The 72089-nt window shown below is 33.4% G+C and overlaps 4 protein-coding genes across 7 annotated transcripts; 3 read left to right on the top strand and 1 right to left on the bottom strand.

Moving 5' to 3' along the window:
* Window positions 1-17116: 17116 nt before the first annotated feature.
* Window positions 17117-26462, top strand: LOC122298669 (translation initiation factor eIF-2B subunit delta-like). 3 transcript variants are annotated; one of them, XR_006239500.1, is made up of 9 exons: window positions 17117-17800; window positions 18587-18721; window positions 20227-20582; window positions 21398-22142; window positions 22312-22408; window positions 22496-22550; window positions 22754-22834; window positions 24121-24654; window positions 24748-26462. XR_006239500.1 is itself a non-coding variant. In XM_043108528.1 (7 exons), the coding sequence occupies exons 1-7, from the start codon at window positions 17311-17313 to the stop codon at window positions 22814-22816; spliced, it is 1941 nt and encodes a 646-aa protein (XP_042964462.1). In that variant the 5' UTR covers window positions 17118-17310; the 3' UTR covers window positions 22817-23131. The 3 variants fall into 3 exon arrangements, 1 of the variants encoding a protein (XP_042964462.1); XR_006239501.1 differs by lacking the exon at window positions 22754-22834; XM_043108528.1 differs by lacking the exons at window positions 24121-24654; window positions 24748-26462 and having other exon boundaries at window positions 17118-17800; window positions 22754-23131.
* A 4506-nt stretch (window positions 26463-30968) lies between these two features.
* LOC122298670 lies at window positions 30969-34551 on the bottom strand. The gene is made up of 4 exons (XM_043108529.1): window positions 34233-34551; window positions 33964-34085; window positions 32095-32280; window positions 30969-31441 (listed from the first exon to the last, which is right to left on the bottom strand). Exons 1-4 carry the CDS (start codon window positions 34452-34454, stop codon window positions 31342-31344), a joined length of 630 nt encoding a protein of 209 aa, XP_042964463.1. The 5' UTR covers window positions 34455-34551; the 3' UTR covers window positions 30969-31341.
* A 2316-nt stretch (window positions 34552-36867) lies between these two features.
* LOC122298500 (peptidyl-prolyl cis-trans isomerase CYP26-2, chloroplastic) lies at window positions 36868-38635 on the top strand. Its single transcript, XM_043108272.1, has 2 exons — window positions 36868-37942; window positions 38324-38635. Exons 1-2 carry the CDS (start codon window positions 37035-37037, stop codon window positions 38424-38426), a joined length of 1011 nt encoding a protein of 336 aa, XP_042964206.1. The 5' UTR covers window positions 36868-37034; the 3' UTR covers window positions 38427-38635.
* Window positions 38636-64114: 25479 nt separating this feature from the next.
* On the top strand, window positions 64115-66327 carry LOC122298468 (piriformospora indica-insensitive protein 2-like). 2 transcript variants are annotated; one of them, XM_043108220.1, is made up of 3 exons: window positions 64115-64334; window positions 64736-64840; window positions 65031-66327. In XM_043108220.1, the coding sequence occupies exons 2-3, from the start codon at window positions 64787-64789 to the stop codon at window positions 66249-66251; spliced, it is 1275 nt and encodes a 424-aa protein (XP_042964154.1). In that variant the 5' UTR covers window positions 64115-64334; window positions 64736-64786; the 3' UTR covers window positions 66252-66327. The 2 variants fall into 2 exon arrangements, with proteins under 2 accessions (XP_042964154.1, XP_042964153.1); XM_043108219.1 differs by having other exon boundaries at window positions 64115-64840.
* Window positions 66328-72089: the final 5762 nt, after the last annotated feature.

The following is a 72089-nucleotide window of genomic DNA, read 5'->3' as shown; positions in this document are numbered from 1 at the left end:
ATATTACAATCATGATCATTCAAAATAATGCATTTATCCATTTTAAAAGTAACTGTAAATCCTTTATCACATAATTGACTTATGCTCAAAAGATTATGTTTTAAACCTTCAACAAGTAGAACATCTTCAATTATGAGAGAAGATTCATTACCAATTTTACCTATTCCCACGATCTTCCCTTTCGAGTTGTCTCCAAATGTCACGTGTCCTTCTTCTTTAGATTTAAGATCAAAGAACTTAGTCTTGTCTCCCGTCATGTGTCTTGAACATCCACTATCTAAAAACCACTTATTTTTGCTTGTGGATGACTTCATGCATACCTATAAAAACATTTAAAATGATTTTTCTTGGTACCCAAGTTCTTTGGGTCCTTTATTTATTAGTATTAGAAGAAACAAGATTTTTAGGTACCCATATGGCCCTAATAGTCATTGTATGATTTCTTCTAATAGGACAAGTATGATAATTATGACCATTTCTATTACAAAAATTACAAATAGCATGTGACATATATGAAAAACTTGAATGATTATAATAATATCCTTTTTTGACAAAATTATTTTTATGAAAAGAATTTTGAATATTAGTCTTTGAGGTAGAATGATTATCAAAGAAATTTTTATAAGGTTTGTATTTTTGTTTTGGCATATATCCCAAACCTGCCTTGTCAAAAACACATCTTTGACTACCAAGAAGTTTTTCAAAATTTCTTTTTCCATTCGTAAAGTTTTCAACAATATTTTCTAAATCGGTTTTCTTCTTATTCAATTCAAGATTTTCATCTTTCAAAATGATACTTTCTTTTCTTAAAATTTCAATTTCGTTTGTTAAAGAAGAATTTTTCTTTTTCAAAGCAGTATACTTGATACCCAATTTTTCAAATTCCTCATAAATCTCTTCTAAAACATTTTGCAATTCTTCATATGAAGGATTTTCAATATTATCAAGATTTGTTACCTCAATGTCATCTTTAGCCATAAGACAAAGATTTGCTGATTCTTCATTGCTTGCTTCACTATCTGAGCTACTTGAATCATCATCCCACGTAGCTTTCATTGCTTTCTTGCCCTTGTTTCGATCTTTCTTTAGCAGAGGACAATCTGGCTTGATATGACCAGGTTTATTGCATTTATAACAAATTAAAGTGTCTTTTTTACCTGAATCTTTCTTGGAAAACTTTTTGAAAGATTTCCTCGGAGGAGTTCTATTTTTCTTCAAGAACCTCTGAATTCTTCTTGTTATCATCGCAACTTCTTCATCTTTATCGTCATTTTCCTCATCTTCATCACTTTCACTTTCATGAGGAACAGCTTTAAGTGCTAAGCTCTTCTTTGGCTTTCCTTCTTCTTCTCCTCTTTTCAATGTGTACTCATGGGTGATAAGTGACCCGATGAGTTCATTGACTTCAAGCTTCTTGAGGTCTCTAGCTTCAAGAATAGCTGTAACTTTTGATTCCCAACGTTTTGGTAAAGAGTTGAGAATTTTTCTTACTATCTCCACCTTGGAATAAACTTTGCCAAGAGCTGTCAAGCTGTTTATGATATTAGTAAAACGAGTGTGCATACTAGAAATAGATTCATCATCATTCATCTTAAACATTTCATATTCATGAGTAAGAATATAAATTTTTGATTCTTTGACTTGCGAAGTTCCTTCATAAGTTACTTCCAAGTTATCCCAAATTTCCTTTGCCGTAGCGCAATTCATTATTCTATTAAACTCATTTCCATTAAGAGCATTATATAATAAATTCATAGCAGTTAAATTTAAAGTATAAAGTCTATCGTCTTCACGATCAAACTCTTCTTCTTCCTTTTTGACCTTTACTCCACCAACCACTTTTGTTGGAATATAAGGTCCATTTACAATACATTTCCATATTTCTCTACCTTGAGCTTGAAGAAATATTCTCATTCTAACTTTCCAGAATGAGTAATTATCTCCACAAAAGAGTGGAGGCCGACTACTAGATTGACCTTCACCAAATGAAGCTGCAATGTTAGCCATAAGATCTTAACTCAAAAGATAGTTAATCTTATAATAGAGCTCTTAGCTCTGATACCAATTGTTGCCCAGATGACTAACACAAGAGGGGGGGTGAATTGAGTTGTATTAAAAAAAAATAACAATTATAAATCAAATATATAATATAAAATATAAACAAAATATGAAATAACAATAAATATAAAGAGTAAGGGTAAGAGAGAAGCAAACTCAGTATGTTAACGAGGTTCGGCCCCACTGCCTACGTCCTCGCCTCGAGCTACCCCTTGAGGATTCCCAAATTCACTATTCAACCTCCTTCAGGTGGAGATAGAAACCTATTACACCTTTGAACAACACCGCTACAAAGGATCCGTGTAGAACACCCTCTACACTTGCAATTACCTTACACGTGGTGATTCAACTATTCCCCGTGTAGAATACTTTCTACACACACAAGGGTTATACACACCCTTTTTCTGATACAAAAGCTGATAGTGGGTAGGTTATCAGAAAACACTCCTCAACGAGTGAAATAAGAACAATACAGCGCAAACTATATCTCTCAAAATGAACAAGGATTAAGGCTCAATGTTTAGAGAAGAGAGAATGAAAGCTTTGAATGAATGTTGTATACTCTTGGTGTTGTGAATGTGAAGCTCTCAAATGATCTATTTATAGGCATATGAGACTTCATATTCAAATTTAAAAAGATTCACATGTCAAAGACAACATCATTCACTTTTTCAAAAAATTCAAATAAAAGGTTCTTCTTTTTCAATTGTCAAAGACAACATCATTCACTTTTTCAAAGAATTCAAATAAAAGGTTCTTCTTTCTCAATTGTCAAAGACAACATCATTCACTTTTTCAAAAAAATCAAACCTAATCTTTTACTTTTGGCATATGACAAAATGAGCACACTTTCATTTTCAAAAAATTCAAACCTAATCTTTTACTTTTTGTATAAGTCTAAAAAAGCATCAATCACTTTTGAAAATATTCAAATAAAACATGCACATGTGAAAGATGACAATCAATCATCTTTAATATTTTCAAAGTTCAACCCTTTAATCAAGGCATGCACATGCAAAAGATGACAATCAATCATCTTTCAAAATTTTCAAATTTAATTTTCAAAAATATTCATGCACATGTGGAAAATGTATTTTAATGCTTTATGATAAAATATTAATTTTGAGCATTAATCCTAATTTCGAATTTTGAAGAGATTTACAACATTACTCTATAATTTTAATGTGAACTTGTTCCCTTCTTGCTCATGCTTGTTTCCTTGATGTGCTTGACTCCATTGTGTAGACAACTTGAGCTTGAGACTTCTTTATTCTTTGAATTCATTTGTTATCATCAAAATCCATGTGTAGATTTATAATCACATAAAACTTGAAATCTTGGGTTCAACAATCTCGATCAATAAAAATATTATTTAAATTGTTAAAGTGGCATGAAAATTGCTCTTGAAATATAGTTATTATTTTATAAAAAGTTTTGAACTAAAACCTTATAGTGTAATCACCGCGTAATTATTTTAAAAAAGAGTAAAATTTATTATTAATAATTAAATTTTTTATATAAATTTTATATTTATTTAGTTTTTAAAAATAATTGCTCAGTGTTTACGCACACATAATTATGAATATTATATTTTAATCACCGTAGCTGAAAAGCTAATGGGATTCAAGTTTCCACTAAAATATGGTCCATCTTCATTTGGTATGTGCAGAAGGGCAAGCCCACTAGACAATTAATAATTATGGAATTCATAAAAGTATCTTGAGAATAGGGTTTTGTAATATCTTAGTCTTATTACGTAAGTCTTTACGTCATTTTATTTTATTTCTTAAATTAAATATGTTCATGTAAATATTTTTATTATTTTATTTTAGATGGGTGGTTTTTATTTTTATGTGGGTTGTTAAAATAAATTAAGTACATGATTTTTAAGGCCTTATATTATTTTCTCTTTAAACCCTAAAATTTTATTATTTATGAAAGAGCATAAATGATTCCCACCATTGGATTGGTAGTTGGAATAGTTATCTTCCTAAATCTAATCCTAGCCCTCCATTTGCTTAAGCTTTTAATGACCAAAAATTTAACTAAGCTTTCTTCTTGTATGAACCATCGGTCATCAAGCTTAAAAACTTCTAAGGGAAGCTTTGACCAAGTTTTAAACCTTTATTCCATGTTGAATCTGTAGGTCTCCTTTACTAAAAGTTGTTGGTACCTTTAATCCATCTTAAAACCGTTGGTGACCTTTGCAAACATGTGAGACAAGTTTTGACCAAGATTAGTTGTTTGTCCTTAAATTTGATTGGTTCATCTTCAAGCTTATGAGATAAGCATGAAACCTCATTTCCATCGGCTACTTGAAGACTTATGGGATAAGTTCAATTAAATCAATTTTTAGTCCATTTTTCCCCTTCAAACTGTCGGTCTACACCCAATAAATGAAGAACAAGTTTTCTTTACCTCCCTTTCCATGCTAGCCAACACCACTTCCCTCTTTTCTTCTTCTCTTCAAGAAATCAAACTCCTTTCATTTTCTTCAAGTTTTGGACCTTCACTTCACTTCTTGAAAGAATCTAGGAGCTTAAGGTAAAAATCCTATTTTGACTCCTTTGATTTTAATGTGATTTTGGAAGCTAACTAAATTGTTTAGCTTATATTTTGATGTTATGTTTTATATATATACATATCTGCTCTGTTTTAAGGGATTAAGTACTTATATGGGGTTGTTTTGATGTTATGTTTTGTATATCTATATATATGCTCTGTTTGAAGGGATTAATTATATATAGGGCTGATTTGATGTTGTGTTTTGTATATATATATATAATTATGTTCTGTTTTAAGTGATTAAATGCATATATGGAACTGTTTTGATGTTATGTTAACTAAATTAACTATCTTCTTATGTTACTCTTGTAAGGATTTGTCGAGAGGGTAGTTATTTGAAGTAACATTAAGGGTAGAAAACGACGTTAGATTTATAATATTTTAGCTATCGTTAAAAAGGGGATCTAAAGGATGTTGGATGAGTTTTAACGCACTTGTTATTTATTGGATTAGGATTTTCTGAAGTTAAAGGGATTGCAACGGATCTAGGTACGTAGTTGTGACCATGCGCCCACACCAAGTGCTCTTGTGGAAGAATATATCTCTATCTCTTTCCAAACGTTCCTCTAATTAAAGAATAAATAATTTATATTATGTACAAGTCTTTCTTGGTAGCCCCTGTTAAGTATCCTATTGATTGTAATTGATTGTATGTGTATATGGTAATGCATGCATGTAGATTCTAAGTCATGAAATTTTCATACATGCTTCTTGAAATAACTAAGATTTTATTTATATGTAAGCATGACGTAAAATGTTTTTTTCCAAAACAAATGCATATTCATCGGACTAAAGAAGATACTGAAAATGTTGATTTCAAAGAAAGAAAAGGAATACATTAATGTATGAAAATATATAATGGCCACATGAAAGGAAATGATATCAAAGAAATGGGCAGATTGCAATGCCGGGTAAGCAGCACTGGGTGTGTAAAGATTTTTATTATTTTAATTTAGATGGGTGGTTTTTATTTTTATGTGGGTTGTTAAAATAAATTAAGTACATGATTTTTAAGGTCTTATAGTATTTTCTCTTTAAACCCTAAAATTTTATTATTTATGAAAGAGCACAAATGATTCCCACCCTCGGATTGGTAGTTAGAATAGTTATCTTCCTAAATCTAATCCTAGCCCTCCATTATCTTCTTATGTTTTTAATGACAAAAAATTTAACTAAACCTTATTCTCTTATGAACCATCGGTCATCAAGCTTAAAAACTTCTAAGGGAAGCTTTGACCAAGTTTTAAACCTTTATTCCATGTTAAATCCATAGGTCTCCTTTACTAAAAGTTGTTGGTACTTTTAATCCATCTTAAAACCGTTGGTCACCTTTGCAAACATGTGAGACAAGCTTTGACCAAGACTAGTTGTTTGTCCTTAAATTTGATTGGCTCATCTTCAAGCTTATGAGATAAGCATGAAACCTCCTTTCCATCGATTACTTAAAGATTTATGGGATAAGTTCAATTAAATCAATTTTTAAGTCCCTTTTTCCCCTTCAAACTGTCGGTCTACACCCAAGAAATAAAGAACAAGTTTTCTTCACCTCCCTTTCCATGCTAGCCAACGACACTTCCCTCTTTTCTTCTCCTCTTCAAGAAATCAAACTCCTCTCATTTTCTTCAAGCTTTGGACCTTCACTTCACCTCTTGAAAGAATCTAGGAGATTAAGGTAAAAGTTCTATTTTGACTCCTTTGATTTTAATGTGATTTTGGAATCTAACTAAATTGTTTAGCTTATGTTTTGATGTTATGTTTTATATATATACATATCTGCTCTGTTTTAAGGGATTAATTATATATAGGATTGTTTTGATGTTGTGTTTTGTATATATATATAATTATATTCTGTTTTAAGTGATTAAATGCATATATGGAGCTGTTGTGATATTATGTTAACTAAATTAATTATCTTCTTATATTAGTTTTGTAAGGATTTGTCGAGAGGGTAGTTATTTGAAATAACATTAAGGGTAGAAAACGACGTTAGATTTATAATATTTTAGCCATCGTTAAAAATGGGATCTAAAGGATGTTGGATGAGTTTTAACGCACTTGTTATTTATTGGATTAGGATTTTCTGAAATTAAAGGGATTGCAACGGATCGAGGTAAGTAGCTGTGACCATGCACCCACACCAAGTTCTTTTGTGGAAGAATATATCTCTATCTCTTTCCAAACGTTCCTCTAATTAAAGAATAAATGAATTTATATTATGTACAAGTCTTTCTTGGTAGCCTCTGTTAAGTATCCTATCGATTATAATTGATTGTATGTGTATATGATAATGCATGCATGTAGATTCTAAGTCATGAAATTTTCATACATGCTTCTTGAAATAACTAAGATTTTATTTATATGTAAGCATGACATAAAATGCTTTTTTCCAAAATAAATACATATTCATCGAACTAAGGAAAATACTGAAAATGTTGATTTCAAAGAAAGAAAAGAAATGAATTAATGTATGAAAATATGTAATGGCCATATGAAAGGAAATTATAGCAAAGAAATGGGCATATTGCAATGCCAGGTAAGCAGCACTGGGTGTGTAAAGATTTTTATTATTTTATTTTAGATGGATGGTTTTTATTTTTATGTGGGTTGTTAAAATAAATTAAGTACATGATTTTTAAGGCCTTATAGTATTTTCTCTTTAAACTCTAAAATTTTATTATTTATGAAAGAGCACAAATGATTCCCACCCTCAGATTGGTATAGGGCTGAGCAGAAATCCGAAAATCCGACTCCGGCTCCGACTCTGCTCCGGCTCCGACAAGTCGGAGTCGGAGTCGGAGTTTTTTCCCCCCTGGAAGTCGGAGTCGGAGTCGGAGTCGGAGGTGGAGCTGTACCGACTCCGCTCCGATCCGGCTCCGACTCCGATACACCGACTCCGACTCCGATAAATCATCCGACTCCGACTCCGATAAATCATCCGACTTCCAATCCGACTCCGACTCCGACTTCCAATCCGAATCCGACTCCGACTGCTACTCCGACTCCGACTCCGATATTGTGCATATTCTATAAAAATATGTGTTATCAATATATTAACATCTAATAAATAATAATGTATAAACATTATAATGAATAATATAAGTTAATATAGTTAGTATAAGTTAATTTACATTACTAATTTACTATAAGTTACTATAAGTTAATATAGTTATTAGTTACACTATAAGTTACTAATTACTATACCTTATATAGTTAATTTACATTACTAATTTACTATAACTCTATAAGTTATTGGTTATGTATTTTTAATTTTGGTATAAGTTAACTATAAGTTACTATATAAGTTACTATATAAGTTACTATAAGTTACTATATAAGTTACTATAGCTTATTTTATATTTTACATTACTAGTTTACTATAAGTCAATATATAATATATAGTTATATTATATATAATATATAGTTATATATATACTATATATATATTAAGGGCTTATATAGTATATATTTACTATACTATGTATTTTTTATGCATTACTCATATATATTTATATGTTTTATATAACTATACCTTATATAGTTAATTGACATTACTAATTTACTATAAGTTACTATATAAGTTACTATAGCTTATTTTATATTTTATATTACTAATTTAATATAAGTTAATGTAGACTATATAGTTACTATATAAGTTACTATAGCTTATTTTATATTTTATAATTTACATTACTAGTTTACTATAAGTTAATATATAATATATAGTTATATTATATATAATTATAGATTATATATATACTATTACTATATATATTAAGGGCTTATATAATATATAGTTACTATACTATTTATTTTTTATACATTAATCATATATATTTACATATAATATATAACTATACCTTATATAGTTAATTTACATTACTAATTATATATAAGTTACTATATAAGTTACTATATAAGTTACTATATATACTATATATAATATATATACTATAATATATATAGTTATACTTATATACTATAATATATATAGTTTTATATTAACTTATTATATAGTTAATTTACATTACTAATTATATATAAGTTACTATATAAGTTACTATATATACTATATATAATATATATACTATAATATATATAGTTATATATTAACTTACTAATTAACTATACTTATATAATATATATATATATATATAGTTATACTTATATACTATAATATATATAGTTATATATTAACTTACTAATTAACTATACTTATATAATATATATATATAGTTATATTATATATAATAGTATAGTTATATTAGTTAATATATATAGTATTAAATCAAAATTATTATTTGATTTAGAGTTAAAAAAAACAAAAAAAACAAAAGGGGCCGAAAAGACCAAAAGGTCTGAAGACTAAAGTATTAAGAAGTTAAGAATACCGGTTTTTAGAGTTTTTTTTAACAAAAAAAAAAAAAACCCAAAAGGGGCCAAAAAATACCAAAAGCCCGCTCCCCCCATACGGAAATAAAGTAAGTTAAGTAACTTACTTAGGGTTTATACTCTTCTCTCCCAAGTCCTGAAGTCCAGAAGCAGAAAATTGAAACGGCGCCCAAGCTCCCAGCAGCTGCAGACTCCCTCCTAGCCTTCGACGCCCTCAACCACCACGAAACCGTGCAGCTCCAGCCTCCGACGGTATCTCCGGTATCTCTTCTCTCTCTCTCTCTCTCTCTCTCTCTCTCTCTCTCTAGTATTTTATTCATGGATATGGGTTTTATTCATGGATATTGGTTGATTTATTTTTGATTTCTCTTTTAAATGCTATGGGTTTGGTTGTTGATTGTTGATTTGTTGGCTGTTGCTTGGTTGTTGATTTTTGATTTCACTCTCTTTTATTTGCTATCGTGAGGCCGGCTAATACATGCTTTGGATTCCTTTCGGCTAAAAAAATCGAGATAAAGGATTAATTAATAATTAGTAAAAAAATCATGAATATATAGAATAATATTAAGGGATAAAAGCTCAATTTCTTATTAATTCGCATTACGGTAAATCGGCGACTGGTGGTGTCGAGGATCGTGGGCATGATTATCACCATAAGCGCTTCAAAGCTCACTCTGATTCTCGGTGAGTCTCTCATCTCACTTTGTTTGCATGCGTGTGTAGCTGGGTGAATTTACATGTATTTTGCTTCATTCCCTCGATGAATTTCATTTCGTTGGAATCGAACCTCGTTCTGACTGTAATTTTAATGATCTTTTTGCATCTCCATTTGTGGTTGGAGTTGGTAGGAAGATTAGGAGGGCAGTGAGTGTATATTCTGAGATTATAGTTAGAAAAACAGCTTGTTTTGGCGATGATCGTGCTTGATATCACAATGGTCACGTTTTAAGTGTAATTGTATGACTTTATTGTGGAATGTTACTTTCGTTTTCTTTGATGCAGGCGTTGCTGGTATTTTAATGGGGATTTAATGTGCTCTCTCTAAAGAGTATTGGAAGTATATATATGGGTTTAAGTTTTGGTGCATTAAAATTAAAATGTAGCATGCTGCGAATTGTTGACAGTTTTGTATATTAATAAAATGATCTTATATGTAAAAAAAAAGAATTGTATTTTAATTCTTATTAATTAGCTTAAAATATCAAATAATTATGGTCCCACTTCACAAGAGTGCCCGATTGTGATCCCGAAGAGCCTATAGCTACTTGTAACCATTGTCATAGGCAATGGAAATGCCACCCCAAAAGGCAAGGCATTTCGGCCATGAAAACACACATCCAACTTTGCCCCAAAAACCGTAAGAGTAAATTGGACAAGAGTCAAACTTTCTTGGTCCCGGAAGCAAGAAGTGAAGGAGGGGAAGGGGAGAAGACCTTAGGGATGGCCAAATATAATGAGAAAAAAATCCGAGCTGCCCTTGCTAGGATGGTGATAGTGGATGAGCTACCATTTAGGTGTGTTGAGGGAGAAGGGTTTCGGGAATTTGTTAAAGCCCTTGATCCAAGGTTTCCTATTCCTTCTCGATTTACCGTAATGCGTGACTGCATGAGGGTATTCTTGAGAGAGAAGGATAGTTTGAAGAAAATGTTTTTGACCACCAAACTTAGAGTATGCCTGACTACCGACACTTGGACTTCTATCCAAAATATTAATTACATGTGTGTGACCGCTCACTTTATTGATAATAATTGGAAGTTGCATAAGCGGATCATTTCATTTGTTCGGATTAGTGACCATAAGGGGGCAACGATTGGGAGGGAGTTGGAGGAGTATATGCTTGATTGGGGCATTGACAAAATCCTCACAATTACAGTGGATAATGCTACCTCTAACGACTCTGCTATTGATTGGTTGAGAACAAGGGAAATAGGAAGTGCGGATTGTATTGCAACTCACGAGTTTATTCACATGAGGTGTACGGCACACATTTTAAACCTTATTGTGAGTGAAGGTTTGAAAGATGTTGATGACTCAATTGTAAGGGTCCGAAATTTGATCTAGTATGTGAAGTCTTCTCCCCAAAGACTTGCCACTTTCAAGTCTTGTGTTGATAGATCAAAAGTTCAATGCTCTAGTTTTTTGACTCTTGACGTACCTACTAGATGGAATTCGACTTTTCTTATGTTGGACGTGGCTGAGAAGTATCAAAAAGCCTTCCAACTTTTGCTTGATGAAGATCCCTACTCACGAGTTTATTTGTCTGAGGATGGACATGGGAGAAAGGGTCTAGGAGCTCCGGCCCGACTATAAGAAACTTTTCAAAGTTTCTTCAACTATTTTATGGTGTTACATTGCGCATTTCTGGTACACTATATGTCACATCAAATAATTATGTCCAAGAGCTTATTGCCATTCATAAACACTTGAATAATTTTTGTGACAATAGTAATCGACGTTTGAGTTCAATGGCTTTCAGAATGAAGACAAAGTATAATAAGTATTGGGGTGATCTTGAAAAAATAAATCGGTTGTTGTTTATTGCTGCTATTCTTGATCTACGGTTCAAATTGGTTACTCAAGCATATTGGTTCAAGAAAACATTGGGTGAGGAGAAGGGTGAGGAATTTGTTGCACTCCTCAAGAGGGATATGGAATATTTGTATGAGGCATATGTAGAGTTTGGTGGTGGGTGCGTAACTGGTGCTAACAAAACTCAAAGCGGTGAAGCTAGTGCATCAATGGGGAGTAGTAGTATTGTTACAGATTATGATCCCTTGGATTTTTTGAGGGAGTTCCATAAAGAGCATACAGCATCATTGATGGATTGTAAGTCGGAGTTAGAGCGGTATTTGTTGGAGAACATTGAGATTCCTACGGGGAGTTTCGATATTTTAATTTGGTGGAAAGTCAACTCCACCAAGTATCCAGTTCTTGCTCTAATGGCAAGAGATATCTTGGCCATTCCTATCACCACCGTTGCATCTGAGTCAGCATTTAGTACAGGAGGCCGTGTCCTGGATCCGTTTAGGAGCTCTTTGGCTCCTAAAACTGTAGAAGCTCTTGTGTGCTCGCAAAATTGGTTGAAGTCTACTCCCATATGCTTGAGTCAAAATTATTCTGAAGCCATTGATGATGCAAAGAGCTATAAGCTAGACTCAGGTAATGTATTAGAAAAATTTTTTAAGTTCTTATATGAGTTGTTTTTAACATTTTGTAATATTAATTTCCTATACTTTAACATCTTAATGCAGAATTAGCCAATTCTATGGCCAGCATACTTCGTGAAGAGGATTGACAATCTTGTTTCTGGTATCTTATTTCAATTTTGCTTTCTTTATTTTTATAAATTTATATGGTATCTTATTTCTTTACTAATTTTGTTCTTTTTTTTCAGGCACAAGTTGAAAAATGACATTTTTTGGACCTTTGGTTATGTATTTTTAATTTTATGTTGTAATTTTGGACCTTTGGTTATGTATTTTTAATTTTATGTTGTAATTTTGGACCTTTGGTTATGTATTTTTAATTTTAGGTTTTAATTTTGGTTATGTATTTTTAATTTTATGTTTTAATTTTGGACCTTTGGTTATGTATTTGTAATTTTAAGTTTTAATTTTGGTTATGTATTTTTAATTTTAGGTTGTAATTTTGGACCTTTGGTTATTTATTTTTAATTTTAGGTTTTAATTTTGGTTATGTATTTTTAATTTTAGGTTGTAATTTTGGTTATGTAATTTTAATGTGTGTATTTAGTTTTAATTTAGTTTTTAATTTTGGTTGCACATTTGAATTTAGTTTTATTTTTTATAGTGATAGATTTTGAATTTAGTTTTATTTTCTAATGTAATAATTTTGGTTAGATAAATTAGAAATCTCAAATTATATTTTTTTTAAAAATTGATATAGAAGCCCAAATCCAATTTGAGTTGCAAATTGTAAAATTGAATGTTAATTGGGTCAAAGAAAAAAGTCTAAAAAAAAGCCCAATAAAAAAGCCCAACAAAAAGCCCAACTCCGACTCCGCTCCGACTCCGCTCCGACATGTCGGAGTCGGAGTCGGAGCAGAGTAGGGTGTAAGCGGAGTCGGAGTCGGAGGTCGGATTCGGCTTCCGACAAAGTCGGAGTCGGAGTCGGAGGAGGCCAAATCCGACTCCGATTGAATCGGTGCTCAGCCCTAGATTGGTAGTTGGAATAGTTATCTTCCTAAATTTAATCCAAGAGTTTAAAGAGCACAAATGAAAGAGCACAAAGGATTAGATTTAGGAAGACGTCAGATACCCTATTTCCCCTTGGACATGTTTGAAGGGAATTCAAGAGGAGAATTCTCCATTTAAAAGAGAAATAGCATTGGAATATTGGAATTTGAGTGAAGTTGGTCATGGGTACAGTCATCGTTCATGTCATCGGGAGTTCTCCATTTGCTTGAATTTTGTCTAAAGGTTTTATTTTTCCTACATTTTTATTTATTTATTTATATCATCAGACTTTTCTCTAAGTAGTATAATAAATAAAATATAAATAATATTATATAGAAACACGAAACATCGACTAAGAAAGAAAAACACTTCAGCTACAAATAGATTATATAAAAGCAAACATACAAATTGATATGACTTGATGTAATACGTTTAAATTATAAATTATTTTTATTATAAAATAAATCTAATAAATTTTATAGAATCACGTCAATTTATAAATTTATTTTATATTATTTCTTTATATCAGTAACAATTATGACTAAAAAAGCCCACAAATAACCAACAATAATGTAGTAAGCCATGGTGGTCACACCCTGCTCAATAAGACCAATCGTTACTCCCTTGCAATTAAAGTGGCTGAATAGACACTTCAATGCAAGTTAATGACTGGCTTTTATTATTAGGTGTGGGTTAGGTATAACTAGGCCAATATTTCTATTTATAATTCATTTTTATCATTGTTCTTTCAATATCGAATCTTACCCTATCGATTGATTCATAAATTGAATATAATAAATAGTTTTTCATTGTTTAATATCACGTAATTGAATGATTTAAAGATGCTGATAAAAGAGATGGTAGGACCTATTTTATACTCAACCACATACGATAGTAATAAAATAGACTTAGAAACTATAGTTATGTCTACGTAAATATTCTGGGACTTATTTTATGTGTTTTTCTCTTTCCTATTTTAGATCTTAAAATTCGGATAATGACTAGAAAAGAACAAAATCTAAAAAATATATAGACATAAAATTTACTCTATAATATTTATAATTGTTTGAGTGAATATTTTTGAGCTGCATTAAATATGATGAAATGTTGTGTGATTTACATTATATGTATGTCAAAGAACCTAGAATTTGGATTAGAACCATGGAGAACCCAAATCAAATCAATTTGAGAGTGATTATGAAGAAACTCTTCATCACATGGTCTACTATTTATATTTATAACATTGGAGTTAGAGCCAAAACAATTATTTTCTTGTTTTCTTTACTTTTTTAAGTCTTATGCAGGTTAAATATTTATAATATCTTAATATATTTGTGAATAATAGTGAAATAATATAAGTTATAACATTTTATTGAGTTTTGAAAATTGAAAGAGAAAAAATTAAATAAAAGTATTATAAAGTTAAAAAACTGTTTTAATAGTATTTTTGTTTTAAAATTTAAAAAAAATAATATTATTTTTTTATCTAAGAGTTTGAAAATGTTATAATGATTAGCTAAATAATTAAATATGAATGAATTAATATTGATATGTAGATTAGTATATAACTTTATTTGTATATAACAGAACCCTAAATGATAAGAGAACAAAACAGATAGTACATTTTCTCCTCCTCTCTAAAACAACACACCAATCCAGCAAGCAGTTCTTGCTAATTATCAAAATACTTATTGTGATTAGAAATGTTGGATATAGAATGAATTGGGTCAAGCCGATTAGCAGCTCAAATATAAAAAAGTTGAAAGTGACATAAGATAAGTAGAATTTAACTATTTTAAATAGTTAATGAGACGTTTGTAAAATGAGGAAACCACTACAACTATGGTGGGCGTCTAGCAATTCTTACAAGGAAAGACTATAACTTCTTTACAACTGATGGGGCTCTCTCTAGAAGGAAAGCATCTTCTCTAATCTCCATTCAACCTTATTTTTCCTATTGTATTGAAAGCTTAATGGCTCCAAGATGGCAAGAAATCCATTAGCATAGACAAAAACAAAAAATTATTATCAAATACAAAAAGCGTGCTTTTCATGCCCTTCGCTAAAAATTTGCAGTCGTACGCTTGCATAAAAAAACTTTCTAAGAGTATTGACAATGAACTAGCCATTGTCAAGTTTAAAATAAAACTCTAAATGTGATCTTTTAGTTATAATATGAACTTTTAACTAGACTAGTCCACATTAGACTAACTATTTTAAATTACAAATAATAATATAATATTATATTTTAATAATATTTGATAATTTTTTTCTAATGTTTTACAAATACACTTTATATATTAATTAATAACTTCATCAAAAAGTAAAATTATTATTTTGGAAATATTTTTTCATAGAATATCCAAGTTTTTATAATAAATATATCCTTACTATATTAGAAAATCGTAAAAAATAGTAGACATTTTTACAATAGATATCTCCTGCTATATTAGAAAAAAAAATTAATAGAAATATACTGCATGTGATTGTCAACGAGAGAGTGAAACTTTTTATATAATTTTGGTCTTTATACAAGAGGGAAGGAAAGCGTGAGTGTGGGTGTGAGATTTAAAATAATAAAATATGAGTTTGAACTTTACACAGGAGCTCTTTAAGTATGATGAGGAGCTTAAATTTACTGTAGATAAAATCTTAAACTTCTTATGTATGGCTAGTCCAATGTAGAGAAAAATAAACTTTAATTTTAAAATTTTAGACTTGTATTGAGCAATGGCTATTTCATTACCAATGCTCTAAGGGTCCATTTTTAGAGGCCATTACAAGGGATTTACAAGTCTTCTCAAAGTTTGACCATCAATATCTTCATTTCATCACACGACAATCAAGGACAAGTTTCAAGATTTATTTTTCTGCAATACTCGTAGACTTCCTCTATTATGGTGGAGTTTTATTGAAGATTCTTAAGCACTTCTTATTTGACAAGTCTACCTTAAGAATCACTAACGCATGTTGGATATAAAATGAACGGGGTCCAACCCATTAGAATCCCAATACCAAGAACAAAAGAAAGAAATAAAATAAGGAAGAGATAAGACTAAAAGGGGTTGATCCGGATACAAAAATGTGAAAGTGGCATTAGGTAAGTAAGATTCAACTACTCTTAAAAAAGAAGGAGACCTATATAAAATGATAGAACCACCACAAACGTGAGGCATCTAGCAACTATACAAAGAAAGATAACTTCTTCTCTACAACTCGTGGGGTTCTCTCTCTTCCTATGGAAAACATATTCTTCAATTTCACTTTAATCTTAATTTTATAATTGTATTAAGAGTTATGGATGGAGGGATATAATAGATTGTAAAATTAACAAACACAATGAATTTCACTCCAAAGACCTGTAAATATAAATCTTTAAAAAATATTTTAGTTATAAAAAAATTATATAAAAGTAAATCTATAAACTGATGTGACTTGATATGGTAAATCAGATTGTAAAATTAATTTAAAGTAAATTTAACATATTTAATAAAATTATATTAATTTATAAATTTATTTTTTATAATCACTTTATGCAGGTAAGAATTCCCTAAACTTTTATATCGAAAAAATGCAGCCTATGTAGAATCGACAAATTGCTCGCAAAACACAAGGTCGCATGACGGATAGCAATTAAAAAAAAAAAAAGAGAAAAAGTAAAAAGCTAAAAATTATTTGTGAATCAGATTCCACCGTAAAAGGATTCTCCCACCTTTTCTTCTTTTAAAAATTTTTAAACTAAAATAATAATAATAATAATAATTATATTTTATTACAAATTTAAATAAAATATAATTATAATATAATTTTTTAATATTAATTTTATTTTAAAATTTAATAAAATAAAATTATTTATTATATTTTATATAAAAATTTAAAAAAATTATCATGATAAGATGATATTAGATAATTAAAATTTGGGTAAACGGGTCCTAATCCTTCTTCAACCCCGCTCTTTCTGCAACTTCCCAAAATCAAAACCCTCGCGACAATGTAAAAACCTTAATTCTCCTCTGTCTATGGCCTTTAATCCTTGTTTTCTTCAATTTCCTTCCCTTCCAAAACCCTAGCCGTTTTTTCCGACTCCCGCCACCCCTTTTCAATGGACGCCCGTCGACCCTCCCGAGCCATCACTGACCCTATGATCCGCCGCGTTGGCTTCTTTACCCCCACCGGGAACAGCCAACTGCCACGGACACACTCCAACCCTGCCGGCTCTGGTTCCTCCCCGCACGCCGACTCTCCCGCTGGAAACTCGCTCTCTCCAGTCATGATCCCCCCGCCGCGTCACCTCTCTGACCGTACGCCCCCCTTGCCGGTTCCTGAGACCGGATTACGCCAGGATAGCGACCGCGTGCCGGTCGGGAGCTACAACGCGTCCGAATCCCTGATGGGCTCGTCTCCGTCAGGTGGGATCGCTTTGGTGGGAGGAGAATTCTCTGAGGAGTCGGATGGGTGGTACGGGCAGAACGAGGTGCGTAAGCACTCTCCGAATCTTCTCGATGCCACTCTGCGGAAGGCTCCGGATTATCTGTCCGGTACTTCTGCTCCCCTGAGGCTTGAAAAATTGAAGAAGTCTGCCCAAGTGCCAGGTAATGCTTTAAAATAGTTACTGGCAAGTTTCACCACGAATGGAGTCTGATTCGGTAGTGTTTGCATTACTACCGAATAAGTTGTAATTTTGTAACTCTATATTTTGTGCTTGTGTGGGGTGGGGTCTTATTGTATTGTTTTATATTGAGGTATTATAGAATTGGAATTGAAATTAGATGCTGCGAGTTAAATATGGTATGTTATATATTTATTTATTTATTTATTTTTGTTTAAAGAATTTGGCATGCGAAGCAAGAGAAGAGTCTCTAGTATGTTCTAGGGAGAAATATGATTTTCTTAGTTGTTCTTCCACCTCTGGTGTGATTAGTTATCGTTATATCCAGAGCATACAATAATTAAAAAAAAAAAAAACAATTGAATCATTGGGGTAAAGGTAGTACGGGATTATATCTCTGGGACCAAGAGTTTTTCCTTCTATATATATGCATGTCTGAAAGGATTGGACCCAAATCCTTTCGGCATGTTTGTGAAACTGGGGAATGCTTTTTGTCGTGGAAAAAATTTGACTTGTCGAGTTTATGTTTTAAACATTGTCTCAGAGCTATTGTGTTTCAGCTGGTTGCTTGGATTCACAATCTATGGTTACCCGATTTGATAATTTACTCATGCCATATAAGTAAGAGATAGTCAATCTTTTAGGATTGATTTATATGCTGGTTATTTTCTGAGGTTGCTAAAGTGTGCTAATTATATGTGGCCCCTTTGCGTTGTGTATGGGTAGTGGACCATTGATTTCTTCCCTAAAATTTGTATTACCATTGCAGAAAAGAGTGGTAAGGCCGATGTGGAAGCGCAAAATGAAATGCAATCTAGTTTGAAGCCACTGAAAACGAAAACATCCAAAGCTGAAAGGCGTGCCTTGCAGGAGGCCCAAAGAGCTGCAAAAGCTTTGGCTAAAGGTTTGAATTGTGCTTATGTATATGTTATTCCCTAGTTGACCATCTACTATAGTTTCCTATGATAACTTATTTTCTAAACGTTTTATCTTAATGGTTTTTTATGTTAGTGAAATGTGTCTGTTTCATTTGAACTTTTTACCTTATTTCCCAGGTTAAAATTCATTAAACTTCAAAGTTCTTTAGACCCACTGAATATTGGTTTGCCCTTTTTTACCCAAATAGGGCATGATTGTGGGTAGAGAGTTGAATTTTGTGGACTAACAAGCTCTTATTGGATGCTGTGTTATTTTAGGTAGGCAGTTCCTGCCCACTAGCCAGGGATTTTGAGCACCCATAATGGCATGTTTTTTAAACTTGTTTAGAGTAAATTTTACTTTTCTTCTTTTTTATTTACATTTGTCTTATTTTCATTTTGGAGGCTTGAAATAATTACAAATTGTTAATGTTTTCTTAGAATTGGCACTTTTAGAAAAAATCATTGGATATTATTAATGTTTGCTTAATATTGTTGGGTTCTTTCAATGAAGTGTTAAAGATGTCACAAAAGCAGCATGGATTTTACTTAATGATTGCTGTTATGATTGAAATTGAGAAAACAAATTTTCATTTCTTTTCCTACCGTATAGCCTGATTATCTTGCAAAATAATATATTGCTCTTTCGACATCGAGTGACCTGCATTTTATCATTAAAAATGGCTATTCCTTTCTCATGACACGGACAGAATATGGGGATTGGGGTGATGCCAGACAATATAACTAGTGCATTGAATCTTCATAAACATTAATCGTTTGAGGCATGATTGTCTGCTCGCTGTTTTTTTGGTTTAAAATTTCTTAGAAAGGATCTTACAAGTATTTTTTGGGAAGTATTGTTTGGGAACTCAACTGTTAGAATGAATTTTTTTACCAGCATAAACTGTTTCAATTATTGGTCACACTTTCAATCATGGTTTATATTATGACATATATGACAGTTAGACTGATATCTTATAGTATCGAGGCTGGATGATGATTTCCTTGGTAAGTTTGTAATGGTTCATAGTAAGTTACTGAAATAATTATTATCATATATGCATGCTTTATAAATTTAAGATTGGATTCAGATTTTAACCAAACCCAGTAGTAGGTCTTTAGTGTTCTTGTCGACAAAACAATGTTTGGTATTGAATGAATGGCTCCTCAGACACCAGAAGGTTTTTCTATTGTTTTGCCTTTGTTTAGGCTCGTTGTTGGCAGTGTACAGTCTCCAAGTGTGGTAATATTTTATGTTGTGAGCTTGAGCGCGTTTTTGCATGTGGTTATTAACCTATTTGTGGATATCGATGCATGCGTGCATATTTTACTTGTATTTGTATGCATTTACGTCGGCTTTTCACCTGCAGCATGCATACTTGTGCTTCTATGTGTTTCCATCTTTGAATTAGTATATATAATATCTCTTGTTGTTGGACATGGTTTGTGTAATCATTTCTCATGCTGCATGTTCATGCAATATATTTATCAGAGGGTGATAAATCTGCTGCTGTATCTGGGGGAGCAGCTCCAAAAAAACCTTTGAAGCTGCCATCACAGAAGAAAGATGGTCCTCCAGTCTTATCTTCAATTGCAGCTTCTGACAAGAAAGGAGGTGATCGTCTACCTGATAAAGAGAGGAAGAAAGACGTTCCTCCTCCACGCATGCAATTTGATGATAAGAACCGTGTGGAGAAGGCAAAAAGACGTGCAGTGTTCCATCAAACTGAAGCTAGAAATAGAGTTGAATTGTTTCGGCATTTGCCTCAGTATGAACATGGAACTCAGCTTCCTGATCTGGAGTCACGATTTTTCCAACTTGATCTGGTGCATCCTGCTGTATACAAGGTATTTTATATGTGATAGTGATAGTCTGGGTTGTTTTTTGGGGCTTCCAGCCTTTGAGTAAATGGATTTATGTCCTGTTTACCTAAAGTGGTAACGACATTTGTTGCCCAGATGTAGGGAACAGACAGAACATGACAGGACATACACATGGAAAATTGAAGAACTAGATGTGGACAGGACACATACTATAAATGCTAACACCTGCACATACATTCATCTTCTTTATTATCAATGGCTCAATTACTCTGCGATCTGCAGTTATAATAAATGTGCAATTTGTTAATGAAGCAGTTTCTTAAAGCTCCCCCCATTCTACCCAAGTTTCTGTTTAGTTTCTGTTATTGTAACTTCAAAGTACCGTCACATCTGGAATGTTTTAGAAATGTCTAAGAAGTTTTCAATAAGTGGCTGTCTATACCTGTCCATTACACTTTGTGGCTTCTTCGTGGGATTGTGTGCAAGGATGTACATGTTTGGCCTTTTTACCCTTCGGTTTTTCTATCCGATGGCATTCAATCATCTACATACAAGGGACCCTGCTTCAGTTTCCTTGGACCTGTATTATATAGCTTTTTCTGTTTTTAAAGGTAAAATAGCTTCTATTTGAAATAACCACTGTTTAGCACATCAATATCTTTTCAGCTACCCGACTTCTGTTTCAACGATACATAGACTGAAACGAGTATAAATTTCTCGAGGCCTGTAATTTTTACTTACAAATAAAAGTTCTTAAGGCTTGTTTGTTGGATTAGGCTTTTCACAGTGATTTTTATCTGTTAATTAATCATTTCTGCTTGGAATGAATTCATTTTCAGGCTGGATTACAGTATTTAGCCAAAGATATAACTGGGGGCAATGCACGTTGCATTGCAATGCTTCAATCTTTCAAGGAAGCCATTAAAGACTACTCCACACCACCAGAAAAAACTCTTGTGAGAGATTTAACTGCAAAAATAAGCAGTTATGTATCATTCTTTATTGAATGTAGGCCACTTTCTATCAGCATGGGAAATGCAATTAGGTTTGTTAAGAGCCGTATAACAAAGCTACCATTAACTCTTTCTGAATTAGAAGCAAAAGCTGCACTTTGTTCAGATATCGAGCGTTTCATAAATGAAAAGATATTACTTGCTGAGAAGGTCATAGTTGGACATGCTGTTACAAAGATTAGGGATGGAGACGTGCTTCTTACTTATGGATCATCAAGTGTGGTTGAGATGATTCTGTTACATGCTCATGAGATGGGGAAACAGTTCCGAGTTGTAGTAGTAGACTCACGTCCGAAGCTGGAAGGCCAAGCATTACTTCGGAGGCTGGTATCAAATGGCCTGAGCTGTACATACTGTCATATTAATGCTGTTTCTTATATTATGAATGAGGTTACACGAGTTTTTCTGGGGGCCGCCTCTGTATTGTCCAATGGAACTGTACATTCGAGGGTTGGGACTGCATCTGTTGCAATGGTTGCTCATGCTTTCCATGTTCCAGTTTTAATCTGCTGTGAAGCCTATAAATTTCATGAAAGGGTACAGCTTGACTCAATCTGCTCTAATGAACTAGGTATGTCATCCTATATGAACTGGTGTTGATTGTTCTTTTCTCCTTCGATTACGTTACATTTACCTCAACCTGCATTGGTAGGATTAAGACCGAGTTATTCTTCCCCATCCCATTTCCCCCAAACTTGTTTTCAAAGAAACAAAGCCTAAAAGTCTTAAATTACTTGCAGGCGATCCATATGCCATTACAGAAGTTCCTGGGAGAGTGGATGTGAATTATCTGAATAATTGGGCCAAAAAGGAAAATCTGCAGCTTCTAAATTTGATGTAAGCTTTATCCCTGAAAGAAAATAATTTCTGAATTTTGTTCCCATGTATTCATATTACACTTGTCTTTCTGTGACACTGTAACAGGTATGATTCTACCCCTTCAGATTATATCTCCATGATTGTCACAGACTATGGAATGGTAAGTCTTGTAATATTGATCTCCAAATTTTAGTCATTACCTTGTATTTGTGATCATGCTAGGGATTGTTACTTATGATGCAAACAATACAACTGTGCAGAGAAATTAGTACATTCTTGTGGGAAAATTAAACTTTTCTTCTGGAAGCTTGAGATTTTTCCAATTAATTTGTATTAATGATCCTCTTATTGTTCTTATTGTAGATCCCAACCACTAGTGTACCTGTCATTGTGCGCGAGTATCGACGAGAACATTTATTCATTTAGAAAATATTCATCAGCTATGTATGTCGTTGGATCAATAAAGCCCTTCATTTTCTGTGATTTTCCTTAGAAATGATACTCTAAAATCTTTCAACATGTGTTTATCTCTGTCATTCTTTACCTTTTGAGTTGTAATATTAGGGCCCATCAGTCTTGATCGTATTCAAAATTTTGTTCGGTTAAAATGTCTCACTCAGAGTGCGCACCATTTCGCCTCTCGTGAAGTTGTGACATTTTTGTAATCCTAAAGTACTTGTATGTATATATTGTTGTCTATTGGACATGCAAGTCTCCAACACGGTGGTAAGGAATTGCTTGCAAGTTTTTTTTTTTTTTTTGCCCCCCCCCCCCCCCCCCCCCCCCTCCTTTTCTCTGTGAAGAGTAATGCGTTTTATTTTTTATTTTTCAACACCTAGGAGTTGGTTTAAGTGGTAAATGCCTTAGGCTTGGGGGTATGCTCACCCAAGGTCTAAGGTTCATATCTCTTTGGGTGCAAATAAATAGGGCCATCAGATTGAGATATTTTTTCCTTGCATTATCTGTGGTGCACTTGATAGAAACTCCTTGTCGAGAGAGTCTCTGTACTCTTGGAATTAGTTGAGATGTTGTTCTTAGACACTCAATGTCAATAAAAAAAAAAGTAATGCTGTTTTTCATTTTAAATTTTATTATATTTAGTCACACTTGCAAATACCACGTATTTTAAGCAGTTTTGCGGGACAATTACTTAAATGACAATCATGTAATTCATGACATATGGATAGCATGATGAAGGACAATAAATTTCAAGATGAAAATTAATATTTCCCTTCTATAAATGGTTCATATACCAAACATGACTGGATGGCCATGCTTGAGACCATGAGTTATTGTAGGTTTAAAACTCATATTCATTGTATGCCCCTGGGGCCTGATCTAAATGTAAGCCACAAGATTTGCTTAAACTGAGGGAATGTTTAAACATTCAGATAAACTGTCACAAAAAATAAATAAATAAAAAAAATAAAAAAAGAAGAAAGAATAAAAAAGCAGATACACAGTATTTGTCTGTTTCCCTCTCTGGTGGCTTGCATTTTTAAGTTGAACTGTACGTCAATACATAAAAAGCTCACCTAATACGTACAAGGTACAGAGTAAAAATCTCAATAAAAGTTCTCCTTTGTTTTGAGATGGGAAGGTATATTTCATGTAACCATTTAGGTTATGACTGTGAGGTCTGTGTGTGTGTATTTTCTTGGAAATCTTTCTCAAATATCACCAAGTAATGCTGTCTCTGACTCTCTGTCATCATTTTTGCTTCCTTTCAGAACCAGTATTAATATTATCAGCTGCAGCAGCAGTTGCCAATTCCATCAACCTCTCATAATCTATCTCAGTAGACTTGAACTTCAACTTGATTCCACCCTGAGTCCATGACCTTATACAAAGGAGAGCTTGTGTGCTATCATGTGGCAAACAAAATCGTTGCTTCTCTATCTCATCACCTTTGCTGCAGAACAAATCCTCAGCTGCCGTGGAAGTTGCCTGCACGGTCAAGAAATCTCGAGCCATGACAGAAAGTCGCGGATAGCGAGTGCTATTAACTTTCCACCACTCCAAAACATCTGTTGGTATTGGAGCCGGAGGCTCTGATAGATACTGAGTGAGCTCATCAGTGGCAGTGCTCATGCTTGCCCTTCGTTTCTTTCGAGCAATTTCCTCTGCAAAAGAGACATTCCCTTCATCTTCAATCTCCTGAGCAATGTACCCACTAGTCATGGATGGAACATGGCTGCTAGAATAATTTCTCATGAAATGGGCTCTTGCTTCCTCAAGATAATTTTCTGAACTGAGACTTTCAGGTATTAGCTCTATTTTGATTCGAGGATCAAGAATTGCTGTCATGTATGTAAATATGTTGCAAACCTGACTATTGTAATTTCTGGCCTTTATAGCCATGTCTTCAGCAGCACTCTTTAGCCAGTCTGGGCTGTGCCGGGATTCTCTGCAGACAGCGATCGTGTCAGAGATGTGATCCATGAAGAAGAGAACCAGACCGATTGTGGGCACCTTGCTTGTGCATATGTTGGTTGTGGTTTTGTAGAAGGGTTGTAAATATTGATGCATGATACTGACCACATTCTTCTCTGTGGAGGTCAGCAGCATCCTATTGCCTAGTATCTCATATTTCCTGATTATGGCGTCCATAGACTTGCTTGCCTGTTTCATATGTAAAATCCTAGTTCATCAATAGCCACTACATCCATGCAGGCATGGATGGCGCAGACACAAAACAACATACAAACATATACATACACAGTCAGGCTATATATATTTGGCAGTTATCATAACCTGATCAAAACCAAATATCATGGGCAACACCCTAATCTTTGATGAAGCAAACTTCAACAGCTTTCTGATAAGTAAGCTGTTGAAGTTTAAGGGTCCAAGAATAATTCTTTATTTCAATGATCAGTCGCAGAGATGGAGAACTGTCTTGATAGCCTGATCATATCAGGCAATTATTTCACCTAATTGAATTGGGAGGAGTAGAGTGTGGCTGTTCGGTATTAAACAAACCAATCAAAGAACAAAGGGGGTTTCAAGTTTCAACCTTGTCGTACATCCACCTTTCAAGCTGAGTGTCATATCATATTTTCAGATTTTCTTTATCCAATGAACTTTGAGGCAGTCGTTAAAAATACTTTATAATGCCGGCAAGTAGTTGCTAACAGAGAAATTATATTTGCAAGTCGGTGCGGAGGGCGTGGCATGGCAGAGTTTGATCTGCAAGAGAATTTAATTTTAAACTATCTTCCTAATTAAATCTTGTCATGTCAGCAGTAGGTTTGCAAGTAGGAGTTGCTGATGAAAGCACTTAATGGGCCTGATATTAGACTATGGGGGGAATAAACACCATATTCTGCGACAAAAATCCCATTTCTTGGTTGGAAAATTCTTCTAAACAAAGAGGCTTTTCATTTTGCAGAATTTTTATATCCTTAAGCAGGAGGTTTTTAGATGATATGAGCAAGTACCTTGCGCACAATATCTAGCATCTGATAATTGCCACTCCACCGTGCTGAAGCATCCAGTGGAAATTTCCAACTACCTTCTTGAAATGCTGCAGTTGCTTGAGTAAAATCTCCTGACATTTCTAAGGATGCATTTAACTCCAGTACAAACTCCCGGATCTTCAAGATTACTGGTTTTGTGGTTCTCAATCCGTCATCTATGATCAAATTCAAAGTACGTGCTGCACAGGGGATGTAACAAAAGGGACCAACTTTCTGACCATCCAATTCCTCTTTCAAAGTATGGCAAGCACGCATGGAACTTTGACTGTTATCATGCGTGCAGGAGAGGACTCTACTGTCAATATTGTACATCTTAAGAACCTTCACCAGGGAATCGTAAATCTCGGCACCCCCACAAGGATGAGGTATATGACAGATATCAAGAAGCACCTTTCGGAAGGACCAGTTCTCGTCAATCCACTGGCATGTGACACTCATATAATATATCTGTTGATAGGAAGTCCAGAAGTCAAGTGTGATGGAGAACTTCGACAAAACCTGCTCCAAAGATGCTCTAACATCCTCCTGCATGCTTCTGAAAACTTCATGAAATACTGCTTTATACTTCTCACCTGGCCATACTTGTATTGATGCGTTCAGAAACTTGTAAGAATTTGCCAACCACTTTTCTTCCAAGGTCGAAGGAGGGAGAGAAGCTTCAATGAGCCACTTAATAAGCAACCAATTTAAATGATCATAATCCACCTGGGGCACGTTCCCTTGAGGCTGAGATTTCTTGATTACAGCAATGGTCTGTGGAGCTGAATTGCTGACAGCATCCCCTGGCTTATCATATCCCGGATGCCGATTACTCAGGTGCCTTCCCAAATTGCCTTCAACAATTAAGGAAAATGAGTGAGACACATAAATGCACGATCAAAATGTCATAGGCATTATGATGTCATCAAGAACAACCAACACAATAACAAGAAGAAAGCAGGTACAGAAAAATTACCAGTGGCAGTCGCAATAGAATAGCTCTGTCCACAAAACTTGCACCTCCGACTCTTCCCATCTGGAGCTGTCTCAAAATACTTGAGATAAACTGATGTCATTGTTTTCTTTCTCGGTTTCACTGAAGTAATACTATTTCCCTTTTCTGAAGAACCCAATCCAATATCTATAGGATCAATGTTTCGAATGAGTAGCATATCCATCACGGATTTGGGATTCATATCTACATCAGGAAGCAACAAATGAACAAAGTCATAGTGAGCTTGGGTTATATATTATTGAAAGTTCAATAGCGTGCTTGGGTTGCATCGGTACTTACAAAAAAAAGGTTTGATATAAGAAACCCAAATATTAAATCAGGAGACCTATAATTTATTTTAGCTATCAAGGACCATTTAGAAAGAGGGAAAAAAAAAAAAAAAAAAAAACCCTTCTCTAACAGTGTGTCCAGAGAAGAATAGACCCTTAAAAGCAACACTACCCTAAACAAATTGACCCATAAACCTGTTCAGAAGTTCAAAAAGCCTGTCAGAATCCTGTATCTAGGATGAATGTAACTCCAGCTAAACTGCTAAAGCAAGCACTTTCATAACCCAATAAATTAGATTTCATTCAATAGAAAACTAGAGTACTTCATCCATTATTGGATATATTTCTCTCAAGAATGCCATATATAATAACTATAGAACAAGTCTAGTAATTAGATACCCGTGTCAAATATACCAAGTTGATCGAGCTATTAAAGTCTAGTTCATGCTTTGGCACTCTATCTATTAATTCCCATGTTATTGTTGTTTGCTCCCCATGACTTGCAACATGCAGGTCTTCTGTTGATTTGAGCCAACATTTTTTTCCTAAAGAATCCTACCCCCATCTACTCTAATCCCCTTATATGAACCCAAAAAACTTTCATAAAAATGGGTTTATGAGGAAAAAAGAAAAGGTGAATAAGAAAACTATCCCAGTGGAAAGAAAAATTCCTACAAGACCATTCAATGCATAAATGCACACTTCAGAAATTCTTTATTTATTTTTTATTTTTTATTTTTAAATAACATTTATTTAGCTTCATTTTTAACATATCTTATGTCCACTGTTCTCTTCAAGTTTAACATCCAAAAAACATGAAAGAGGGACAGTGAATTTTCTTGATATGCTCGTCAGTAGCTATTACCAAATACAAGTAGCAAATGAACCTTGGTTTTGGCTGAGAAATCCTTGACAACAGGTAATTTAGCATATTCTTCATTGATGAATGATCCAGAGTAATTTCATTTTCGTCATTGCTTGCATATGGTAAGTAGTAGTTTGCATTTAGCGCTGTGGTTGTTGTAATGTGGTGCTTGTTGGAACTCCACCCCTCCTCATGCATCTCGTCTTCCATTATCTGAATGATATATTTACTTGCTTAAAAAAAAAGGTAGTAGTTCGCATTTTAGTAGTAATTGTATCTTAATATGTTATCTCCTGTCAGATGTCTCAGGTAGAGTGCTACCAATTACCCTTTTTTGTAAGGGGAAAAGAAATATCAACATTTATGAAAAGCCTTTCACTATTTCCCAGTTATGCTTATAACACTGAAAAATCAAACTTCTACCCAAGAAACAAACTGTATCACCGGCATCTGATTTCTACTGTAAATACACCGTGGCAGCATCCCAATATAAAAAGATTATTATTTTTTTCTTAGATTACAAAGTCATAAAAAGCATGATATATTGAATTCTAGTACCTCTGAATGATTTCAATGAATTATTTACAGTCCAGTCCATTTGGTGGCCTGCCTTGGCACCAACTGCTGCTCCTGTCTGAAAGAAATTCAAGTCCCATTTCAGTTTTCGTTTGAAAAGAATCAGATGAATGTGAATTTTATCAGTATATTTACCCCAAAATTCATCAGAAATGGAAACTCACTGTACGAAATCTTCCTCAAGTCAAGCTCTCAGAGCTGAGAAACACCATCTGAAGAAGAAATAAATAAATAAATTTTGGATTTTATTCTTCTTTATTTATTTATTTATTATATTTTTTACCATCAGACTCGGAGAAGACTCACCATGAAAGCACTGAATTGTGTTGTATGATCGTCGGCTTCTCTGGTCCCGAGCCGAACCATAACAGAATGACCACAGAACACTGAAAAGAAGCTGGAAAAGATTGGATCGGCGGCGCTAGATCAGAGCCGGATGTGAGCCGAGAGGAGGAAAAAAAACAGATGAGCTTAGCTTTTGAGTTTTGAGTCTTGACTCTAGCTTTGCCCACACAGAGAGAGAGAGAGAGAGAGAGAGAGAGAGGCTTCTCAGCCGCGACGCGACTCCTGACACGGAGACAACAGACAAGACAGAGAGACAGATCTGTTGCTGTCGCTGTGGTCTTGGTTTGAGCTCGGCGCTAGGGGTTTGGTTTGATAATCAGCTTTGTCGTGCCTTGAGGCGCTGGCAGCTAGCTTCGTTTGTTCGGCTCTAAACTAATAAGGTGCGGTTTGGATAATAGATTGAGATAAATGGTTTGAGATGAAAATTAAATAAAATATTATTTTTTAATATTATGATTATTTTAAAATTTAAAAAAATTTAATTATTTCTTATACTTTGTGTAAAAATTTAAAAAAATTATAATCATGAGATGAGATAAAATGAAATATTTTTACTATCTAAACGTAGCTTATTATCTCCCAAATTTTTTTTTTCTATAAATTAAAAACTTGGGTTGATAAAAAAAATTACCAGCAGAAAGAGTTGCATCGATATCTGTAGAATTTAATCATGAGTTTTAAGAAATATTCAATTTATTCATGAGATGTGTTAGCCAATAAAAAATGGGCATGTGCCTCCTTAACGCCACGTCAACAAATTTATTTAAAACATAAATATTCAAATATATATTTTAAAACTTAAAAATTATTACATAAGTTTGAGATTTAAAAACTTAAAAGAAATTAAAAAAAATTGGGTTAGGGGAGAGTCACCCATAAAAGAGGGAAAAAACCATATATCTCATATAGTCGTAGACCATGTGAGCGACCACGGTGCGAGGTGTTGACCATAACTAGGATCATAGGTTGGCTCACAGCCACACCACAAGCCATACAACCATCTTGAGACCTGCTATAGTATTGCGGGGTGGCTTTAGATTCAACTATATCATGAGTGGCTATAACAACTCATGGAAAATGGGATGACTCGTTGGAGAAAGGAAGTCTCAAACTTAAAATTAAAGTAACGAGATTTTATTATGGTTTACATTTACAAAGATTCTATTTTGTCTATTATTTTAGCTCCACCACTCATCAAGCTTTGCTCCTCCTGCCCACCACCATTTATCTCATGTCCAATTCAAACACCTCTCCTAAAGGTTCACTTCATTGGAGCAGTACTGAACATCATCTACTCTGTTGTGCTTTTGATCCTCTCTCTCTCTCTCTCTCTCTCTCTCTCTCTCTCTCTCTCTCTTCCATTTTCATTATTTTCAAGTTTAGGTGAGGATTTTTTAACCTAAACCTTTGTAGGCTCATTTTAGAAAAAGAAGTAGTACAACTATAAAGAGATTCTATAAAAAGAAATGTACAATCTAACATAACTTCATATGATACGTTAGATTTATTTTATAATAAAATTAATTTTACAAACTATAATCTAATATGTCATATCAAGATACGTTAATTTGTCATATAGAATCTTTTTATTATGGTAATAGAATTAATACAATGAAAGGTCTTTTTAGCATGTGAAGGTTTTAGATAGGTTAATAAAATAAAATAAAAAATAACACGAAGTGATGAAGTGACTTAATATAAGTAATAGAGTATTAATATTTAAAAAAATGATAGTTATAGTCGTGAGTGCAAAAACATCATATAATTATTTTGAAAAAAGTGAATAAATATATGATTCACATGAAAAAAATTAATTTTTTAATAATAGATTTTATTCTTTTTCAAAGCGACTGTATGATGCTTTTACTTGTGCACTTTATAACTATACGTAGCATTATTCTAATATTTGATGAGGAAAAAAAAAGATAAATAATTTAATCTTTTTGGAAAAAAAAAAAATGATATTGATTAGCACTCATCCCCAAATATCATCCATAAGCATTAAGCACTGGTTTTTTTTCAGTTTTTGGCTATGAAACATAGTCCTCAATTACCATAATAACCAAGAATGCATCACTGACCAAAATTATGTACAAATTGGAAAAGAAAAATATAAGCATAAAAAAACAACTATATGATGTCATTTCCACCTTTTCATTTGTATTTTCTGTGCCGTGTAAGAATAGGTCTGAAAGCCAAGGGCCAAAACTAAATGCCTGGCCATGCCCAATGAATTTCCTTGGCCTGAAATCAACCGAACCATAGCCTTTGAGATAACCTAATAAATTGAGTTACTTCATCGGCAAAGACTTAATTTCACATAAGCAAACTTGCAAATTAATTTAACTTGATGTGGTACGATCTGATTATAAAATAAATTTGATGTGATCCATTTGTGAATCTAGCACTTATCTTTCCAAAAATTAACATCCTGATCTTCTCCTTGACTTTGATCTCCAAATTATTGCGGATGGATTTGGGCAAATTCTGTATGGAATTTTTGGTGGATGAACCTCAGGGACACTGCATGTCATACGCCCATAAACTTGGGACAGTTAATTACAGAAAACATTTTCAAAATAAAAATCGAACATGTTCATGCAATACATCTTGTAGAGTCCGCTATTAAAAAATTTATCTTTTCATGTAGGCCTTATATTTACACACATTTTTACAGAAAGTGTATGAAATTTGCACATAGTAAGATTGTACAAATCATTTTCCTAGCATATCTTCTGAGCTACATATGCTAACATAATAATAAAATCCTAGATATCTATTTTATTAGAGCAATAACAAAATTATGTATGCATATTACATGTTACAATATTACAAGATATTATCTTGGTGCATAATACAATCATTACATGTCTAATCATGATTAGTCACCCTAATAGAAATTTAATTATTTTAATTATTTTAATGCCGGCCTCCTCATTCATGTGTGGACTCAATTTCCTCTACAAAGATAAGTGCAGAATATTTATTTGAATAAAATAAACTGTAAAGTCATAATTCAAATTTAATTAGGATCTTCAGGTTGATATCATATTACTCAATTATTCAATATAAATTTAATTATTTATTTGATGTACTTAGAAGTTATTTAAATTTTTTAATATCTGACAACAAAAGAGATAGAAATGAAGGAGCAGGTAAAACAGAAGGAATCTTACAGTAATCTGGCAATCTCGATCTGGGAAAAGTCCATGTAATTAGTATTTGAAGAACTCATGTCTAGTGCTGCAACTGCTGCTGCTCTGGAGGCCTCTGTCGCTGAAGGCGATAGAGGTGGTGGCTGTTTGATGGCCAGCACTCTGCAATTCAACTGGTTTCCAATGTTTTCATTGGCCATTGCCAACCTATTGCCACATGATTAATGCAAACACTGGCTTTTGAGTTTAATCATCATTTTTCCAACTCTGCCAAAAAAGAAAATATACTATCTACAATTCTCACACAAGAATCAACAACTTTTATTATGGAAAATGATTTATACCGTTTTAGAATATGCAAGTTTAGTGAAAAAACCAAATTTTTCATTATGAATTTCACTTTTTCAAAGGAAATATTGAGACTTTTCCACTCAATTACAATTCTAGATAATTTACTGTCCAATGCAGTTGAAATTTGGTGGATTGATCCTTCTTTTTTTTTTTTTTTTTTTTTTTGAAAGGATGGATTGATCCTTCTTGATATGTGCAGCTTACCCAGAATAATATAGGGCTTTTCAGAAGAAAATGCATTTAATGCCAGCCATTTTTCTGATAGCATACAGTTCATGTTTCCTAGATAAATAGGACTATAGCCCCCTCAATAATTGAAAAAACACCAAAGAGTAAATTAATTATCGACTGTAGAAAAAAACATACCGGCCAGGTTATAAATTCTCTATCTACCGATTCTTGTCTTGATGACACATTCAAACATCGGACTTAACTGCATGCTGTCCTACTTAGATTTGTAGGGCTCGTTTGGTTATACAGAAGATATGAGTTAAAAGTTGGTTAAAAGATTATTAGAATATATTTTTTTAATATTATTTTTATTTTAAGATTTGAAAAAATAAAATTATTTATTGTATTTTGTTTAAAAATTTAAAAAAATTATAATAAAGTGATGTGACGAGATGATATGTGAAAACAAATCAAGCCTAACAGACTAGGCCTTGTTATCTTGATCCCATGATTTTGAGCCACATGATTTAGCCATTAATTTATGACCAAAAAATAAAAAAAATTATATATTCATGCATCATCCAATCTGGATGATCAAGACTCCCTAAGTTCCAAAAATCATTCATTTTTTATGAGCAAAATAGGGAGGAGGGGGCAATTACAGGTGATCTCCCTACTCGCGCGGAGCGTGACGCTGTGACTATATATAGCTGCACTCTACCGGTTGAGAATTAGATGGGAGATATCGAAACCGCGGGAAACTATAATCACTCCCTCAAATTGAGTTTAAACCATAGCTTAAACCCTAAATTAAAGGATTTAAGGATTATGAGAAATGACCATTTCTAAGTGGACCCCAAAATTTTTTTAAACTCCTTTACCATTACAACACTCCACATGCATTGCTGAGGCAACTGGTGACAGTGATCTGAATCCCACTGCTCACCAAACTGCAAACCAAGGTCGGCCTCGGTTGCCAAGGCAAGTGGGGTCCTAATGACATGCTCCAATTGGCTCTTTGGCTGATTTTTGAGTATTTTTAAGACTCTGAACGGTGACCAGGCGGCCTGCAACTCATGAGTACGCAATCCAAAATGATAATTAATAATGTAAAACTACCTAAACCTATCTTGGCAGTTGACCATTATTCATTGCAGAAAAGCCATCTCAAAAGTTAGAACTTTCTGCTTTTATCCATGATCATGAATGAATGATTCTGAACTTCAACCAGACAAGAACTTAAAGTATTGTGTAAATCATTAATATCATCACCATTAACAAGGGAATCAGAGATGTGTAGTAGTTCCAAACTTGCGTTCACTGAACAAACTTATGTATAGTACTTCAAAAATTCAATGCCAAACTTACTTGTAAAGAAAGCTTTGGCCATGGAGTCCAACCACAAGTACTGAAGCTCCAATCTCTAGCACCATGGCTGAGATCTTCCCACCCTCTTGGTCACCTTCCGTCACAACAATCTCAATGTTTGTCTGTAACACAACCCTACGATTATCGATGGTGATCATATATCAATCTTGAACAAGAATATATATAAGCACAGTACTGACATACAAATTAAGAAACCATATGATGAAATGGAGAAACTGGGGGATGAATTAAGGTTATATATGTCTTACGTTGGGGAAGTTGCTGCAGATGTCTTTGAAAGAGAGGGCAAGTTGAAAGCCTTTTAATCGAAGGAGGCGAGCTTTGTTCTTGCTTTTTGATTTGGAGGAGGGGAATACATGGAGGAGAGTTATTAAGTCGCCATAACGAATGAGGTTGTGCAGAGCCCAGTGGAGAGCAGTTCTTGCTGCGTCCACATCTTCCACAAGTACCACTATTTTCCTCACATCCATTCTCTCTCTCTCTCTCTCTCTCTCTCTCTCTCTAAGCTTTTATGATGGTTTTGCCAAACTCCATTTTACCTGTGAGTCTTCTCTCTCTAGAGTTCACAAATGAATGGCGCTTTTATCAAGTCTTAAATGCTTCGAGGATTGGTTGTGGGTCTCAGTCATCTCTCTCCCCCCTAATTTAGGTTCATAGAAAATTGAGTAGGTTAATAATACCAATCTTAATAATTAAGACCAAGATGATTTTAATAGCATACATTATAAATTTTTTTGCAAGTTTGTTTAGGTGTAACATTCGTGGGACAACGTTAATTAATGTGAGACGACATAGCCAACTAGAACATTTTTCTTTTGTTTAATGTGATGGACATACTAATTTCTGTCATGTGAGTGATGCATGGTATATTTTAAATGTATTGAAACTAGATTCATTGGAGATAAGATACGCAAAAAATATAATATGAGACACGTGTTTCATATCTAACGAGTCTAATTCTAACAAGAATAGAACCGAAACTTAAGTCTAATATTACACGAACACTACATTTTCAATGTTATGAGAAATATGATTAATAAAAGTTTGGATGCGTATACTCAAACCAGATTGAGAAGATTTCATTACGTAAGTAAATCTTTAAAAGAGAAGTTTGGATTTCCAAACACATTTAAATTATTATTTGATTACAAGAAGGCATGTCACTAAGCACTAATGAGAACTCGTCCAAGAAAGAAAAAGATAGTTTGCATCTTATGATATGTTAGAGTGAGATCGTGGGCATGATTATTTATTTAATTATTGCAATTAATAATGTATTTGAGACTAATCATAAAAGCTTATTCATGTATATAGATAGGATTATTAGAGAGAGAGAGAGAGAGAGAGAGAGAGAGAGAGAGAGAGAGAGAGAGAGAGAGAGATAATCTAATTACCTTATTGAGCTTTATTACAATTTTGCGAAGAAGAGAAGCCTAAGCAATTTTATTATATTTTCAATGCAAATTATTGTAAGGACTAAGGACTAAGGAAGAGAAGCTTCATGAATTGCTGGTTGACCTATCTCAACCGTTGATAATGGTAGCCTTTCATCTTGACTGTTCACCCATCCAAGCCAGGTGTCATACCGATTAGAAACTGTACCACTTCACTAACCCCATAAAGAAATAATAAAATAAATTGATTATTCTTGCCATGTGGACCACTGATTACGTTTTATTTACATTAATAAAATAAAAGATATTTGTTAGTGGCTGTCGTGTACTGTCGTTGTCCTGGACCTTTTGATTTGTTTTTTATTGAAAAAAAGAGAAAATAATTCTATCGAGAGTCGAGTGTCTCGAAAACTTATACTCATCTTTACACTATATATTATATATAATTATATTATTTAATTAATTTAAAATTTTTTTAAAAAAATTAATAAAAAAAAATAGTGTGTAATATAAAGGGAATAAATAACAAAACTCCTCGATGTTTGGACACAAGGATGAAACGTAAAATTTCTTAAAATTCTTTATAATTTTATTTTTAAATATTATTCACACATAAAATAATTTTTACCTTTAAAATTTTAAAATTTACATTTAATTATAAATGAACCATTATCTATACACAAAAAGAAATACTATCTCTATAAATTTTTTTAAAAAATATATAAAAATAATACAACTTTTTAAACTTAAAAACAATAATAATATTAAAAATTATATTCAAATAATTCTTATATTTTATAATATTTTTATTTAATTTTTTCTCTCACTTGTTAAAATCTAATAAAATAGCTGAACTCAAAACGTTAAGAGATGGTACAAATTTCTAAACAAGCCCTAAATCTATAATAGATTTCGAAAAAATAAATTTATACATTAATTTAATTTGATGTGATATATTATATTTATTTTATAATATAATATATTATATCAAATTATCGTCAATTTATAATTTCTTTTTATATAAAAAAATTGCACCAATGAGGAGGAGGAGAGTGTAAAAGAGTAATGTTTCTCATTATCTATTTTTTTATCATCTTCTCATTATTTCATTATGTGGTATTAGATGATTATAGATTATTTGTTATATTTTACTTATGAACTTATCATTTAATGCTATATTATGGAATGATAAGATGATAAAAAAATGACTAAGAGTAAAAATTTTCAGATGTAAAATAAGAAAAATTCTATATACTATATTACTATTTCACTTATATTTTATTAGATAAGACGTGATATATTTATTATTACTAAATAATTATTTATTATATATTTTTTTATTATTAAATAATAATAAATATGTTATATTATATATAATAAAATATAAATAAAATGATAATACAGTATATATCATTACCAGTTTAATAATTGAAACGGGGGCGTCGTGAGATAGGTTTTTAGTTTGTTTCTCGTCGTTTCTACGGCTTCTCTTGTTCTTTGGGTCTTATCAAGGCATGTGGATTGGCTACTCACCTTTCTTATCCACGAAATCTGTACACTGAATAGAAAAAGAGAGAAGCAAGCTTCCTACACCCACAAAAACATTCTCAGTAGTAGTGAAGATTCTAGCAGATAGCTTTCCAAGTGAAAAGAAAAATGTTAAGGAATCCCAAATTCTTGCATTGTTCCTCTCAATTCCTGCATCCTCCAATACTACCACCTTCACCTCCACCTCCACAAGTTCAAAACATACCAAATCCCCCATCTTTTCCCATCATCAAACAGTGCTGCAAATTCTCCCGGAGAGAGCTTGCAGTTGGTAGCAGTTCTTTGATACTTCTCCTTCTGGGCTCTCAAAATCCAGAGCCATTCTTGCAGTCCTTGGCATTGGCTGAAGAAACCATGACAGATACCAATGTAAATGAAGGAAAAGAAGAGAACTCAAACTCAAACTCAAACTCCTTTCCCAACTGCACCAACACAAACCCAACCAGGAAAGTATTTCTTGATATATCCATTGATAAAGAACCAGTTGGTCGCATTATCATAGGGCTATATGGAGACAATGCCCCTGCTGGAGCTGCTAGATTCAGTAATCTTGTAAGTGGAGCTGCTGGTATAACTTACAGAAGAAAAGAGTTTGTGCGAATCATGCCCAATTATGTCCAACATGGTGGGGTGAGATCCTATGGTGTCGATGCTGAGCTTGCAAACAGGACGGGAAGTGAGTTGTCGGGTGGAAGCCTTGTTGATGAATGGCAGAGATCGTATGACGAGTGTCCGGGGACGAAGAACTTGGCCGGAACTGTGAGCATCATTGTGAGGGATCCTTCAAAACCACCTCCGAAAGTGAAGCTAGTGGCAAGGGAAGGGAAGCTGGTGATTGACCAAGAGGAGGTTGGAATTGACCCAAATGGAACAGAGTTTGTGATTGCCACCAAGGATTCTCCAGAGTTGGATGCATCAGCTTTAGTTGTCGGAAGAGTCTTGGAAGGAATGAAGGTTGTGGAGAGGATTGGACAGGTGAAAACTGTCAATGACAATACCAGTTCTCCATATTTTAGGTGAGTTTGCCAACCTGGTTGTTTCTGAGAGTTTCATGTTTGTTCCTTCTGGCATAAAGAAATTCTGGTGAATGACTAAGAAACAAATGTATTTTGAGTTTCATTTTTGCTTTTTAACTGTTTGAAGTGAAAATTTGAAGTGAAAATTGCATTTCATTCTTAAGCCTCCAATTGGGTATATTACTACCTTTTCTGGGTTTAAAATCTTCAATGGAAATATGAGCTAAAATGACAACAATTGAGAATAACTGGTGCACCATAGAGCTTAGCTGGATCTAAAATATACATGGTTTCTCAAATTTCTGCTCTTAGTTCTAGCATGAACTCCTTCCATTATCAATCCACAATCACAAAAATACATCTAACTTCTGTATTGAACAGGGTGGCCAAGCTGATAGGCGATAAGAGGGCTGTCGTGGCTGAAAGAGGCTTCAACCGTCCTTACTCGAAGGTGGTTGTCACAAACTGTGGCTTAATAGAGTAATTTCTTGGCTGTTCCCATAACCCGTCTCTGTTTTCTCAAAATTTTTTCTAGACAAGTGAACATATCCATGTAGAAGAGTACAAGTCACTGGTATGCCTACAAAAACATAAATACATTCTTTTTTAGTATTGAAAGTTGCCTCGCAAGATGCTGAGAAAAATAAACAGCTGCCTTGCAAATTGGGTAGTACAAGCTGAGATTCTCAAGCAGTAGTTTGTGTTTACTACACTATTTAGCTATAAATACAACAAATTTAGAATTTCTAAAATGCACAGGATGCCAGGAATAATTCATCATCTCAAGCTCACAAGAATTCTACCAGATAAAATGGTAAAAATGGAAGATCACACTTTATTTTATAGACCATTGATCAATAGCAAAACCAGCTTGGCTAATATTGGGTGCTTTGGCTTCATAGGGGAGTCGTCTTCATTCTTTTCGCAGATGGAGATATGAAGAGCCTCCTGACTGAAGTAATGGGATATCCACCTGTACAAACCTTAAACAGAAATTATTATTCATTCTCTTGGGATGACAATCTAATAAATAAATTAACCCAATCCAACCATATCTAGATTGAAATATTAATAAAGAATCGGCAACATCATTTTCATTGCCATCTACTGTTAATCAACTGTCTAAATGACATGCCATGCCTTGGTTTTACTGTCAAGTGTTTCAAACGCTACTTAGTCGAAGAGCATTGCTTTGCACTTCAACATAGTCCAAGCCTTAGAGTTGGCAAGAAACATGGGTAATAAAATCCATTCAATGCATATAGACTAGGTAAAGTAGACAGTTGTTTGCTGCCATGCAGGTGCTCCATTGTCCGTTGATGAATCCAGGGGCAAAAACATCTGTGTTGCCTGATTGGGTCAAACTCCATTGCATTGTCTGAACTTTGCTTCAGATCATATCCTGAAAGAAAAGAAGCAAACTTGTTCAAACCTTCTCCTGTAATCAAGTCATAAGAATTAAAATAGAAAGAGAGCATGTTAAGTTTACATGAAAGAGAACATCTTACAGTTTACATCAACTAGCCCCACATGATGCCTTATAAGAATCCATTCATTATCAAAAGGAATCGGGGCCTCCCATCGGATAACTGAGACTCAGTTTGTCGCTCTTTGGACGGAGTGAGTCACAGCATGGCAGATGGAAACTTTTTTTTTTTTTTTTAATAATTAGAAACATTTCACCGAACACTATGGCACTAAAGGAGCTAGAACGCAAAGGATATCTCATGAATAAGTCGTTTGTTATCCACTCTCAGCGTACAGAAATTGGAGAGATCAGAACATGAAAATAGACTAGAGACCTCTATGAACTACCTATTTCTGTTATGGTTTCAGTTCGTTCTCAAGTTCTGGTTGAGATTTTTAATAGACATTTTTTGAGGGAGAAGTGCTTGCAGCAGCACGCATGCGTTTGCAAGAGAAGGCCATACATCAAAGGTTTGTTTCAAAGGATTGCCTGATGGGCTACCGTTGCTCCCTTTGTAGGGATTTTTAAAGTTTGAAAACATCTTGATGATCAAAGTTGCCTTAATGCATTTGGGCTCTAAAAGCAACACAAATGGTATATTTTGATATAAAGATTTTCCTCCCATAACAAATTGGTTCTAGATATAAAACTTCTTGATTACCGATATATTTAAAAAAAAAAAAAAACATGTCTGGATAAAATGAGACAATAACATTTTGTTGTTTTCTAGAAAGAGATAATAGTGAAGAGAGTTACTACCCTCTAATTAATAATGGAGAACCTAGTTTCCTAGGTTTATCTTGTTGTCAGGTAAAATATACCCAGACATGAAAAAACAGAACTGCGACAGATTCCAGATCAGTAAATGCATACAAGAGCACAGTTTTTGCCTGGATGGATGAGAGAGTGAACAGATGGATTCTACCAGGGGCTCTGATTTCAAATTTGTATTAAATTTAGACCCAATGTTATATAAAGTTTCATAAAAGATTCACTAGGTGGTTGATCAGTCGATCAAAAACATTTCTCTACTTCTTTGCACATATAATATTTGTGCGTGTCAACAAGTAAAACAAGCAAAACCAATAATAAGAAATTATTAAGGAAGATTTATTGGCTATGGCGCTAGATTTTTTTGAAGGTACTCCTTTATCTTTGTTCTTTGGGGTGACTAATTTTGTTTTAATTCCAAAAGTGGACGTCCCAGGTTCCTTTTCTCAATTTCTTCCAATCAGCTTATGTGTGATAGCGTATAGAATTTTATCGTAAATGTTGGTTAATCGAGTGGCTTCGATTTTAAAGGGGGTCATTTCACCAGAACAAGCTGCTTTTGTGCATGGAAAAAGTATTTTTTTATAATATATCCATTTCTTAAGAAATGGTTCTTGGTTTGAATCAGAAATCTAGAGGTGGGAATGTGATGATTAAAATTAATATGACTAAAGCTTATGATCGAGTGGGTTAGAGATTTTTGATAGAGGTGTTGAAGAGGTTGGATTTTTCAGAGAAGTGCCATTCTATTATTTATAATTATATTTCCTCGCCAGTTTTTTCGATAATGTTAAATGGAAGATCGAAGGGCTTTTTCATATCCTCTTGGGGCTTTCGTTAAGGTGATCCGTTATTGCCTTATCTTTTAATTTTGACAGAGAAGATTTTGTCTTGCTTGTTTCATCAAGAATTTTTATTGAGGAGAATAAAGTTGTTTAAGCCGGTGGGGGGAGATTAATTAGCCATCTTTTATATGCCGATGACCTCTTGTTATTTTTGAATGGTGGTAGAGATTCAATCCGCAACACTATGCCAGTTTTGAAGTATATGAGAAGATGTTGAGCCAAGAGGCCAATCCAAGTAAATCGTCTATATTTTTTTCTTCATCTTTTACATTGCCCAGGAAGGAAGATTTGAAGAATTTAATTGATTTTGTGGAAGGATCATGGCCTTGCATTTATCTGGGAGTGCCATTGTATATAGGATGTATGACACTACGTATGTTTAAGTTGTTGTTTGCAAAGATGCAAAAAAAGCTTGTAGGATGGAAAGGAAAGCTCCTATCCTATGGGGGTAAGATTATCCTCTTGAAACATGTTGTAAATAATTTGCCGATTTACTTGCACTTTGTGCTGAATTTACCGAAAGGAGTAGTTAATGAGCTAAAGGGGATTTTTGCCAGTTTTTTATGGGGTTCGAGTACGGAGGTAAAACAGAGAAAATGGGTTTCATGGAAGAGGATTTGCTTGCCTGTAGAGGAAGAGGATTTGGGATTCAGAATCTCTCGGATGTTCAAAACTCCTTATTCATGAAGTTTGCTTGGAAGTTGTTAAATGGGGGTTCTTTGTGGGCTGATTTCTTTAAGGCGAAGTACGTGAGAAATTAACATTTAGTGTTGGTGGTTTCGTCTGTAAGAAGATCGAGATTTTGGAGAGGTATTTTAAGGGTGTTCCTTATGGTGTTGAATAATTCTAGGTGCTTAATTCAAGGGGATAATTCAAGCTTTTGGTTTAATAATTGGTTGGAGGATGGTGTAGTTGCTGATTTGGAGGGGGAGGTTGGAGATCCGTGTTTGAGAATCCAGGATTTGGCTGTTGGAAATGGTTGGGATTTGTCTAGATTGCAGCAACATGTTGGATAGAAGATGGTGGAGAAAATTGTAAGTTTTAAATTGAGGTTATGAGGGGAAATGATTTCTATGTATGGAAGCTAACTAAAGATGGGGAATTTACGTCTGAATCTATCTTGGAATTAATTAGCACAGGGGTCCAATTTGCTTGTGGAGGAAGTGGCTTTGGCAAAGTGAAGTCCTAAAGAAAATGTCATTTATGGTTTGGTGAGCTCGTCTTCATGCTTTACCGATGGATGAAAGGATTAGGCAGCTAGGTATTTCGATTGTATCAAAGTGTAATTGTTGTGTTGCTACTCAGATTGAAACATTAGATCATGTTTTGTGTGATGGGGAAGGGGCTAGGAGGGTTTGGGATGTTTTAGCTAGGGTGTTTGGGATGTTTTTGCTAGGGTGTTTGGGATCATGATGTTGCAGTTGAGAAGTTGGCAAGGGGTTGTTAGTGTTTGGTGGCTACGGGCATCCACTTATTCTCAAGTGGGATGACTTTGTGGGGTTGCACTGATTATTATTACATGGTCTATTTGGAGGGCGAGATGTGCAGTGCGTATGGAGGGGGGACTTTCTATTGGAAACAGATTGTGCAATGTGTTAAAGGTTTTTTTGTCGGGCTTTCAACCTCTTTGAGGAAGTTGAAAAAGTTCAATGGGAGAGATGCTTTGTTCTTGCAGGAATTACACTGTCCAATGGTGCCGGCGAGTACTAGGGAGGTGAAGAAGATTACTTGGACTAAGCTGGGTTGGGAGACAGTGAAGTTAAATGTTGATGGAGGGTCCTGTGGTAATTCAGGTATGTCTAGAGGGGGTGGTGTCATTAGAGATCATCATGGTAAGGTTATTGCAGGGTTTCCTCATTGTTATGGATATGCCGCTAATAACGTTGCCAAATGCTGGGCTTTCCTTGATGGTTTAAAGTTGGTTATCAGCTTGGATTGAGAGATTTTTTGGTAGATCAGATTCGATGGTGATTGTCGGTTGGTTTTGATCAAGTGTGTGCAAATTTTGGTATTTATGGAATTTTTGGGAAGAAGTACTTCATTTATTTCATTTGATGAATGTTAGTGTTCAGCATATTTATCGAGAAGCAAACATGGGTGTAGATTTTCTTGCTAAGGAGGGGTGATGGATTGACATTTTGACTTTTGAGGGGAGGAGTTTAGAGAGAGATGTTTTTCTGGCCTTGTACATATAGATAAATGGGGTCTTCCCTATATTAGGCGCCAATAATTAGGATTTGGGGCGAGCTTAGGAGTTTGGTGAGTGTTTGTGTTTTAGAGACAGTTTGAATTTATTTACTTTGGTTTGTTTATGGGTTTTTTTGACACCTGTGTTCTTTTGATCTTGTGAGATTTTTGTAAACTCTAAGGTGACCTTCGATTGTTTCTATGGTATTCCTCCTCCACAAGCGTGATTTTTTAATAAATTTGGAAAGTTGTCACTCTTGGATATGTGACATTCGACTATTTAAAAAAAAAAAAGGAAGTAAGAAAAGTGATTTAAGCACGGTCAAAGAGAAAGAAAATTAGAGAAATATGCTAATGTGTAAGACAGATCAAGAATTCTTTGCTTTTAGAAATCTGCATGTTATTGGTAGCTAAAGAAACCTCTTTGTTTTGCATATATGTTCCTGAAACCTATTGCAAACTTCAATTGCCACATTTAACCATCATTGATGGGTCATCTTTGCTACTTTTAACATGTCTACTTGTGAAATTGGCATTTGGTACCACAAAAGAAGGATCTCTAATCTAAGAGCTACAATAATTCTCTACTGCTGAAGTATTAAATCTAACATTGTCTACATTTTCAGGCCACTTTCCATTCTTACAGGAACTAGGTATCACATTTTGTGTGCATTCAATCAAACATTTTTCATTAGAATCATGTGTACCAACTTCAGGTGAAGTCCCTGCTTGCACAAAGAAAATTGTTCCTTCAAACATCTTCTTGTCATTCTCTCTTCCAATAACCTCATCCTTTTCACTAACATCATGGCTCAAACAAGCTAGCTGCTCATTGCTTGTAGAACGACCCAGTTCATGATCATGTTTTTTGCTCTCATTCAACCCCAAGTCCTGTTGAACAATTTTTCCACCAGAGGTGTGTTCTATTTGGTCATTTTTCGCTAAAACAGATTCTTATTCTGAGAATCTGATCGATCAGCTTCATGGTTAGCATACATACTATCTCTAATTTTAAATCTTAAGAAAACCGAGCCTGTAACTTACTGCCAATAACAGGCAAAGTAATTTGTGTCCATTGTCTCACTTTAAGCTTAATACCAAGGCTGCTTTTGCTGGAGAATTCACAGCATGGTTTGATAGTTCACAAAATCATAAACAACTTTAACATGCCTTGCAGTTGAGTCCAAGATGACATTGACCCATCCTCTCCTTACACAATTCACATCACAAACTACTCGACACAATTCACATCATATCTGAATAGAAATAACCGAGCAACTAAAGTCTCGGATATCATTAGGAACTTCAGTTAGCGCCAAAATTAGACTACATAATTAGAAGTTCTTTAACATTTCCAAAACAATTAAACGTTTGGGACTGTTCTACAAATGCTTATTTACATTTTAAGGCCTAAAATATATCCTCATTACTGCTTACTCTCCAAAGGCCTCATTCGGGATAGAAATTTTCTTTTTCCATTTTACCTACTAAATCTAAAACAAAAAAAGATCCAAGTGATTGGAATCATCATCTCATATTTAACACATAAAAGTTTGTTAACCATGCCTTCCCTACCCAATTTATATTCTGCTCCAAACTAAACTTCCACTACCAACCAGCAAGCAAATGAGGAATGTAATAAACTCTCTATATAGACCATTTTGTTGTGGTAAAACATAATTTATTTTTTATAAGTAAAACAAATACTTTATTAAAGACAAAGGAAGTATACAATAGATCCACCTAACTTCCAAGAGGATAAGTGCTTGATCTGGAATCTTGTAAAGTGGAAGCACAAGAATGCCAGGCCCTCTAGAATGCCAGACTAGAGGGCTGGTAAAAAAATAAGCTAAAGCTGGATAGTACTTAGAGGAGAGATAAATTAATTAAAAATTATTTACATTTGTACATAGTTTACTCCAGTTGTAGCAGTGTCCCTCTAGAGAATTGAAGAAATAGAGATGAAATAGGACATCCATTGGGCGACCTTTTTGAGTTCTTTCTTTTATTTTAATCAAGCATGCTTAGTATTATATAAAGAAAGCTTGAAGTAAAAAGAGATTTCAAGGTAGATCTTTTCCACTATCAATAAACAAAATGCATCTAGGAAGGTTTTCTAAAAGTATGCAACAAAAACTAGATTGGTTGCTGCCCATTGTGCCACTAAGTGTGCACATCGATTTTGAGTTCAATAGATTTTTGCTATTCGTCATTCCTTGTGTTGTCGAAAACTTTGTTGGATATCTTTGATGATAGGAGTGATTTGCCAATACAGAGAGGACTCTATTCTTTCAATGGTTGTTATGACTGTTTGAGTATCACCCTCCAGGATTGCAAAACTTTGTTAGAGCTGAGATGCCATTTGAAAGCTAAAAGGGTTGTTGAAGTTTCGACCATCATTGTATTTGTGATTTGGATTTTTAATGTTCGAACCTTCAAAATTTTCCCGTTGTAGTCCCTATATATCATTGAGATTGTCGAAAAGGAATCCCTAACTGCTACATCAAAGGAGAAGCTTTTATGATTTTGGGGTGGTGTTTTCCAAACGTCTATTTGAATATTTTTTTTGTCTTCCCATGCACTCTTGTAGGCTTGATAAATCTGATTCAATTATTCTTTTGCCATCCTGAGAGAGAGATTCGTGTTATTGTGGATTATATCATCTCTTTGTCTCCAAATGAAATCTATGATTATGATTGCAAAAAGTTGAAAAGAATGCGTTTTTAAAACTGTTAGTCCCAATAGATTTAAAATCATTTTTCTCTAGTCTGATATGGAGTTTATTGGCTGGTTTTCAAGATTTAGTAGGGCTTTGTTGCCATAGAATCCAATTGACTGGGCACTTTATGAAGAGATGGAGTAAGGTTTCTTCGGCTTCATTACACAACAGACATTTTTCATTTCCAAATTAGCAAATGATAGGGCTCAGTCTTTTTTTATTAGGAAAAATGTTCCAAATCAGTTTCCTAACATCAACTTATGGCGATCGTGAATTTTAAAACTCTAAAGAGTCTTGAAGAATAGCAGTGGAAAGTTTTGATGGGTTGTGCATTAATCGCTAACTGCTATATGATAAGTTGTTTTGATTATATAGTTACCATTGTGATTCAAGGACCATACGAGTTTATCTTTCCTCAAGGAGTTGATTAGCAATAATATTTTTTGGATTTCCAAGACGTTTTCATGATTAAAAAATTCTATATTTTTGGATGCATAAAAAATGAGTGTGCATCAAAAAATATTTCTATAGTTGACTGCATATAGGATTGTGAATGTGCATAGTAATTTTTTTTTGTTAACATTTACAAAAACTGTCTACAAGATATGCTAATTTTTTAGATTGTTGGATTCAATTGATGAAAATGAATATGATTGTTGGAGCCCATTGAAGATTATGAAAATAAAAATAAAAGGTATAGAAAAAATTAAAAAAAATCAAGAAATATAAACAATAAAAAATAATAATATTTTATTATTATAGAAAGTGTGATGGCTAATCCAATGTGGACTTAAAATTTTCAGTGATTTGCTAAAAGTAAAAAAGTTACATATTAGTCAAATTTTAAAGATTGAGATGGCTAATCCAATGCTAATGCCAATGCTCTAAAAGCTATTAAATATAAATTTTAATATTTTAAAATTACTCTTTATTTTAGAGTCCTAAAATAATTATAGAGCATTCCAATGGATTATGTAAATTCCATATTTCTATAAAATTTGAAGAAATGAGCTCCAAAAAGGTCGTAGCTTTCCCACTCTCTTGCTAGAGTCTCTCTACACTGTAGTGCTTAAACAAAAGCAATAGCCTTCTGCTAGAAAGACCAACGAAGAACACCACCTGCTAATCGACACAATGGACATGCAATCCCTTATCACTCATACAAAATCTTTATCTTGTCAAGATCTTCAGCTTGAACCTGCACTAGAAACAATTAAGTTAACTTTAGACATGGCACTGGTAGGCTGTTTAGTAGTAGACAGACCACCAACAAATTTTCCATTCATTGCAACATCAAAGTGGTCTGGAAATTCATTAAAAAATTCCTCATTGAAGATCTAAAAGCCAACATGTTCTTATTTACTTTCCATTATCTACATGACAAGCTAAGAGTGCTCAACCAAGTACCATGAAACTTTAAAGGTCACCTCGTAATCCTAAAATCATGGTCAAGTTCTACTTTACAAGAAATTTACCTTAATTACTCCATTTTCAATGTCTAAATTCATGGTCTACCATTGGACCACATGACTCTAAGGGATGCCACAAACATAGAAAAAGCTATAGGCAACTTGGTGAGGGTAGAAGAAGACCCAATTTTCGGCATTACATGTAGGGGTGGCAATTTGTGACACGACCCTGTTAACCTAACACGAACACGATAAGATAAAAGCGAGTTTGGGTTTAATCTTATCTAGTTCAGGTCAAAACGGGTCGACCCGTTAAGACACGATTGCTTAACGGGTCACTAACGGGTCAACTCGTTTGACCCGTTAAGCTTAAATTGATTTTCTTTTTCTTTTTCAAGTTTTCAACCTTAAATTAAAATTCAATTTCAAATTTAAATTAAAAGACCAGCAGGATTTTAAAATATTTAAAGGAAATGAATTTAAATTTACTAATATATGTAAAATAGTAAATTTTATTTAAAAAAAGTATAAAAAAGTATTATTTATTAATAAAATTTATTTTTTTATAAATAATTTGTATAAAATTTATTTATTTGAGATTTATAAATAATTTCGAGAAAATCATATATACCCACTTGGCTAATCCCAGCATTTTTCTTTTTAAATGTAGTAAATTTACCCACCTAACCCCTTTAGAGTTTAGGCATTCGGTCCCCCTCCCCCGTGACCCATCCTTTGACTCTCATCTTCACTATCTAAAAAGTAAAAATGTGAAAAAGGAAACCCTAACATTCACGCCTCACGGAGGTTCCATTGCTCGCCTCCTTCTCCTGCGCCGCAGACCTCATCAGTCATCACTCATAGACTAAAACATCACAGAAAACCAGATTCATCCTCACGATTCACGGCACACGGCACACGGGCTCAGCGGCTCACCTCACGGCACACGGGATCAACGGCTCACGAAAAATTTCGGCACCTCACGGCACTGCACAGGAGCCGGTAAATCTCTGCTTCCCTTTTCCCTCTTATGGCGAATCGGCGCCGCTCATATGGAAGTCTAATTATTTTCGTTTTCTCTCTCAGAATTATTTTCGGTTTCTCTCTCAAACTCTCCTTCTCATCGATCCATCGAGCATCTTCAGGTGAAATTTGTAAGTTTAAGCCGTAAGTCACTATGTTTGACTCTAAATATTCGGTTGAAATCTTAGTGTTTGACTCTAAATGTTTGTTAAATTTGATATCGAGCTGCCGCTGCTGCCCTTTTTATAATTAAAAAAAAATACTACTTGTTTGTTGTTTTTAGTTGGTTCAAAAATAGATTGGGTTGTGTTGATGAAATCATGAAGCAGTGTAATAAATTGCTGCTGGTCAATGGTTTGGACCCAGTTTAATACTACTAACGTGTTTAGTAATTTGGTGTAATTGTCATTTGTTGTGTTGGTACTCCATCTGACCCGAGTATTGCTGTGCTTGTTAGAGTACATTTAAGTCCAGTAAAGTGACTATATTGTTGTTAGTATCTATGATCAAAAGTGCTTATAAAATTTTCGTGGACACCCCATAACTCCTTAGAAGAACCTGTTCTCAAATGACATCATACTTGATCAATGTTTTATTTTGTTTGAATGAAAAGCCCCATTCAACCCTTCTATAATTTCTTTGCAAATTACTTGTCCTGATTCTAACATAATTAATAAAGATGGTTCTTCCACAATCAATTTTGCATTCACATATTAATAAAGAAAGTACCAATAGGAATAGCCCACATATCAAAATAATGTTCAAATCTTTTCCATCACTCCATCAATATTTTTATATTTTAGGCATTTTCAGTTGCATGATGTATGGTACTAGAATATTAATTAAAGACTTGAAGCAAATAGAAAATATTTTTGTAAGATAGCATTCAAACCTTACATGGTGACCCTTGTATAGGAAACAACTGCTCGTACCAAAATGGATCTCTATTACATTTAACAGCTGCTCTTTTTTTTTTTTTTGTATGAATTAAATAATCATTCTTTCATTTTTCTTTTCTATTAAAAAATAACAAAGAAGAAAATAAATTTGATTGTTTAGTCTCTTTGATTGTTGCTCTTTTGTTTAGCCTCTTTGATTGTTGATTTTCATGTATGATTTTTTTAAAATGTCAGATGAGTGAGACAGCAGGGGGAAATGAAGATTTGATTGACTTGGAAGGGATGGACTCGGAAAGTTTTGCAAATGAAGACGCTAAAACAAAACTAAGGAAAATGTCAAATGTGTGGAGCTTCTTTGAGATGGTTCTCGATTCTGATAAAGTTGGTGACTGTAAGGCACGAGCCAAGTGCTAGATGTGTGGAGCTACTTACTTGGCAGCAAGCAAATATGAAACTGGAAATTTGAAGCGTCACATTGATACATGCCCTAGAAGAAATACAAGAGATATTGGTCAGTTGATGTTGGGGCAAAATAATGGATCTATTTCGGTAAGCACTTCTAAATTTGATCCTGTGCAATATAAACAACTTTTGGTAGAAGCTATTGTGAAGCATGATTTGCCTTTCCGATTTGTTGAATATTCGGGGGTGAGAACTTTTATGCAATATGTGTGTCCAGATATTCCAATTATTTCTAAAAATACTGCTAAGGCTGATTTGATTAAGATATATCATCGGGAAAAAAATAGGATTAAATACATGTTGAGTGATGCTCCTGGTAGAATTTGTCTGACATCTGACTTGTGGACTTCTCTGAGCACTGATTGTTATATGTGCGTTACAGCATATTTTCTGGATAAGAAATGGGATCTAAAGAAAAGGGTTTTAAATTTTTCTTTTATGCCACCACCACATAATGACATATCTTTGTCTAAGAAAATTTATAATTACTATGTGAGTGGGGAATTCAAGACAAGATTTTTACATTAAGTTTAGACAATGCTTCTTCAAATGATGTGTGTCAGTAGAGTTGTTAAGAACTTAGCTGAATATTAAGAGAGCCCTTGTTTGTGATGATGAATTTTTTCATCTTCATTGTTGTTGTCATATTCTCAATTTGGTTGTACAAAATGGGTTGAAAGCAATTGATTGTGTTATTCAAAAAGTTCGTAACAGTATCAAGTATATCAAGGGATTCACAATCAAGGAAACAAAAATTTTTAGATTCAATAAAACAGATGTCTTTGGATGGTAAGAAGGGGTTGAGATAGGATGTCCCTACTAGATGGAATTCAACTTTTCTTATACTTGAGAGTGCTATTTTCTATTGTCGTGCCTTTTGTCATTTGGAATTAACTGATTCCAATTTTAAACACTGTCTATCAATATCTGAGTGGGAAAAAGTAGAGAAGATTAACACTTTCTTGGAAACTTTTTATGATACCACTTGTGAGTTTTCTGGAACCAAATACCCTATAGCCAATTTGTACTTTCCAGCAGTATTTATGATTTATTTGACATTAAAACAACACTCTGAAAGTGAAGATGACTACATGAGGAATATGTCTTGTCAAATGCTTGCGAAGTTTGAGAAATATTGGTCTGAATTCAATGTGCTATTGGCGATAACAGTTATATTGGATCCTCGATACAAGCTTCATTTTGTTGACTTTTCTTATACGAAGCTTTATGGAAATGGTTTCCTGGAATTTTTAAATGTTCGTACCAAAATGACATCTCTTTTATGGAATATAGTTCTTTTAGTGCTCCTACAAGTTCTACCATGACTTTTGAAAGAAGTTCTAGTAGAACGGAAAGTGAATTTTCTTCTGGTAGATGGAATAGAGTCAATAAACAAGTATTTCAAGTAAATTAAAATAATATTTTTTTGTTTAATGATTTATATTATATTGTTTTATTATTTTATATAACATATTCTCAATAGGACTTTTTTATTTTTATTTGGTATAGGAATTTGATTCATTTGGAAGTAATGATATCGCTGCCCATATGCAAAAAAGTCAGTTGGAGCTGTATTTGGATGAACCTAGGACAGATAGAAATGCGAAAATTAATATTCTTTCCTTTCCAATTCTTTCCTTTTGGAAAGGAATGAATTTCGTTATCCTGATCGTACTTGTATGGCTCGTGATATTTTGAGTATTCCAGTTTCCACAGTTGCATCTGAATCTACTTTTAGTGTTGGTGGGTGTATTATTGATCAGTTCAAGAGTGCATTGAAACCAGATATTGTTGAAGCATTAGTCTGCACAAGAGATTGGTTATACGACGAGGAAGCCGAAGTCGAGGGTAACATTATTATTATTAATTTATTAAATTATATCTTAATTCTTTTACTAATGTCAGTTTTTTGTTTCATAGGAACATAAGAAATGAACGAGTTAACTGAAAATATAATAGAGTTGGAGAAAAATACCAATGAGGACACCACACTTCCTTCAGTCCCTTCTGTGGGTTCATAATTTTTTTAGATTGGTGTGTGTATCATCTTATTTGGAATTGTAATATTTATATTTGCAATGTGTGTTTGACATATTTGGTACCCTTGGATGTAATGTAACAAGAATAGTTGGACTTGTGTAGGACCGTAGGTGTTCTAATTATGCACTGTAGCACTATTAGTTTGTTATTTTGTTGGGACTTTAATTTTGATAAATTTATTATTTGGATTGTAATTTGTAGTTGTAATTAGTTTTATATTTTTTTAGAGACATTGTGATTTTAATATTTATATAAAATTAATCAGGTTAAACGGGTTAATGCGTCGTGTTTGTGTCTATACGGGTTAAACGGGTCATGACGTGTCATAACGTGTCGTGTCGTGTCGTGTTAACCTTTTCTTAAAATCTATTAAAGGGTCATAACGGGTCGTGTCGTGTCGTGTTGTGTTAATCTTTTTTTAAAATCCATGTATAGGTCATAACGGGTCGTATCGTGTCAACCCGTTATCTTAATGGGTCGTGTTAGGGTTTAGAATTTTGACACAAAACCCTTAACGGGTCGTGTTCGGGTTGACCCATTAGCTGTAATACATATGTCTCGACACAACACGAACACGACCCGTTAACACGATTTGACACCCCTAGTAGAAAATTTATTTGTATCAAAGTTAAAATTGATGTCACCAATCCCTTAAAACAAGGATTTATGCTACCAAGAGTTGATAACCAAGAGACCTGCATCTCCTTTAAATTTGAGAGGCTATCCAATTTTTGCTATACATGTGGAAGATTGGGTCACTCTCAAATCTTTTGCAACTACCAAAAGACCTCACCCACAAGCTCAGCTTTCAGTCCATGGCTATGTGCAGAATACACGAATCCATCATTGGCTCAGGCAATTCATCAAACTGTAGAATACATGAACCCGCCCTCAGCTCAAGTCTTTCATCAAACGCAAGAAATATAAGAACCAAATGAGCCCATCACAACCCTTTCCAGCCAAACCATCGAGCAACAGGCATGGAAAAATAAAGGGAAGGCCATTCTAATAGCTGACGATCAATAGCAGAGGGCAATTCATATATCAAATCTCAATTCAGAAGCACATACCTCCATGGGCATCGCACAAGGGCAGCCAGAACTCCACAGCTTCTTCCCGTCGTAGGCATTCTCCATTGAGTAGGTAAGGAAAATTCCATCTGTGGTGTCCTAAAAGCTAAAATCATTGTTTAGCCACAGTGCATCACCAGTATTTAATTCAGTGTCACCCACCCTCACTCAGATCAGTGGAGAAATCAATTATTTTCCTATAAGGCCATCACTCATTCCATCTACACCAAACCCAATAGTCAGACAAAATTTATCCCTCGCACCAACTGGAATAGGGATCAATTTGACTAAAATGATGGCAATGGTGCAACAGATAGAATTTATCTCAAACACTACTAGAGTGTCAGCAAGAAGATACACCCCATGGAAAGCATAGTGGCGATAGATATACACAGCTATGCAGGATTCAAAGCATAACAAGTTAGGTATAAGGCCAAGCCAGTCGAAGCTCATCTAGGTGAGTCCAACCCCTTCATTTCAACTTTTATTAGACAAGGCCAACTCTTCTTCCATAAACCCACCGAAAATATCTTCTCCCTAAGCCAAATTAGCACCAACCCCTCAAGCCCAACTTTCCTCTCAAATCTCTCAAGCCCATCTAACCCCACAGGCCTTTCAATCACACTTGAAGACTTAAGCTCAACGATCACTTTTAGTCAAGCTACCACATTGGCCCTTAGTCAAATAGATTCCAGCCTTGCCCCACAAAACACGGCCTCACCTATATTGATAAATTCCAAGCCACCAATGCCAAAGAGGCCCAACTATTTGGCCCTTTCAAAAGTCCTCCAGCTACTGAAGAAAAAACCACAACTGACCCATAAGTCTGTATTGCCCCATCAACAAATGAACACAAACATAGAACAATTTTTAGATGATGCACCATTGGCCCTCACCTTACTAGAAATGCAATTAGGCACATTCGGTAAATCAAAAAAAAATTGAAAGAGAATGCTTGCATGTCACCTTACAGTAGACCTTTGTCACCATCACTAGGAAAGTCCAAAAAAGCTGAAGAGGCAAGCTCCAAAATGCCTCCCCCTATTTGCATGAAGACACTGGCTTGGAAGTGCATGGGTCTGGCCTAATTTAAGGCAATTAGAAGTTTAAGGACTAATATAAAAAAAAAAAAACCCAAATGTTATCTTTTTTTTTGGAAACTATAATTTCGGTAGAGTGCACCGTATCTATTGTAAATAGCTTAGATTTCCATCATTTTGTTAGCTATCTAGTTTATTGTAAAAAAAGGGTATACTACTTTTGTCGCATTTGGGTGTAGAATTAGAGCTTGTTCATATTAATATGAATGTAATTTCAGTTTTAATCTATTCAGATTCTCCACATCAACCTTGGTTAATTACTTATGTCTATGCACCGGCTCAATGGCAATATAAGGCAAATTTTTGGAGCCACTTGGATCTGATGCATCAAGCATTCCCAGGTTCTTGGGTTTGTATAGGTGATTTTAATGACCTGCTTAACCAATTAGAGAAATTTGGATGGCATCCAGTCCCCTCACAATCAACTGGAGGCCTCAAATATTTAATAGAAAAATATAGACTGATTAACATTGGATACGCAGATCCAAAATACACTTGGTCTAATAACATATATGACACAACCCATATTAGAGAAAGACTAGATCATGCAATAGCCAACAAAAATGATACCTATTCTTCCCAGATGCAGCATTGCACCATCTAGTTTCTTTAGTTTCAGACCATCATCCTCTTCTGCTTCACATGACAGCTACTCAACAAAGAGTCTCATTTTTCAAGTTCGAAAAGTTCTGGATATATGAACCACTCAACTAGATTATAATTAGAGAAGCATGGAGCAAACAATTTAGGGGCGACCCTTTCATCCTATGCAAAAGAAAAAGAAGAACAAAACTCACTTTAGGAGAATCCAGACAAGTATCCAAAAAATAGAAAATGAGCTGTTTGAAATCCAATGTGAACCAACAAACCTCTACAACCAAGAGAGAGAGAAGCTTCTACAATTTAACCTTCAAAAAGAAATGAAGAATGAGGAAACATTGTGACATCAAAATTTCAGAATTGCTTGGCTTACATCTTTAGATCTCAACACAAAATTCTTTCACCTATCAGCAACAATCCACAAAAGAAGTAATGCGATAGACTTCATCAAACTGGGCCTAGGTATTTGGACAATGGATCCAATTGTTAGTGAATCTACTTTTATTGATTACTTTAGATCCATTTACACCTCCTCAAATCTACAAATTCAAGAGCAGCTAGAAAATTTATTTGAGAAACAGGTCTCAGATCAAGACAATAAATTGCTTAGTGCTATGCCAAGCAAGGAAGAAACCTTTGGTGCTTTAAATAAATTCCAAATCACAAAGCACCAGGCCCTGATGGTATGACAACACTCTTCTACAGGCATTATTGGAGTATCATAAAAAAGAAGGTCATTGTAGCAATTTAGAATTTTTTCAGAAGTGGAAAACTCTTAAAGCAAATGAACTACACCAACATAGCCCTCATCCCAATAATTCAAAATCCAAGTACCCCAAGCCAATACCATCTAATCAGCCTTACAAATGTCATTTACAAAATCATCACAAAAATCTTGGCAAATCGATTCAAAACCTCCCTAGCCAACATCATCTCCCCACTTCAAACAGTCTTTGTTCCTAGCCATAACATAAAAGAGAACACAATAATAGCTCATGAACCGTTCCATCACCTCAAGAAAAATACAGGGAATAGAGGATCAATGGCCATCAAGATAGATATGGAAAAAGCCTTCAATCTGGTTGAGTGGGATTTCCTTTTTATAGTGATGAAAATATTGGGCTACAGTCAAAGATGGTTGGATCTGATAAAAAAATGCATCACAACGGCAAGTTTTCCATCTTAATAAACAGCTCACCAAAAGGCTTCTTTAAAGTGTAGAGAGGATTAAGACAAGGAGATCTGATCTCACATTTCCTATTTAAACTGATCACAGAGGCATTATCAAGAATTTTATTAAGAGCCAAAAGCCAAGGAATTCTTGAAGGAATAAGACTTAGCAGAAATGGCCCACATATATTGCATCTACTATTTACAGAAAACACCATCATCTTTTCAAAGGCAAGCGAAAGGAACGCATAAGTAATTTTGAAGAGTCTGGAGAAATATCAACAGTAGTCAAAACAAAGAATCAACCTAAATAAGTCATCTACATTCATCACAAGAAACACCAACTCAGCAACCAAAGCCTCGATCTCTTAGTTACTCCCATACAAAGTCTCCACATCGAGAATGAAATATCTTGGTCTCCCTTCCTCTTTTAACAAACCAAAAAAAGAGAACTATAAGGAATTGTTGGATAGAGTTGGGAAAAAAAAAAAAAAACTGGAGGGATGTACATTGAAATTATCATCACAAGCAGGAAGAACTATGCTAATTCGAATGGTAGCCAGCACCATTCCATCCTACTATGTTTTCCTTCAAACTACCAAAATTAGTATGCAAGACACTCGACACCGGCTTCAAGAATTTTTTGTGGGGCTTTCCAAAGGACAAAACTCACAATCTGACACTAAAGTCCTAGAAAACTATTTGCCAATCAAAAAAATCCAGAGGACTCGGCCTCAGGCTAATGGGAAATATAAACCTCGCACTATTAGCAAAGTCAAGTTGGGAAATAAGCAACAATAGCACGAAACTATGGCATTCCATCCTCTCGGCAAAATATCTCAAAACTTCAAATTTCCGGAACGTTAAGACAAAGTCAGCAGATTTCATGGCTATGGAAAAGAATTCTACAAACAAGAGACCTTCTCAAGAAATGAAGATGCTTTCAAATAAAAAATAGACTTTTGGTTAAAGCATGACCAGGACCATAGATTCCTTTAATGGAAAATTTCAAGCCAAAACCAATCCAATCTATGAATCAGGTTCACCCCTCACTAAAATTAGCCATTCCAATATTCAAAATTTGACTAATATGTAACTTTTTTACTTTTAACAAATCACTCAAAACTTGAAGTCTACTTTGGATTGGCCATCACACTTCTTATAATAATAAAATATTATTATTTATTATTATTTATATTTCTTTAATGATTTTTTGTTTTTAAAATACTTTTTATTTTTATTTTCATAATCTCCAATAGCCTCCAATAATCATATTCATTTTCATCATTTGAATCCAACAATATGTAAAATTAGCATCTCTAATTGACAGTTTTTGTAGATGTTAACAAAAAAATATTATTATGCACATTCACAATCCTATATGCACTCAACTAGAGAAATAGTTTTGGATGCACATTCATTTTTTATGCATCCAAAAAGTACCTGCCAGTTTTTGGACATTCACAATACCAATGTTCAAGGTTTGCCAGTATTTTCATATAATTTTTATGAACATTCACAATCTCATATACATAAACCACATGATTACACCCTATAACATTAGCATATAGATGAACCTAGATGGTATAAAAAAAAAATAAAGAATTTCACCAACATATAATAGCCCAAAATGATCAACAGACTCCAACATATGGCAGTCCCAACAGAATAAGTGCAGTCCCTATGGCAATATCCCAACAAAACAAGTGCAGTCCCTACATCAGCAACCATCAAACCCATGTGCATAAATGGAATATACGAAATCAATGGGTTGAAACCCAAACAAATTGAGTAAAATGAATACAGAAAAATCAAGGCTAAGGTTTTTAGCAGAATGAATGTTACCTTGTTGTTGGTATATGATCTGGAGAGAAGCTCTAAGGAGCTGCTGGAAAAGAGCTATGGGATTTTTTGCAGGAGATCTAGATTTAGTCGTCGTGCGGGAGATAGAGAGGGAAGAACTTGGAAACACAGTTAGGGAATGAAAAGAGCTATGAGATACACTAATGGGAAGGAAAAGGGAAACAACAATACGACAGGAAATAATAAAATATTAGAATGAAGATGCTACAGTTCCCATCATATATATGACTTTAGGTAAGAATTTACTGTAGCTAATCTTTCAGATGAATTGTGTTTAGCTAATCAAATATAGGCACAATTTAATGGGCATTCTTCAAAATATGACTTTCACTAGCATTTTGTTAAGCCAATGTTAGTGCTCTTAGGTATTTGATTAGTTTACTAGTATGAAGGCCACGTGCATTTTCCTACTAAGTAACTAAAGTCTAAGAGAATCCGCTTTAAAAACATTTATTTGACTAATGCAGATGGTGATAATTATGGAAGAATAATCATACATTTTTTTTTTTGAAAGAAAACCTCCTTTGTATTGCTTATGAATCACTCATATACAAGTATTCCTGTGTAACAACATTTTGAACTTCCGGTGGACAACAAGAATAATCATACATGTATAATCATTTTCATAATTATATTTTAAAATAAAGATATTTATATAAAATGATATTATTTTTATAAGTTATTTTACGAACATAATCCTCATTTAAAACATAATTATATAAAATAAAAAGAGTTGTATGTCTATCATTTTCTATCATAAAATGCAAAAACTAAAAACTGGTGGTGACGTAGAACAACGAGGTATATTAGAGAATGGGCTGAACATGGGAATTGGAAGGTCCCTAAAGGCAAATATGCCCAAGATACCGGCCCGGCCCAATTGCAAAATTAAGACCTTGAAAGGACTTCAGACATAGGTGCTAAGATGGCCCAATATGAGAGGTCTATTTGCTCTTGGTTTCCCTCTCCTATCTTGGTCTACTTCTTTATGGCTAGTAATTTGGACTATTCTTAGATTTCTTTTTTTTAAATATTATTCAAACATAAATTATTTTTTGATTTTAAATATTTTTATTTAATCATTATTTAAACATAAAATCTAATATAATTTTTCTAAACTTCCAAACAATCCACAAAGAAGATATAGCTTTTTCAAATTTTAAAATAAAATTATATTAAAAAATTATATCCAAACAATTTTTTTAACTTTATAATATTTTTATTTAAATTTCCCCTCTCATTTCCTAAAATCTAATAAAATATTTTAACTTAAACCATATCACCACTTATGTTTACAAACTATTTCTAAAATATTCTAAAATATTTTAGAATATTCTAAAATATCATAGATATTCTAAAATATTCTAAGTGTCGAAACTAGCCTTTAACACCTGATCTACTTAATTCATTTTATTTCGTACTGGACTCTTTTCTATTTGCACATAGAGTACTCTTTTAATTTATACATATAATGAATTTTATAATAATTAATGATATGTTACGTACAGACTTATATATAATAAATTACATAACTCTTATTTATATAATTAGTTATTTACTTTTAGAGGTGTAATAACAATGCGACTTCTTATTGCCTCGCATTCTAATATGATCAAGTAAGCCTAGTTAGTATTGTCGATTACGAGCTACAAATTAATGTTACTTGACTTGTAATTTTTCATGATGTCATTGTCTTATTTCTTGCATTTTGTCTACTTGTCCAAATGGTATATTATTCTAGTCTATTTTCTTTTATTTCATTTCGTTTTGGACATTAATCCTAGCTAGCTATCTAAATTGGTTGCTTTGAATTACACAATTCGACCAGGTTGTTTCTCATAGTACCATGTCCATTTAGTCGGGGACCTTGAAGAGTCAAACATCTCATGAGAGATATAATTTTGCACTAAAGAAGACCGTAGGTCAAACTAGAAACAAAAAGTGAGACCATTTTTCCGTGTTTTATTTATGTTCGTTTGTATGTTGAGTTGAGCTAAGTTGAATTTTTTATGAATAGTAGTGAGTTGAGTTGGTAGAGTAAGTTATGTGGGGCTATTTAAAATAAGTTTAGATGTGTTTGGATATACATTAAGATGAGTTTAGAAATATTTATGAGAAGTTAAAAAATGTTGTGAGCCCCACATATCAATAGGTATAGTGTTGAGTTGACAAAAGATGTGAGTCCATGTGTAAAGAGGTTTTGAATTGAGATAAATTTAGTAATTTGAAAGTTTGGTATTTAAATATTAGATTCAGCTTAAAATTAGACTGAACTGAGCAGCTCAAACGAGCACTTAGACTCTGTTTCAATGCTAAGAGTAGCTAAGAAAATATGAAAATATATGTGAATAGTAATGAGTTAAGATGTTATATCACAGGTTTTGTGTAAGAGTGTGGCTCTCATTGAGATGTAAGTTAATATATGTCTACTTTTTAAAGCTGAAAATTAAAAGTGGTGAGTCTCACTAATTGAGATAAAATAAGTTCTATATATTTGAAATGTGGGTATTTTCATATGTATGAAAATATCTTACATGATTTCAGATACAATACTGCTAGGTACAACCACCTTGCATAAACATGGGGTAATCAACTAGCCTACTTGGAGGGAAAAAAAACAAAACAAAACAAAAATGCAAACACAAAAAGGAAAAAAAAAAAAAAAAAAAAAGCGGAAAGCAGAGCAAACACTACATTTCTCAGATTTCATCAAGAAATCTAATATATTTCTCCACAGTCGTTGAAGCGCGCATTGGTACATTGAAGCATTTCTCCAAAAAGTAAAAAAAAAAAAAAAAAAAAAAAAACCTATCTCTTAGATTTCATCATTAACATATTTCTCCCAAACTCATTTCTTAGATTTTTTCCAAACCCATTTCCTAGATTTTTCCCAAACTCATTTTCAATTCATTTTTGGTTTTTCTTGTTGATCTTTTTATACCCATTTCCAAGATTTCCATAAAAAAACACTGCATTTCATTTCAATATTTCTTCCAAACCAATTCTATGATTTCTATAAAACCCATTTCTAAGTTTTGTTTAGTAACGGTGGATTTCCAGACCCATTTATGAGATTTCAATGAAAAACCCATCATCTATGAGATTTTCTTGTTGATCTTTTCATACTCATTTCCATGATTTCTATGAAAGACACTGGAGTTTATTTCAATATTTCTTCCAAACCAATTCTACGATTTTTGTAAAACCCATTTCTTAGTTATGTTTAATAATAGTGGATTTCATACCCATTTCGACGATTTAAGCTATTTCTTATATTTCATTTTGAAAATGGTGGATTTCATTTTGAGATTTCTCCCCAGCACCTTTCGACGACTCTAGATATATAAATTTTTACCGTTTCTTGTTATTGTTCAAACAGATCTTTACTGAAATCTTCACCATTCATGGCTTTATTGGTGAAAAAAGTAAGGTTCTGTGTGCTTGTTCTTTAATCTCATTTATTTTCAAGAAATGAGATTTCATATGTTGTTGTCTAAAAACAAAAAATTTTAAATTCCTCGCCCAATCAAAACAGATTTCATTTGATGTTTCTAAATAAAACACAATTGTTTCATTTAACTGACGTGGCTCACCATATCAACTGATTGCCCAACGGTTGCATAGAGTGGTTGCACAAAGCATTTTTCTTTCAGATATTCTTTACATCCAAAGGTGGCCTTAAAATGTTACAATTAACTTTTTTATATAGGTCTCAAAAATACACGGTGCTTGTACACTGTTGCAAATATTATTTTTCATGTGACAATTACTCACCCCCACACAAGTCAATCACAAAACCGGAAAAAATAAAAATAAAAAATAGAACTTGAGAATATGAGATTGGATTTTCTTTCATTTTCTTTTCTTTTTTTCTACCCTCGTAATCATGTTTTATAAACTAAATTTATTAAATAAAATTAGCATAAAACCAAAGTGCAATTCTTTAGCATCATCGCACATCTTTGTTCCTCCAAAATTCCAATCTCGGCCCAACCATATATGTCGATCCCACCTAAACCATGCATGTGCTCGGCCGCCAGGCCGTAAGGTCGATCCCAAGAATGACAGAACCTCTGGCAAAGATGGAAGATCAGGAAGAGAAAAAAAAGACCTGCATGCCGACAGTAACTGTTCCTGCAGTAGCGCCTTGATAATTTACTAGAGCACTGGACCGCTTTCTGCATGCATATATATATGTATGTATATATATGCCTATATCCTTCCTCTTTAGCTAGCTGGCTAGGGTGGTCCAAAACCCACTTGCTTTTCTCTTAACTCGACCGACCTTTTTTTTTCTTTCTTTCTCTCTTTCTTTCTTTCTTACCCTATCATTATCCAACACTCTTAACTAGCTAGGTTTTATTAACATCAGGCCAGCCAACATGCAGATGATAATTGACAAGTATCATCGAAACCCTAAACATGCATGCATGGCAGCCAGCTGCTTTTACCAAACATCTTACAAACATCATGCATGTTAATTGACGTTCCAGTATATACCATTGAATCCCTCAATATTATTATTGCAGCTGCAGCCTTTTCCAAGCTGCTTAAAGCATCATGATAATTGATAATATGTGTTCAATGCCCTACATATTGCAGCTTTTTTCCAATTATATACCTTAAAACATGCATCCAGCATGAGAGATCAGAAGATCATCAAAGGCTTTAAAGGGCAGCTTTTCTCTTTGTATTTCCTTTTGTTTCTTTTTGTTTTCTGTCACGCTAACCCACCTAGCTAAGCAACAGGCAACTGATGATCTCCATGCATCCTGCATTTTCAGTACAGCTACTGCTCTCCATAAGATTTTCAAGTGACAGAAATCATCTAAAGATTGAAGCAACTGATCTAGGTTTTGTCTCTGCAAGCTGCACATGCATTGCCTGATCTACGTGCCCTGCTAAATGGTCCCCAACAAACCCCAACATCCAAAATCTTTATTTCTAACCCCCAACTACCTCACTCTTTAATTACCTGTATCAATGTTGTCTCAGTTTACTATATACAAGAAATTTATATATAAAGCTAGATCTAGTAATATTGTACCTTTTGTACCTCCATTAATTATTTCCTTTATTGGCTGTTTTTACATGTTCATGATTTGGCAAACAAACAAAAAAGAAAAAAGAAAAATAAATAGGTCATGACTTTAATAAATACACAATAATTATTACAAACCTAATGATGGTTTATTGCTAGCTATATATGTAAAGGAATCATGTTTCTTTAAAATCTCCAACCATGCATATAAATAGTTGCAAAAAAAGGGTGAGAAAAATTATTGATGTGAAAATTGTAATTATTGTGGATTGAATCGAAACTTATAATTTCCCAAATAATAGTGCTTTCCCCAAGTCAATTTTCATCAATTATTTTTAGATCAAATAATGGTGATAGATTAGCTAGGATAGTCTTGGGCTTTCTAAGCTAGAAGTAATCTACCAAGACTACTGCAATAATGAGACATAATTCTAAGGAAGTCTTTTATTAAATCTAATACAATATTTATGGTTAGGTCCAACGTCTCTTTATGCGATTAGGCTTAGTTTGGATACAGAAACGATTTCATCTCACCTCATCTTATCTAATTATTATAACTATTTTAAATTCTAACACAAAATATAATAAGCAATTCAACTTTTTCAAATTTTAAAATAATAATAATGTTAAAAAATAATATTCTAACAATATTTTATTCAACTTTCAAATTTCATCTAAAACCATTTTACCTTATCTCACTATCCAAACTACACCTTAATTAGATGCTCAGAATTTTAAGACTTGGGGAATGGTTAGGGAATGAGATGAAATGAGAATTTTGTGAATAGTAGTAAAATGGTTTGTGAATAGTAGTGAGATGGTTTGAGTTAAGTATTTTTTTGATTTTGGGAAATGAGAAAAAAAAAAGTTAGATAAAAAAATATTATAAAATTAAAATATTGTTATAATATAATCTTTTTAATATAATTTTTTTTTAGGATTTAAAAAAATATAATTTTTTTTATTTTTTGTTTGAAACTTTGGAAAAGTTATAACGATTAATTTGAAATTATTTGTGTTTGAGTGATGTTTGTAAATATAATAAGATGAAATGATCAGATAAAATAAGATGAGATGAAATAAAAATTATTTTCAAATATCCCCTTAGACTTTGTTTAGACACTATGAATATCTCAGATCATCCCATATAAATAATAGTAAATAGGTTGTAAATAATAGGAAATTAGTTTGAAAATAGTTATGTTCCGATTTATAAATCTATCCATAGAAATCTTAACATTCGAATAAAAACTTATTACCCAAATTTCTAATAAGTTAGATAAGAGAAATGATAGTTACAATCGTGAATTTATAAGTGCCGTATAATCACTTTAAAAAAAATAAATGAATATAAAATTTACATGAAAAATAATAAATCTTATTCTATTTTTAAAATAACTACATTTTAGCATTTCATATTTATATATGATGGCATTTAAAAGCGACCATCCCAAGACTTCTGTATATAATTAATGCCTCACATAAAAGATAAAACAAATGCACATGCAGGCTCACAAGATGCACGACAGATCACTTTGTACGCGCGAGATCGATCGTATTGTCTAGGAATCTCGTTTAAAAGCTTTCAGCCAACAGCTTCTTCCTTCCCTACAATCCTATAGCCGTCTTATTATTAAAGTTATTGCCATCATTGTTGCTACTTTTTTTCCCCAGCCTCGAGCAGTGTTTCATGTACTTTTGTTCTGTTAATTGGCTTTCAAAGACGTACGTACGTCGTTGTTTTCCGAGTACTATTTGTTGATGAGCAGTAGTAATTAATTAGCATATAGCACAAGGCAGATTTCAAGCTCCTCCATGTGTTTTCTTGAGTGTTTGCATTCTTTCCCGTACATCGACTGATTATAGCATCCAAACTTTCTAATTTCTTCGCAGTCTCCTGCTTTGTTCAGAATTCTTGAGCAGCCTTTTAGATTAGAACTGGGTTTTGTTCTTTTTTATTCCTTTTCAAGTTCTTTTTTTCTGTCTTGGAATTAATGGCGAAATTGGAGAATTCCATTTCGACAGTTCAAATGGTTCTTGGATTTGTCTTCGTTGGCAGCTTGTTTGTTTTGCGTACTGAAGGCCAGGAAGACTACATGACTACAATTTCAATTGCTCCAATGCAGAAACAAGAGAAAGAAGCCCTCTATTCTGCCATTCAAGGTTTTGTGGGGAAGATGTGGAATGGCTCAGATCTGTATCCAGACCCTTGTGGATGGACGCCAATACAGGTACGAACTTATAATCCCCTAACAAAAAATTAAGATCATTAACTGATGCGCAAATTTTTTCATGAAATATGCATGCAAGAGGTTTAGGCTGTATAGAATATCAGTAATTAATTAGTATATGTATTTATATTTTCGTTTTGAATTATCCTTTCCATTAAAATTTGATTGGGACAGTAATATTCTTGTACAGGGAGTTTCCTGTGATCTTTACAATGGATTTTGGTATGTTAGTGCGATAAACATTGGACCAGTTTATGAAAACTCTCTCCAGTGTAGTAGAGGAGCCAAATTCTCGCATCATTTATTCATGCTCGAGCACTTGAGGGCACTCTCATTCTTCAATTGCTTCTTTTCACCGCACCAAAACCCAGCAAGTATCCCCATTTCAAACTGGGAAAAGTTCACAAACAGTTTAGAATCCTTGGAATTTCGATCAAACCCTGGTCTCATTGGAGCAATTCCCAACTCCATTGGCTACCTCAAAAAGCTTCAATCTCTAGTGCTGCTAGAAAATGGATTGACAGGTGAACTTCCTCCAGAGATAGGCAATTTAGTGTCGTTGAGGAGACTGGACCTTGGTGGCAACCAGTTTTTGGGTCAGATTCCAGCAAGTTATGGAGGGCTCACCCAGCTCTTAATTCTTGACTTTAGCAGGAATAATCTATCTGGAATATTGCCTTTGAGTTTTGGGAATTTGACTTCACTCCTCAAGCTTGATTTAAGTTACAATATGTTAGAGGGAGAGCTGCCAACTGAAATTGGAAGCCTGGGGAATCTCACAGTCTTGGACCTACGGAGAAATAATCTTTCTGGGGGTTTGACTCCGTCACTTGAAGAAATGGTTTCCTTAAAAGAGTTGGTGATTTCCAACAACCCACTAGGGGGTGATCTCAATGGAATCCAGTGGCAAAATCTGCAGAACTTGGAATTTTTAGATCTTTCTTACGTGGGTTTGACAGGGAAAATCCCAGAGTCCATGACAGAAATGAAAAGGCTAAGATTTTTGGGGCTCAACAACAACAATCTTTCAGGAAATCTCTCTCCGAGGCTGGCATCTTTACCATGTATTAGTTCTCTTTACCTTAATGGAAACAACTTGACAGGGAAACTTGAATTCCCAGAATGGTTTTATAGGAAAATTGGAAAGCGTTTTGGAGTTTGGAACAATCCGAATTTATGTCACCAGGCTGAATTAATGTCGCCAAAGAGCAGTGTTCCTTATGGGGTAAAATCATGTGACCAAGAAACTGTTACCACTTCTGATAGAATTCCAAATGCCAAGATGAGAACTGATCAGGGAAACTGGAATCAGAATCACCTAATATTTGCAGCTTCTTTGGGAGGTTCAGGCTGCAGGTTGAATGGATTGTGGTGGCCTTTCTTTGTTGTATTGTATATGGGATTTTTGTAATTCTCTGATAGCTGGTATAGGTGTGTGTAATTGTATTATTTTATACTAACTTGAATATCACTGTTGAATGCCACAATATTTGCTCCATCTGAAATTTTGAAAAATAAAAATAAAAATAAAAATTCATGATATACTGCATGATATCCAAGAAATTAATGGCTTGAAATGTTCTAAAATCCCATCAAAATTTTAAATATACATATAAATATATATTTGGGGGTAAATAACTTCTTTTTATTAGTAGCTTATCCAGTCTTTAGAGGACTAAGAGTATTCGGTGTCTTAAAGGTTGCTTTTTCCTAAATTTTAGGATTAACATTTGGGATTTTCTCGGCCAAATTTATTCCCGTTCCTTACTTTAAGGGATCGATAAGTTTAAGATATGAACAGTAACTTTCTATATTTTAAGGAGTTACTGTTTATCTTTTAAATCATTTTTTATATATATTTTATAGGGAGTAATTAAAGATGTAAAATAAAATAGTAGAAATAATAATAAATAAATAATAATAAAATATTATTTTAATACAATATAGAAAGAATAGGAAATGAGATGTACGAAGTTTTTAAAAAATAAGTAAAATTTAAGAAAAAAATTTTGAAAGTGTATTTTTTAGTTAAATTTTAAGAAAAATTATAAGGAATTCAATGAAAATGCTCTAAGCAATGATGGTTAGAAATTCGTACAAACATTTATGGAACTAATTTACGACCATTTATGGAACTAATTTACGATGGCATATATAATTAATGGAAAATAATAAATTTATAGCTATTTTATAATTTTGTTGTAAATAAATAGTAAAAGACCATACTTACATCTCACTTCCAAGTGTGAGACGAGGTACGTAGCTTTGTCTATCAACTTTTGATCAATCCTTATTTTTTTTTTTTTAATGAAAGATAATTTAATGGTGATAAAGAATAAAGATACTATAAGTGTAATGACTTGTAGCACTACTCGAAAAGTAATTTTGGAAATGGGCTAAAATTGAAACAAGACTAAAATCAAGGAACTGATTTTATCATTATAAGAGAAACAAACATTACAGTTACATTTGTATTTTTTTTTTTGTATTCTATTAATGTGATTGGCTGTATTACTTTTTTTAATATAAAATAATTATTTTGACCAATCACATCAATAAAATTTATAAAAAGTACGTAACAGTGCATGTACGTAACCTATATGTAGCCTTATTTGGGTGGTCACCTTTCTAAATATGCCTCTCTCTCTCTCAAATTTTCTAAAAGTTAACAAATGCTCTGCTACATATTCATGGCTAACAAATTATTCAATCATAGTTAACAATATTTTCATTAACATCTTCTCACATGATCCGGGGATGTGAAACAAATGAAGTATTACAGTATGACTCTAAAAGTGATCAGACCCTCTTTCTTAACTGAGAATTGGTTTAAGCCAAAATATAGGACAAAATGGGACAGAAGAAGTTAGAGAGCTACGAGCAGACTATGAAGGGTTTGGAGGCAAAAATTGAGAAAATTAAAACGTGCTCATGCTTTTGAGCTAAAGCAAAAGGTTGATCTCATTCATCAGCCTCATCAAAGAGTGAAAACCCATCAAGATTGGGAGTGAAAGGAGTGAAGCTTGTAAGTGTTTCAAGGTGTTAAGGAATAAATCTTATATTGCATGTAGATAAGGTTTTAGGTATGTTTATAAAGTTGGAACAAACCTCTTTCTTTGAACCGATTTTATGATAAGAGTTAGGCTCGTAAATTTCTTCATAGTATCAGAACCTGCCACATAACGAATGGGAGCCCACACTACTTACCTCGTGACAAAGTTAAAAAAAAAAAAAAAACACTAACTTGCATGTGAGGGAAGGTATTGAGGAATAAATCTCACATTACCTGTGGACAAGATTTTGAGCATGTTTATAAGATTAGAACAAATAACTCTCTTTGAACTGGTTTTGTGAGAAGAGTTAAGTTCATGAATTTCTTCATAGCATTCAAAGAGATCATGCATGCATTTATATATCTACTCTATTATATAAGTGGCTATATAACAAAAATTCTTATTTTTCATCCAATTTTCTTGTTTTTCTATTAAATTTTCTTGGTTTCAATTAACTCTATTTGGTTTCGATAGCTACCGCCACCCACTGCCATGAGCAAGCCCTCCACTTAAAACCGACGCCACTCCCCAGTCCCACGTTCAAGCAACAACCATCTTCATCGGCACCCAACCAACTCGTGAGCCACCAACCCACTACACCTATGTTCTAGCCACCCGAAACAAAGTTTTTAACCTTCCCCCACTGTGAGCTAGCCCAACCACCGTAGCCCTCCTCTTCACCATAGAAATGGCCCAAACCGCAAATGGCAATCCCACGCAAACCAAAAGACACAAAACAAGACCCAAGGACACGGCAAAATGACAACAACTCTGTTTTCAATTCCTTCACCCAAAACAGAGCAGTCACAACCCCACGTTCAAAATCCCACCATGGTTGAAACATCCAGAAGAACACTATAAGGAGCCACCATATGAGAAGCCAAGCCACTGTGTCAACAAGCAAACCACCCACACCATTGAGCACCTTCAGCAACACCAACATCCAACTCCAAGCACGAACGACACATCAGTGAAGAACCAAAAATAAAACCAGATGAAAAATGAAAGAAATGAGAAAATGAAGCAATTGGCTCAAGAGAATGGAGAAACGAAAACTAAAGAAGAGAAGAAAGAAGTAGTGTGCGGCTAGAGAAGGAAAAAGAGAAAAGAAATAAAGCCTTAAGGGCATTGAGGCCAAAACGCACCGTATAGTGCATGAGCTAAAAAAAGCCCACGGGCTAGGCCTAAAAACCGACTGGGTTTGGGCCCAAAACAGAAAATAACTCGCTAAAAACAAGTTCAATCCTAAAATAAATGTCCAATAAAATAAAAATAGCACAATAAAAATAGATAAAAGTTAAATAAAAATACTACAACTTAATATTAATAAAATAAAATAATTAAAGCCCAACAATAGAATAATTAAAGCAAAGAACAATTTAAATGTAAAATAATAATTAATATCAAGAGAGAACATTATTTAAATTTCACAACTCAAAAAATCATAAAATAATATAACGAAAAATACGTTAAATTTAATAAGAGAACAACTAATTATAATAATTTAAATAATCATTCAATTAAAATACAAGTAAATACATAGTATCACATCCTCCTCCCTTAAATATAAATCTTTAATGTTTTCTATTTAATAAATAAGGTTTCTAAAATATTACGAATTTCAACTAGACAAACATGTTTTACATATTACTCCGACCTAGTATGTGTGTGTGTGTATATATATATATATATATAAAATCACACATGAATGCTTGAATGAGACCTCTAATACAGGATTCCATAGTAAACCAACTCATTTCCCCTCGGGAAAAAGGTCCTGGATATCCTGTTCTCGTCTTTTATGTAGCTACATGCTTTTCTTTCTTCTAAAACTTATGCGCCTGCTTCAGCAGCTTAATTGGTTTTTGTATGCTGTGATTGGTTGTTAAAGTTGAGTTCAACTTATTTTATGCCTTAATGAATTCCATCGATAATTAGTTATTGATGGAATTCATTATGGAAAAGTTTAGGAATAGAAATAAAAATTTTAAATTTGAGATGAAAGTTTAAAATATTATTTTTTAATTTTATAATTGTTTTGAGATTTGAAAAAGTTGAATTCAGATTTCAAAAAGTTAAATTGTTTATTATATTTTATGTAAAAATTTAAAAAAGTTGTAACGATAAAATAATAATTTTGAATTTGAAATGAGAATTCTCTATCCCAAAACTTAAACTTTCTATAAAAAAAAATTAAATTTATTTCATTTTATTTGATACATTCAAACTTAATTTATTTATATTCAAATATATTTTAATAATATTATTTTAAAAGAAAGTCAGATTATACACAAAATATTAAAATATTCAAAAATCAAGTCAAATTATTTATATTACCTCAACGTTGAAATGCAACCTAAAAAGTACGAGCCATTGAAGTAACGTGGGAATAAGACAAGGTAGTGACACAAAAAAATAAAATAAAACCAACTTAAATAACGGTGATCCCAACTCGGGAAGAGAATCTTGTCACATCAAAGTAAGTTTCCTCTGCTCGAGCAACAGGTTCGACAAGAAGAAAGATTATTGGTTGGTAGGCTGTATTGAAGAAAGATTATACTAAAGAAATAATAATGTTTTACAGCCGTTTTGATAAAAAAAAAAAAAAAAGATTTATTATTAAGAAATTATTATTTTTACATAAATTTTATATTTATTTATTTATTTTAAAATAATTATACGACATTTATGTATTCAAAACTGCAACTATCAATATTTGTCAGTGTTAAGCCATGCAAATTCTGTGCATAATTTTAAAAAAGTGATTAAATATAAAATTTATATGAAAAATTTTATTTTCTAATTATGAAGTTCACTTTTTTTAAGGTGAGTGCACCGGACTTGTATGTCATATCATATATAAAAAATCTATTTTAAATCAAAACATTTGAAATAAGGTTGATGTAGTTCTTCAAGAATTCTATTTTAATTGAATGGGAATTATGAAAGTTGAGATTATTATTATTTTTGAAATTTCATGTATATTCCATTCTATAGCAAAGTATAAAGAGTATTTAATGTGTTAACAAATTTTTTGAATCAAGATGATGAGGCACATTGTGCTCAAACTGTAGCAATTTATAGTGTCCTAAAATGATCTTGCTGATCGTGACACGTAGCTCGACCTATTATGCACAACACCCAGACTAGAAACTTCAATATAATGTATTTTGCAAGATACTATTGCATAAACAAGGATTGTTAGGAACAATAAGATAAAAATAAAGTAAAATTGAAATCAATCACACACGAGTCTATGACACAAAATTTACGTGATTCGACAACTTATTTAAGTCTACTGAACTGTAAAATTTTTTATTGAGATGATAATCTAAATCAATAATATAGTGCAATGGTCATATAAGAATTTAATATAATATATAGTAAATCTTAATTAGTGGTCGGATCGGATTAAGAGTCAAAACGGATTAAAAATTCTTGAAAATGTACCAAAAATTTGCAGTAGATTCTTGTTGAATCAAGTTCAATTTATCAAATTGAACTACACACAATCTGAATAAGGCTCCATACAAAGAAACCCAACAAGGACTCCTAAGAATATTCTATCAACTTGTGAAAAACTTTGAATTTGATTTTGTTCATTCATTAAAAAGAGATCCCAAGGGCCCTGTTTTGGAAAAGTTCTCCGGCATAAAATAAAAATAAAAATAAAAACTGAAGGAATAAGATCTCAAAACTTATTATTCATTCTCACTCGACTTGTTTACAACCTTACCCCAATGGTAATTCAGGCTAAAATGGATTCAAAACTTCAAATTTTGCTGAGAAAAAGAAAATAAGATTGCCATTTCAGGGGCTTTTGAGTTTTTGTAACCTCAAATAATAAATAAATAAATAAATACCAACAATCTTGGGATTGAGCCACAACACCACCAATTGCTTTATGAAATAATGGATTATTTTCAATCTACTCTTTGGATACCTACCCTCGTTTCCTTTTCAAGTACCATGTGGCTTAGTGCTGAGATATAGCTTCACTGATTCTGACTGCAAATCACCAGGTTTTCTCATTTCCCTTTCAACTCCACTTTTCCAACACCCATTTTTTCAGTCAACACTGCATTAAAGTTAATCAGGGACATAAGATAACAAGGGAGGACATCCAAACAAAGGTTCCGTTACAGCAAACGAAGTGCATAAAAATGGGATGCTCAATAATCCAAAAAGTTGAAAAA

Source organism: Carya illinoinensis, chromosome 16 (assembly GCF_018687715.1).
Source record: "Carya illinoinensis cultivar Pawnee chromosome 16, C.illinoinensisPawnee_v1, whole genome shotgun sequence".
NCBI classification, from domain to species: domain Eukaryota; kingdom Viridiplantae; phylum Streptophyta; class Magnoliopsida; order Fagales; family Juglandaceae; genus Carya; species Carya illinoinensis.
This window is presented reverse-complemented; position numbering and strand designations above follow the sequence as displayed.

Bases quoted from the DNA above. Each gene is read 5' to 3' on its own strand.
- LOC122298669 (XM_043108528.1), top strand. From the start codon at position 17,311: ATGGACGCCCGTCGACCCTCCCGAGCCATCACTGACCCTATGATCCGC. The intron at 17,801-18,586 runs GTAATGCTTTAA...TTACCATTGCAG, and splicing joins GAAGTCTGCCCAAGTGCCAG to AAAAGAGTGGTAAGGCCGAT. The intron at 18,722-20,226 runs GTTTGAATTGTG...TATATTTATCAG, and splicing joins TGCAAAAGCTTTGGCTAAAG to AGGGTGATAAATCTGCTGCT.
- LOC122298670 (XM_043108529.1), bottom strand. From the start codon at position 34,454: ATGGATGTGAGGAAAATAGTGGTACTTGTGGAAGATGTGGACGCAGCA. The intron at 34,086-34,232 runs GTAAGACATATA...GTTGTGTTACAG, and splicing joins TCTGCAGCAACTTCCCCAAC to ACAAACATTGAGATTGTTGT. The intron at 31,442-32,094 runs GTAAGATTCCTT...TATGACATGCAG, and splicing joins ATCGAGATTGCCAGATTACT to TGTCCCTGAGGTTCATCCAC.
- LOC122298500 (XM_043108272.1), top strand. From the start codon at position 37,035: ATGTTAAGGAATCCCAAATTCTTGCATTGTTCCTCTCAATTCCTGCAT. The intron at 37,943-38,323 runs GTGAGTTTGCCA...TGTATTGAACAG, and splicing joins ACCAGTTCTCCATATTTTAG to GGTGGCCAAGCTGATAGGCG.
- LOC122298468 (XM_043108219.1), top strand. From the start codon at position 64,604: ATGGCGAAATTGGAGAATTCCATTTCGACAGTTCAAATGGTTCTTGGA. The intron at 64,841-65,030 runs GTACGAACTTAT...ATTCTTGTACAG, and splicing joins GTGGATGGACGCCAATACAG to GGAGTTTCCTGTGATCTTTA.